We start from the raw sequence: 72,089 nt of genomic DNA, 5'->3' as shown, positions 1-72,089 counted from the left end.
CTGTCTGTCTGTCTGTCTGTCTGTCTGTCTGTCTGTCTGTCTGTCTGTCTGTCTGTCTGTCTGTCTGTCTGTCTGTCTGTCTGTCTGTCTGTCTGTCTGTCTGTCTGTCTGTCTGTCTGTCTGTCTGTCTGTCTGTCTGTCTGTCTGTCTGTCTGTCTGTCTGTCTGTCTGTCTGTCTGTCTGTCTGTCTGTCTGTCTGTCTGTCTGTCTGTCTGTCTGTCTGTCTGTCTGTCTGTCTGTCTGTCTGTCTGTCTGTCTGTCTGTCTGTCTGTCTGTCTGTCTGTCTGTCTGTCTGTCTGTCTGTCTGTCTGTCTGTCTGTCTGTCTGTCTGTCTGTCTGTCTGTCTGTCTGTCTGTCTGTCTGTCTGTCTGTCTGTCTGTCTGTCTGTCTGTCTGTCTGTCTGTCTGTCTGTCTGTCTGTCTGTCTGTCTGTCTGTCTGTCTGTCTGTCTGTCTGTCTGTCTGTCTGTCTGTCTGTCTGTCTGTCTGTCTGTCTGTCTGTCTGTCTGTCTGTCTGTCTGTCTGTCTGTCTGTCTGTCTGTCTGTCTGTCTGTCTGTCTGTCTGTCTGTCTGTCTGTCTGTCTGTCTGTCTGTCTGTCTGTCTGTCTGTCTGTCTGTCTGTCTGTCTGTCTGTCTGTCTGTCTGTCTGTCTGTCTGTCTGTCTGTCTGTCTGTCTGTCTGTCTGTCTGTCTGTCTGTCTGTCTGTCTGTCTGTCTGTCTGTCTGTCTGTCTGTCTGTCTGTCTGTCTGTCTGTCTGTCTGTCTGTCTGTCTGTCTGTCTGTCTGTCTGTCTGTCTGTCTGTCTGTCTGTCTGTCTGTCTGTCTGTCTGTCTGTCTGTCTGTCTGTCTGTCTGTCTGTCTGTCTGTCTGTCTGTCTGTCTGTCTGTCTGTCTGTCTGTCTGTCTGTCTGTCTGTCTGTCTGTCTGTCTGTCTGTCTGTCTGTCTGTCTGTCTGTCTGTCTGTCTGTCTGTCTGTCTGTCTGTCTGTCTGTCTGTCTGTCTGTCTGTCTGTCTGTCTGTCTGTCTGTCTGTCTGTCTGTCTGTCTGTCTGTCTGTCTGTCTGTCTGTCTGTCTGTCTGTCTGTCTGTCTGTCTGTCTGTCTGTCTGTCTGTCTGTCTGTCTGTCTGTCTGTCTGTCTGTCTGTCTGTCTGTCTGTCTGTCTGTCTGTCTGTCTGTCTGTCTGTCTGTCTGTCTGTCTGTCTGTCTGTCTGTCTGTCTGTCTGTCTGTCTGTCTGTCTGTCTGTCTGTCTGTCTGTCTGTCTGTCTGTCTGTCTGTCTGTCTGTCTGTCTGTCTGTCTGTCTGTCTGTCTGTCTGTCTGTCTGTCTGTCTGTCTGTCTGTCTGTCTGTCTGTCTGTCTGTCTGTCTGTCTGTCTGTCTGTCTGTCTGTCTGTCTGTCTGTCTGTCTGTCTGTCTGTCTGTCTGTCTGTCTGTCTGTCTGTCTGTCTGTCTGTCTGTCTGTCTGTCTGTCTGTCTGTCTGTCTGTCTGTCTGTCTGTCTGTCTGTCTGTCTGTCTGTCTGTCTGTCTGTCTGTCTGTCTGTCTGTCTGTCTGTCTGTCTGTCTGTCTGTCTGTCTGTCTGTCTGTCTGTCTGTCTGTCTGTCTGTCTGTCTGTCTGTCTGTCTGTCTGTCTGTCTGTCTGTCTGTCTGTCTGTCTGTCTGTCTGTCTGTCTGTCTGTCTGTCTGTCTGTCTGTCTGTCTGTCTGTCTGTCTGTCTGTCTGTCTGTCTGTCTGTCTGTCTGTCTGTCTGTCTGTCTGTCTGTCTGTCTGTCTGTCTGTCTGTCTGTCTGTCTGTCTGTCTGTCTGTCTGTCTGTCTGTCTGTCTGTCTGTCTGTCTGTCTGTCTGTCTGTCTGTCTGTCTGTCTGTCTGTCTGTCTGTCTGTCTGTCTGTCTGTCTGTCTGTCTGTCTGTCTGTCTGTCTGTCTGTCTGTCTGTCTGTCTGTCTGTCTGTCTGTCTGTCTGTCTGTCTGTCTGTCTGTCTGTCTGTCTGTCTGTCTGTCTGTCTGTCTGTCTGTCTGTCTGTCTGTCTGTCTGTCTGTCTGTCTGTCTGTCTGTCTGTCTGTCTGTCTGTCTGTCTGTCTGTCTGTCTGTCTGTCTGTCTGTCTGTCTGTCTGTCTGTCTGTCTGTCTGTCTGTCTGTCTGTCTGTCTGTCTGTCTGTCTGTCTGTCTGTCTGTCTGTCTGTCTGTCTGTCTGTCTGTCTGTCTGTCTGTCTGTCTGTCTGTCTGTCTGTCTGTCTGTCTGTCTGTCTGTCTGTCTGTCTGTCTGTCTGTCTGTCTGTCTGTCTGTCTGTCTGTCTGTCTGTCTGTCTGTCTGTCTGTCTGTCTGTCTGTCTGTCTGTCTGTCTGTCTGTCTGTCTGTCTGTCTGTCTGTCTGTCTGTCTGTCTGTCTGTCTGTCTGTCTGTCTGTCTGTCTGTCTGTCTGTCTGTCTGTCTGTCTGTCTGTCTGTCTGTCTGTCTGTCTGTCTGTCTGTCTGTCTGTCTGTCTGTCTGTCTGTCTGTCTGTCTGTCTGTCTGTCTGTCTGTCTGTCTGTCTGTCTGTCTGTCTGTCTGTCTGTCTGTCTGTCTGTCTGTCTGTCTGTCTGTCTGTCTGTCTGTCTGTCTGTCTGTCTGTCTGTCTGTCTGTCTGTCTGTCTGTCTGTCTGTCTGTCTGTCTGTCTGTCTGTCTGTCTGTCTGTCTGTCTGTCTGTCTGTCTGTCTGTCTGTCTGTCTGTCTGTCTGTCTGTCTGTCTGTCTGTCTGTCTGTCTGTCTGTCTGTCTGTCTGTCTGTCTGTCTGTCTGTCTGTCTGTCTGTCTGTCTGTCTGTCTGTCTGTCTGTCTGTCTGTCTGTCTGTCTGTCTGTCTGTCTGTCTGTCTGTCTGTCTGTCTGTCTGTCTGTCTGTCTGTCTGTCTGTCTGTCTGTCTGTCTGTCTGTCTGTCTGTCTGTCTGTCTGTCTGTCTGTCTGTCTGTCTGTCTGTCTGTCTGTCTGTCTGTCTGTCTGTCTGTCTGTCTGTCTGTCTGTCTGTCTGTCTGTCTGTCTGTCTGTCTGTCTGTCTGTCTGTCTGTCTGTCTGTCTGTCTGTCTGTCTGTCTGTCTGTCTGTCTGTCTGTCTGTCTGTCTGTCTGTCTGTCTGTCTGTCTGTCTGTCTGTCTGTCTGTCTGTCTGTCTGTCTGTCTGTCTGTCTGTCTGTCTGTCTGTCTGTCTGTCTGTCTGTCTGTCTGTCTGTCTGTCTGTCTGTCTGTCTGTCTGTCTGTCTGTCTGTCTGTCTGTCTGTCTCTGTGTGTGTGTGTGTGTGTGTGTGTGTGTGTGTGTGTGTGTGTAAAATCATGTAGAAGAGAAGCAATTCTACTATATATTTTATGCTTTTACTAATCTACCTATATTATATATATACTATATTATACTATAATATTATTATATATACATATACATAAAAATCATGTAAAAGGGAAACAACACTACTAAAGAAAAAACAGACTTAAATAAACCACACATATATTGGATATGTAACTTCGGATACAATTATTTATGTCTTTATAAAAACATAAATTTTTCTTGAATATATAATATTGAATACAATATTATCCATACATGTAATCTCGAAAATGGATAAAAAAATTATTTTTTGATATTTTGGGAAATTATAGGCTATTTTATTAATTAATACATCTTGTTATTGTAGTTATATAATTATTGTAATATAATAAAAAATGTAAACAAGAAGAAAACAATATCATTTATCAATTTTTAATCAAATATAAATCTATTAAAAGTGAAACATCATACTAATCCTCAATGAAATCTAAAATTTGAATTGTCAATGAGATAGAGATTAATTATTGATCTTATAAGCGGACGTATCTCGAGTAATTATTGCTTTATAACATCAAGTAATTTCTTTCTCAAATGTATATCAATTATTGTACTTATTAAATTGTCAATTATACATACAATTATAAACTCTTTTATTCAAAAACTATTTCTTATCTATATTTACTCAATATTTGCTCAATTGTATAGAATTTGTGACCACGCAATTATGCACGACAATCAATTAGTGCGTGCCGGCACAAGAGAATTGCATCAGCCACTTTTGTTCTTAACAACGTGTCGGTCGGTGTCGAATCGTCTCTCTTCATTTTTGTATATCGGATTTGTTCGTATTATATGTTTTAGTAGTGCATTGAATCCAATTCACGTGGCAAAAAGTGTTGTATAATAAAAATATATAGTTATTATATTAATAATATAATTATTTTTTTAGAAAAAATTGTTATTTATAATACTCAAAACCTTATTTTACCATCTTATTATATATCATACCTTATACATATGGTATGTTACGCGTCAAACGGAACAGCTTTACAACCAAAATTGAGGTCTAGCTAAAAATTCCCTCTTGGCCGGAAAAATTACTTTAATATATCTATTTTATAATGCTATGTGTTATTTTAGTAGAATCCAATATGGCGGCCTCAAAATGGTAGTTTTATTTTCAAAAAACACATTAATTAATTTATTAATCCATTCTGTAAAAAAAATTTCCAGCCAATTTCCAGCAATTGGAAGCAGCCCTACATCGAATATGGTTCGAAATTCTGCAAGCCACAATTAGAGCCTGCTTTAATATGCATGAGCGCCTGCAAGAGGTCATCCGAAGACGAGGCAGAAATATACAATTTTAAATACGAACACATATATCCCTGCCCCAACACACACACACACACACACACAAACACGATGGGCAAAATCCGACCAGCAACTTTCCCGTAGTGCCCATCGGATAATGCTAATGTTGGCGGTAATTGAATATATAGGCAAAAATGCATATGTAACTTTGATATGCTGTAACTTCGCGAAAAAAAATCGTACGGTATTCAATTTTTTTTTTAATTTGTAGAGAAAAGTCCATATTTTACGATAGTTAAGATGATATTTGCGAAAAAAATTTAGTACACTCCGTAGAGTTCGTCAAACTATGCAATTTTTTGAAAAAAAAGACGTCCCTCCTTTTAAAGGGATGGAGAAAGGGGGAGAGAATAAAACCAAAATCGAACGAAAGTTCCTTAAAGTAGAAACTTTACCCTTTAAAACAAAAAAAAATTTTTTGAAATACGACAATTTTTCGCGGAGATACGCTTATTTGAATTTATGCTAAATTGTCATATTAATTACGTGTTGCGATAATTTTTTTGACGAGTGTATATAACCTAAAAATTCTTTTGCACAACAAACATATTGCTCTATCGTACCTAGGAGCTGAGCTAAGTAGTAATACTATGCCGGTTCTAACCCAGGTGCTCTGAGGGGGGTGCGGGGCGCGGGGGGTTCTCCTTGGCGAGGGGTATGACGTCACGCAGGGCGGAGGTATCTCGTTGGCGCGGGGGCTGACGTCACGCGGGTGGAGGGGGATGTTTCGACAAAGGAGGGGGAGTTTTCTGAGTGCAATATTTGTAGATGGTATCTTTACGACTTTTTTATGAGGGTTCTTAGACATTTTCCCCAAAAAGGTATACAACAAGCGCCGATGATTAACAATTTTGTACCCTCGTTAATATAATTTTATTATGGAAGCGCCGATGTCCGGCTGCTCGAACTTGTCAACGGAGCGTTCTAGAGTTCATTAAAACTATGTTTTTCATTTTATGGACATTTTATCATTACGAAAGGAATGAAGATTTTAGGGCTGCGACGAACATGTCTAAACGTGATTTAATAGGCCTCTACCTATTTGCGTTGACGTTCGGCAGCTTTGTATCCTCGCGGAAAATCTCCCATAAATACGAGAGCGAAACATTTTTCTTAATATTTTTTAAGGAAGAATGCAACGTATCGGCGCCAACGTTCGGCAGCTTGTGTCCTTACTCCTCTATCCATAAAACCGATATCTCGGGAAACAATCTTTTGAGATACGCCAAATGTTAGAAAAGAAGATAGAATTAGGTGAAATATATATAAGGAGGATGAGAGCGCGTCAAACCATAGTACGATTTGAAAGCGCATAGATGCAGCGGTGAAAAAAGTTTAGTGGTTACTTTCTTGTATTAGAAGTGTTAGTGGTATAATAGTGAATAAAAGAAATAATGGAAAACATCGAGCAGAACGAACGCGACCTGTTGGAGCGGTCCCATCAAATCACCACCTTGGGCGAATATTTTGAATGGGCGCTGCGCTGCGAGGACTTTATCAAACTGCTCGAAGAACGCAGTCGTGTCAAGCGTCCGCGACTCTCCATTGGATATAGACAATCTTTGGTTGCTAGAATCGCGCGACTCGAGGGTGCAAAGACTCGATTGCAGAGACAGTTTATACCCAGTGGTGGTAATTACAGTGGCGATAATAACACGGGAAGACTCGTTTGGCGAGAGATCGATACCGCGTTCGAAAATCGGATACTGACAGGTGCGGTGATTAACGCAGACTATATCGAACCGCGACAATTTTTGGAAGACGCTAGTAGTGTAGTACTCGAGCAAGTGCAAGATGTTATAAAAATACACAACTGTGCAAAAGTAAATACCGTGTTCAACGGTGAGTTTGTGACAGGTGATAAGCGCTCCAACAAAAGCATTAACACGCGAAATTATGAACTCTTTCGCACGTCCGATTTACACGAGTGGTATGAGCGGCATGTCATCGAATCCTTGATCTTACGGTCAACGTCAACAAGTGCAATCCTATGCGCGCGGGGTGTTATCTAAACTTACCGCGAGAAATTATTACGAAGAGAGCAGTGGTGAACGTGCGATCAACGGACAATGCATGTTTCGCATGGTCAGTGGTGGCCGCTCTGTACCCCGCAGAAAGACATGTGGAACGAGAATTTTCATATCCCCATTACACGACAGTGTTACATCTTCAGGACATTGAGTTTCCGATGACGTTAAACCAAATTAAAAAGTTTGAACTGGCAAATAACATCTCAATCAACGTCTACGGCATTGAGAGGAAGAAGGAATTATCTATTCTTCCGATACAGCTCACCGATCGGAAGAGAGAAAAACATGTAAATATGCTGTATGTGGAGGAGGACGACAGCGTTGGGCATTTCGCGTATATAAAAAATCTATCCCGGCTTGTAAGCACGCAACTGAGCAAACATGACCACAAGAAATATATCTGCGATCGGTATGTATATTTATTGCAAATTATATAATAATTGTAAATAAAATTGTAAATAAAATTGTAATTTTTTTTTCTTTCACAGATGCTTGCACTTCTTTAATTTGAGCGAAAAATTGGAGGCTCACATTGCGGACTGTCGAGAAATGAACGACTGCGCTATCCGATTACCAAGCGATAAAGACAAGTGGCTCGACTTCGACAACTACAACAGAAAGGAGCGACTTCCCTTCGTGGTGTACGCCGACTTGGAGTGTGTGCTGAAGAAGACGCCGGAACATGCGTCATACTCCCAACATCACGAGGTATTTAGCGTTGGGTATTACGTGCAATGTTCGTACGACAACTCGTTATCCGCGTATAATTCTCGCCGTAGTATCGATTGCGTTTCATGGTTCGCCGAAGAACTTAAAAATTTAGCGCATCGCGTAAATGGTATTTTGTCTGATAATGTCCACATGACAAAATTAACGCAAGATGAATGGGAAAAATTTCATAGCGTCACGCAATGTCACATTTGCGAAAAACCGTTTGCGCCGGATGATACACGCGTACGCGATCATTGTCATCTGACCGGGCGATACAGGGGTCCCGCGCACTGAAACTGTAATCTAAACTACAAAGACTCTTATGTCATTCCTGTAGTTTTCCATAATCTATCCGGCTATGACGCACATTTTATCATAAAAGAAATAGCTACCGCGTATGAAGGACGCGTAGATGTGCTTCCAATAACAAAAGAAATATACATTTCATTTACGAAGACTGTCAATAGTACCGACGACGATAAAGATCGGAAAGCTTGCATGAAATTACGATTCATCGATTCATACAAATTTCTCAATGCTAGTCTTGACAAATTGGCATCTTTTTTGAATAAGGATAAGTTAAAAATTTTGCGTTCCAATTTTTCCGCATTATCCGCTAACAATTTTGAATTATTAACGCGAAAAGGTGTCTTTCCGTACGAGTACATTGACTGCGTGGACAGGCTGCAGGACACGCGTTTACCACCACGCGAATCGTTTTACAGTTCTTTAACCAGTGACACTGTATCCGAGAGCGACTACGCACACGCCGTCAACGTGTGGCAGCAGTTCTCCATTCAAACCTTGGGTGAATACAGCGATCTGTACTTAAAAACTGATGTCTTGTTGTTGGCAGATATATTTGAAAACTTTCGCGACACTTGCATCACGAGTTACGGACTCGACCCTACGTATTATTATACTCTTCCTGGGTATACATGGGACGCCATGTTAAAACATACATGCGTAAATTTCGAACTGCTTACCGATATCGATATGGTTATGTTTATTGAGCGGGGTATACGCGGCGGTCTAAGTCAACGTTCAGGAAGATACGCGCATGCTAATAACAAGTACATGCAGTCATATGATCCATCGAAACCATCATTATATTTAATGTATTTAGATGTAAATAATTTGTATGGATGGGCAATGTGTCAACCACTGCCTTATGCCGATTTTCGATGGGTCGACGATATATTTAACTTTGACATCTCGTCAATAGCGCTCGATTCACCTACAGGCTATATCCTCGAAGTAGATTTAGAGTATCCACAACATCTTCACGACACGCACACTGACCTACCGTTTTGCCCGACACGTGACAAACCGCCCGGCAAGCGGGAAGATAAGCTTCTCGCAACGCTATATGATAAGAAGCGTTACGTCATACACTACCGCAACCTGCAGCAGTGCACGCGTCACGGCCATAGCGTTACAAAAATACATCGCGTATTACAATTCACTCAATCCGCATGGCTCCGCGATTACATTGAACTAAATACAAAATTTAGAACACAAGCGAAAAATGATTTTGAGAAAAATTTGTACAAATTGATGAACAACGCGGTATTTGGCAAAACGATGGAAAATGTGCGTAATCATGTAGATGTAAACTTATTGACAAAGTGGGACGGACGATACGGAGCAGAGGCGATGATAGCGAAACTAAATTTCCATAGCAGGAGCGTCTTTTCAGAAAATTTAATTGCCGTAGAATTACGTAAACTAGAAGTAAAATTTAACAAACCAATCTATGTTGGTATGTGTATACTCGACATATCGAAAGTGTGTCTGTACGAATTTCATCACGAGTACATGTCACCGCTCTATCGTGACAGATGTCGGGTAATGTACACCGATACAGATAGTTTAATATATCATATTAAATGCGAAGACGTGTATGAAAATATGAAACGCGATATCGCTAGATTCGATACGAGCGATTATCCAATTGACAACGCGTACAGTATACCGCTTGTGAATAAAAAGGTGCCAGGTCTAATGAAGGATGAAAATAATGGCGCGATAATGACTGAATTTGTAGGACTTAGAGCAAAAATATTTTGTTTGTCGCACGCCACGTCATCGGAAACGAAAATCGAGTTTGGACATGCTTCGCTCGGTGGAATGACGTGGCGTGCGACAAAATACGATAAGAGAATACTTTTCAATGGGACGCCACTCGAACGTCGACTGCTTCTATCTCTGTCAAACATACGCAAGAATACCGAAACATCTTATACGCGACAACGCAAACCTGCTAATCTTGTTTAAACAGGATGGTGCCAACTTGAAACATGTGTACAATGATCACGTGAATACTAACATGTCATACGAGGATTTCAGTGAATTATGTCGTACTTGTTGGCAGCAAAAGTATGGATTTCTAGTGATAGATAAGGATAGCTCGCTTACGAACGGCCGATACAGAAACGGATTTAACGTGTTCGCGATACCGCAAAACAATTAGTCGTTGCCGATGTTCTGTCGAGAGAGGTGAAACACGAGCGTTCGACACTCTACCGACATGGCTGAGAACGATAATATTCGCGAGCGTGAAAAGATAGCGAAGGAGATTGTGAAAACTAGTGAATCAATCCGCAAGAAACATCGCGCTTTGAAGACCGGTAAGATCGATGACGATATCGCGATCAAGACCCATTTTAGACCTATTATTGAGCCGCTACAAAAGATTGTCGACAACTCGATCGCGGTGAAAAACGAGCCGGAAAATACCGCAAAGATTAAAATCTTACCCATCAAGCGGTACAAGGAGGAAGAGGAGGGGGAGGAAGAGGAAGAGGAGAAGGATGATGCGACACCGAAAAAGAGGAAACGGTCAAACCCGAATCGCTCATCGACACAGCGTACATCGGATGCTTTACTGGATGAACCGATGATAACCTCTACACCGTTCGCGACAACGAGAATCGTACAATCTATACCCGAAACACTCGCAAACGAAAATGTTTTCGAAATCTCGGGCAGCACGCTCGAAACATCGTTTGTTCGAAACACATTACAAACGCTGGAAGGTCAAGAAATGTTGCGAAAGCACTTGGGACCACTTGGACAAGAGTACATGAGCACTCTCCTCGGTGGCGACAAAGAAAGGAAAATCGATCACGTGTACGGTGTCTATTTCGACAAGGATGAAATGCGTCTCGGTAACAAACGATTCGACATTGACAAATATGACTCTATAATTATAGACAAAGTGAGGTACATTGGTACACCAGGATTATACGAATTGATCTTCAAGAGAATTCCCGATGATGACATTTACACGGAGGATGATATGCGTAAATACAAGAGCATATTATTGGCGACGAACGCGCATAAACGCAATTATGACACACAAGGCCAATTACGAAGCAAGAGGGGATACAAGTACAAACATATAATCGCACCATTGATATCGATTGAAAAGAAAAAATCTGGAAAGGGAGTATTCATGCCTCACGCGATGGCGCTGTAACCGACAATAAGATCGATTACATACACTGGGATGACCCCAACGAGCTAGTGGATCGGGTACGATTGCTGGACGCTTCGCGCCGAGCTGGCCACAACGCTCACGACAATGAGATCCTGTCGATCATCCAGGAACTTCGCGAAGCAGGCATTATTATAAATTGAATGGTGTCTCGACAAATCTAATCAGTCGATCAGCGTCACTCGTATCGGGGAAAAAAAAAATGCCTATCAACAAATTTGGATTATTCGAACCAAGAAATGATGCAACCGGCACAAGCGGTTCTTGGGATAGATTGGTGAAAAGTTATGTGCACGAAAACGCTCTGTGTTGCGTCGTTACTGACTATGACGCAAGGTCGCGGAAGATTCGTCGTGTAGCGCAACCTGAGGCTGACACCGATGCCGTCAACAAACTGTATGTGGAATCCTGCGTTAAAAGATTGATGAATCAACAGAAAGAATCAGATGAGAAGCTGACTTCGTTCGAGAAGGATGTGCGGGCAATACAGATTGTGATAAACGAACTTCAACGCACGGCTAACGCTAACTCAGAAACAACTATCAACCTGAATGAGCAGCAGTGAACGGGTTAGGAGCGGCTATCGAACGGTTATCGAACATCTACGAAGGGTTATCGAACGGCTACGAACAATTATCGAACAGCTACGAAGGATTATCGAACTACTATCTAACTACAATGAGTGGTAGTGAACGGCCTAGCAACAGCTGCGAACGAGGCTATGAACGGCCTAGCAACAGCGAACGAGGCTACCAACAACTCAAGCAGGGCTGCGAACGAGGCTACGAACAAGTCTTTAAAGGCTACATGCAAGGCTACAAACAACTCAAACAGGGCTGCGAACGGGTCAGTAACGGCTGCGAACGGGTCAGGAGAGGCTACGAACGGGTTAGAAACGACTGTGAACAAGGCAGCGAACGAATCAAGAACGATTTTCGAATGGGTCAAGAACGGAAGTAAACAACGCAAGAACGGCTCAAGAACGGCTCAAGAACGGGTCAGGAACGGCTCAAGAACGGGTCAGGAACGGCTACGAACGGGTCAGGAACGGCTCAAGAACGGGTCAGGAACGGCTACGAACGGGTCAGGAACGGCTCAAGAACGGGTCAGGAACGGTTCAAGAACGGCTATTGAAGAACGACAAACGAAAATGAATCATAAAACGAGCGACAAACGGCGATCGAGAAAAACCGACGAAGCGATGAAACAACATAGTTTGGAGAAACGGCAGTTGGTGAACGAACTGCACGCGCCGGCAAGGAAAAATTTTCCCCGAAGACACGTCATAGTGCGGGGATACGATGACCTGTGGCAAGCTGACATCGTCGAGATGCGTCCGTATTCTCGTTTCAACAGAGGTTACCACTACATACTCACCGTCATCGATGTGTTGAGCAAGTACGCGTGGGCCATACCACTCAAGAGTAAAGGTGGAAGCGAGACGGCTGACGCTATCGCCGAGATAATTCGAGATAGCAAGAGATGCCCGAGAAACATGCAAACCGATATGGGGAAAGAATTTTATAACGCCGACGTGCAACGGCTTATACGGAAACATAACATCAATCACTATTCTACATATTCGGTATTGAAGGCATCGGTCGTCGAGCGATTCAATCGCACGCTGAAGAACGACATGTGGAAGATGTTTACGCTGAACGGAACTTACAAGTGGATCGACACGTTGCCGGAACTCATATCGGATTACAACGCGCGCAAGCATCGAACGATCGGCATGCGACCCGTCGACGTCACCCCCGCGATCGCTGATAAACTTTTAAAAACGGTATATAGTAACATAAAGATTGCCGCTCCGGCGAAATTCAAAGTAGGTGACCCGGTACGCGTTAGCAAGTACAAGAAACTTTTCGAGAAGTGTTACACACCAAATTGGACAACCGAAGTGTTTAAAATTGTTAAAGTGCAGCGTACTAATTCCGTAACCTATCTACTCGAGGACTATCGCAAAACATCTGTCGCTGGAGCGTTTTACGAGCACGAGTTGCATAGCGCGAATTATCCGGACGTATATCTCGTGGAGAAAGTACTGCGCAGGAGGGGTGACGAGGTTTACGTAAAATGGCTGGGATTTGACAATTCGCACAACTCTTGGATACATAAGGACAATGCAATTTAATTCATACAAATTGTATTTATTAATTACTCAAAAATTAAAAAATATATAATGTGTACAACAAATAAAAGTATTTGAAATATTACAATATACATGAAATATGTGAAATACAAAATCTTTATTAATACATCCTTTCCGTTCCAATATATGAAATACATACACATATGTTACATAACATTATATCGCACATACATTATATTACATTATATTACATTATATTTTATAAGGGTATCTGATAATGTCCCCATGGTAATGTGTCGGTCGAATCAGGTATGATATACCGCTTATCGTCGTACGGATTTAGAGCAATTTTTGTCTCGCAGATGGTGTATACTTCATGCAATTTCGACCTAATACATGACTGACTACGTGTCATTTCAATCTCGTCGTTCAGGCACCGCGTATAATCGTCGAATGTTATCGTTCTCGCGACAACGTTACTTTTGACACCTTTAACCTTTTTTGTATCTTTCTTACCATCTACTCGCAAAGCGTACATTTTTGCTCTAAGTCCTACAAATTCAGTCATTATCGCGCCATTATTTTCATCCTTCATTAGACCTGGCACCTTTTTATTCACAAGCGGTATACTGTACGCGTTGTCAATTGGATAATCGCTCGTATCGAATCTAGCGATATCGCGTTTCATATTTTCATACACGTCTTCGCATTTAATATGATATATTAAACTATCTGTATCGGTGTACATTACCCGACATCTGTCACGATAGAGCGGTGACATGTACTCGTGATGAAATTCGTACAGACACACTTTCGATATGTCGAGTATAAACATACCAACATAGATTGGTTTGTTAAATTTTACTTCTAGTTTACGTAATTCTACGGCAATTAAATTTTCTGAAAAGACGCTCCTGCTATGGAAATTTAGTTTCGCTATCATCGCCTCTGCTCCGTATCGTACGTCCCACTTTGTCAATAATTTTACATCTACATGATTACGCACATTTTCCATCGTTTTGCCAAATACCGCGTTGTTCATCAATTTGTACAAATTTTTCTCAAAATCATTTTTCGCTTGTGTTCTAAATTTTGTATTTAGTTCAATGTAATCGCGGAGCCATGCGGATTGAGTGAATTGTAATACGCGATGTATTTTTGTAACGCGAAGGCCGTGACGCGTGCACTGCTGCAGGTTGCGGTAGTGTATGACGTAACGCTTCTTATCATATAGCGTTGCGAGAAGCTTATCTTCCCGCTTGCCGGGCGGTTTGTCACGTGTCGGGCAAAACGGTAGGTCAGTGTGCGTGTCGTGAAGATGTTGTGGATACTCTAAATCTACTTCGAGGATATAGCCTGTAGGTGAATCGAGCGCTATTGACGAGATGTCAAAGTTAGATACATCGTCGACCCATCGAAAATCGGCATAAGGCAGTGGTTGACACATTGCCCATCCATACAAATTATTTACATCTAAATACATTAAATATGATGATGGTTTCGATGGATCATAGGACTGCATGTACTTGTTATTAGCATGCGCGTATCTTCCTGAACATTGACTTAGACCGCCGCGTATACCCCGTTCAATAAACATAACCATATCGATATCGGTAAGCAGTTCGAAATTTACGCATGTATGTTTTAACATGGCGTCCCATGTATACCCAGGAAGAGTATAATAATACGTAGGGTCGAGTCCGTAACTCGCGATGCAAGTGTCGCGAAAGTTTTCAAATATATCTGCCAATAACAAGACATCAGTTTTTAAGTACAGATCGCTGTATTCACCCAAGGTTTGAATGGAGAACTGCTGCCACACGTTGACGGCATGTGCGTAGTCGCTCTCGGATACAGTGTCACTGGTTAAAGAACTGTAAAACGATTCGCGTGGTGGTAAACGCGTGTCCTGCAGCCTGTCCACGCAGTCAATGTACTCGTACGGAAAGACACCTTTTCGCGTTAATAATTCAAAATTGTTAGCGGATAATGCGGAAAAATTGGAACGCAAAATTTTTAACTTATCCTTATTCAAAAAAGATGCCAATTTGTCAAGACTAGCATTGAGAAATTTGTATGAATCGATGAATCGTAATTTCATGCAAGCTTTCCGATCTTTATCGTCGTCGGTACTATTGACAGTCTTCGTAAATGAAATGTATTTTTCTTTTGTTATTGGAAACACATCTACGCGTCCTTCATACGCGGTAGCTATTTCTTTTATGATAAAATGTGCGTCATAGCCGGATAGATTATGGAAAACTACAGGAATGACATAAGAGTCTTTGTAGTTTAGATTACAGTTTCAGTGCGCGGGACCCCTGTATCGCCCGGTCAGATGACAATGATCGCGTACGCGTGTATCATCCGGCGCAAACGGTTTTTCGCAAATGTGACATTGCGTGACGCTATGAAATTTTTCCCATTCATCTTGCGTTAATTTTGTCATGTGGACATTATCAGACAAAATACCATTTACGCGATGCGCTAAATTTTTAAGTTCTTCGGCGAACCATGAAACGCAATCGATACTACGGCGAGAATTATACGCGGATAACGAGTTGTCGTACGAACATTGCACGTAATACCCAACGCTAAATACCTCGTGATGTTGGGAGTATGACGCATGTTCCGGCATCTTCTTCAGCACACACTCCAAGTCGGCGTACACCACGAAGGGAAGTCGCTCCTTTCTGTTGTAGTTGTCGAAGTCGAGCCACTTGTCTTTATCGCTTGGTAATCGGATAGCGCAGTCGTTCATTTCTCGACAGTCCGCAATGTGAGCTTCCAATTTTTCGCTCAAATTAAAGAAGTGCAAGCATCTGTAAAAGAAAAAAAATTACAATTTTATTTACAATTTTATTTACAATTATTATATAATTTGCAATAAATATACATACCGATCGCAGATATATTTCTTGTGGTCATGTTTGCTCAGTTGCGTGCTGACAAGCCGGGATAGATTTTTTATATACGCGAAATGCCCAACGCTGTCGTCCTCCTCCACATACAGCATATTTACATGTTTTTCTCTCTTCCGATCGGTGAGCTGTATCGGAAGAATAGATAATTCCTTCTTCCTCTCAATGCCGTAGACGTTGATTGAGATGTTATTTGCCAGTTCAAACTTTTTAATTTGGTTTAACGTCATCGGAAACTCAATGTCCTGAAGATGTAACACTGTCGTGTAATGGGGATATGAAAATTCTCGTTCCACATGTCTTTCTGCGGGGTACAGAGCGGCCACCACTGACCATGCGAAACATGCATTGTCCGTTGATCGCACGTTCACCACTGCTCTCTTCGTAATAATTTCTCGCGGTAAGTTTAGATAACACCCCGCGCGCATAGGATTGCACTTGTTGACGTTGACCGTAAGATCAAGGATTCGTGACAATGCCCATCCGCTATCACGTTCCTGAAACTCTTCGAGAGACGCCAATGTGGATTCGATGACATGCCGCTCATACCACTCGTGTAAATCGGACGTGCGAAAGAGTTCATAATTTCGCGTGTTAATGCTTTTGTTGGAGCGCTTATCACCTGTCACAAACTCACCGTTGAACACGGTATTTACTTTTGCACAGTTGTGTATTTTTATAACATCTTGCACTTGCTCGAGTACTACACTATTAGCGTCTTCCAAAAATTGTCGCGGTTCGATATAGTCTGCGTTAATCACCGCACCTGTCAGTATCCGATTTTCGAACGCGGTATCGATCTCTCGCCAAACGAGTCTTCCCGTGTTATTATCGCCACTGTAATTACCGCCACTGTATTTACCACCACTGGGTATAAACTGTCTCTGCAATCGAGTCTTTGCACCCTCGAGTCGCGCGATTCTAGCAACCAAAGATTGTCTATATCCAATGGAGAGTCGCGGACGCTTGACACGACTGCGTTCTTCGAGCAGTTTGATAAAGTCCTCGCAGCGCAGCGCCCATTCAAAATATTCGCCCAAGGTGGTGATTTGATAGGACCGCTCCTAGATATAAATCATCTATTTTAATAATAAATTATCTATTATTTTTCAGAAGCCGTAGCGTCGAATCGGTACTACCCTAAATCAACCAGGGAAGAATTTCAAAGAGAAGTCGTCGCATCTTTAAAAGTGGCAAAACAACGATTTCGAAATGCCAAGGCCAGACATCCAGGTGTACAAGGAAACCGAAGAAATTTGCAGGCTGCTGCAGATGCATTATACAATGATGAAGATATTGACAATCACGAGAACAATAGAAATTAACCACAAAATAACAATAACGATGAAGATATGGAAATAAATAACAGCGACGAGAGCGATGAGCATTCATCAAATATTGATGACTAACTTAATATATGAATTTTATCCTTTCATAATTTTCGATTAAGAATACACGGTTAAGATCTTGCATAGATATTCTTTTATCAAGTTTTAGTTAAATTTTTGTTTTTGTTTTTAATAAGATACATAAAATAAAGAAATTAATTTTGTTTTTTCTTTGAAGAAATTGATAATATTTATATTTTATGCATTTATAACCGTATATTTGTAACACGTTATAAAGTAAAAGTTATATAAAGTCTAAAGTTATTATATGTTAAAAAATATATATTTAGGCTTATATATATTAAGTATCATAATTCCGATATATATATAAATTGAGTGACATAAAATGTGATTAAGAAATAATAAGTGATGGTGGCAATTTCATAAAAAAATAAAACAATTTACATATATATACATATTATCGTATATATATATATATATATATATATATATATATATATATATATATATTATTATTATTATATGAAAATTTTGTCAAGTGTTTTAACGAAATTGTACTAAATAACGAACTGATAATCATCAAATATATATATTTCCAATCGTCATGAATGTTTTTATATATTATATATATACAAGAGGATTTTACAATACTGTCTTTCAGATACGGTAAACGCTAAAGTTACGTTATTGAGTCGAAAAATAAAAACCTACTGCGCATGCAGTTATCCAATAACATGACTTTAGCGTTCACCGTATCTGAAAGACGGTATTGCAAAAACTCTATCTTTAATAACCTACCAAAATCCTATCAAATGAGCTTTTTTTCATGGCAACGGTTTTCTTCAAAATATTCATCAGATTACTAGCAACTAATTGGATTAAGATTTTAGACGAAAACTGTTTTCGTCATGTTGCTCTGTGATTGCCAATAACTTTTTATACAAACGGTTCTTAAGAAAGCAACTGTTGCTCTCAAGTTGTTCACAATTGTCGATAGCAATAACAATCGACAATCTAATAGGCAAAATCGGAAGCCGCTTTCCTCAATATTGAAAACAACTTAATCAAAGCAATTTCAAGCAAATTGACAGCAACTTGTGGACAACTTGCTATCTGGGGTGGTCAAACGGGTGCCACTCATTGTGGAGTACCCGCCGCCACCACGACCACCATCTCCGTCAGCATCCCAATCAGCATCGCCACCGTCATCGCAACCACCACCGCCATCACCACCACCACCAGCATTACATTATAAAAATCGGAGAGGCCGGGGAAGAGGTCGCGGAAGAGGAAATAAAGTCTATATATGGAATCTATATTGATATATATATACATCTATATGTATTGCATCTAAACGTATTATTATATTTACATATTTTATATATTTCTAAAATAAATTAATAAATATAATAAATAATATATAGCTAAAAAGATTATTTTTCATTGTCAATTATATTCGTGTGCACAGTATATTGATGTTAGTACCTACACGGACGCTACTGCAAACGCAATGCAAGAGAGATAAAGACAGAACGATTATCTCTCTCCTTGTCAATCTGTCAGAATGTTACCACGAAAATTTCCCTATGAACTGCTCTTAGATATAGCTCTAGTGAGATCCGCTTATCCCATTTTTTGCATCGAAGAAATTATATAGCTCCATGAAACTTTTTTTAATATATTCTTTATGTAATTACGCAGTACCAGACAGAGTCGGATTTTGCATTTTGGCTCTTAAAAATTTATAATAAATAAAATACAGACTCGCGGCTAACCCAACCTTACCCGTTGCTAGCTGCACATTTCCCCAAGTTTATTTAAAAATTTTATTTTTACCTTTTTTTAATAAAATAGCTCTGTAGCTGATTACAGTCGAGCTTACTGATTAAGAATATCCTAAATTTAATAAGATTCATTCAGTATTTTGGATAAAATTTGGGAAAAACGAATCCGTAGTTCCCGGCCGGCCGCTGGAGGTCTCCACCGTGTCCCCTGCCGACCCTTAATCAAAGTATTATTTATTTTATACTATAGATATAAATATGCATTTTCAGAGGCTACGAGATTCTTCAATACAGAAGCTACTTATTCAAATAATGAATTTAAAAATTTGAGACGTCAGCTAAAAATAATTGTACGTATAAAAATTCGTACAAATGAAAGAAAACATCAGCTGTGGAATAAGAAAGAAAAATTAAAAGATTTAAAAAATAATAATTTATTTTTTCCAACTTTATTGTTATTGATACAAACAAGTAAATTGTAGTTATTATGAATAAATTGATGATATATGCAATATATATTTAAAAAATTTATTTTATAAGGACGAATATTACATCTTATAAAAAAATATCATAGTATATATATATATATATATATATAAAAATCTGTACCTAAGATTTTTTTAGAAAAAATTCTCTTAAAAATTTTTCTAAATGTTAAGTTTTTTACGCATTAGAAGGAAATCATTAAGAAATAATGTTCAATGTTCAAAAAATGTTATATTTTATTATTTTAATCAAAGAGTGAAATATTTTCTTGTGTATTTTTTATAAAGTTTTTATAAAGAAGTTCTAATATTTCTCATTTAGAAATAATATTTAGATATTTAGAATATAAAATAGAGATAAAATAGATATTCTCAGACATTGACCAAACGCATCTTGTTCATTAACTTTAATTCTATAATCTGAATACACATTGGTCTGTTTCTATAATGTACAAGTGACGCTTTCAATTCTGTCTACGATACATCCAATTCAATAATTTCAAGAAAAAATCATGTGGTAGACCACGTGATTGCTGTATATGGGTGATTAACAGATTATATGTATCTTCTTCGTATATAGAATAAGTGTTTGGCAAACCCAGATCATTGTAAATTTGCATCACACGTTGTACTTTCTCTGGATCTGATGATCCATAACATTCCTATGTAATAAATATAAGAAAAACAAAATAATTAATGCAACAACACACAGAACAATTCGTAAAAGAAATAATACTCACTTCTAAAATTTTACACTGCTCTGATGTAGCACGTTGAAGTGCCATAACAATCAGCCATGTACATTTCCCTTCTTGTATGTCAGTATTATCCTTGCCCATAACTTCGGATTTCGCATAGCACCCCAGATACTCATCTTGGACTTGATACAAATGTCCTATTTCAAACAAAATTGTTTTTGTTTGCCTCAGCTTTTCCGGATCTTTTATCCCAACCTACATAATGTATCGCATAGTACATTATTATTACTATTATTATTAAAAAACGCAAAGCAAAATTTGTTCGTATATAGAGAAACTGAAGTCACTTACCAATTGCATTGCTAAAGATACTGGGAAAAATGTGAAATACGAAGATTTGTACTTGGCAAGGTTATTGTACCGATCCATTGTAAATAGATCTAGATTCAGCTTTTTTTCAAAATTAGTAGAGAGCAAATCTAAACACTGGCCCATTGATGTCATCAATATTAACTGAATAATACATTTTTAAATATAATTGTACGTTTGAAAAGAAAAAAAGAATCTAATATTTCCATGTTAAAATATCATCAAAAGTCACTTCGCTTCACTTACTTCTTGGAACTATATCCATATAGTATTCTTTTCCTTTGAAATGTTTTTGAAGTAGTAAATATGTAATACATTCTATCAAAAGACCATCATTAACTGCCGCTAAACCTATATTATTATAACGATACCAACATGGTTGATTTCGACGAATTAATGATCGGTCCATGATATCATCATGTATAAAAATAAAGTTTTCCACCTGCCATAAATATTTAATGTAATGTATCACGACACATACATAATTTACGTTTTTAATTTTAGATTATTTAATACTCTGTTCCAGTTCACATAAATTATTTGAATATTTATATGAATCATAATTATATGAATATTACTATTTAAATACGCATTTTATATATATATTAATTAAAATTTTGAATTTGAAAAAAATTATAATTTAAATGTTATCAAATTATGAATGAAAAACAAATTTGTAAATGTCATATTCTTAAAAATATTTTTGCACTAAAGACTCTGTCATATAATCATCATTTGTAAAACTTATAAAATTCATGAAGATATATACTTTATTTTATATATACTTTTAATATATATGTATGTAAATACTTGGACATTTTCTAGAGTAAATAAATTGTAATATTTTTAATCTTCCGCGTTTATAAACGTTTTCATATCTCATCTTCAATTATATATAATTTAAATTCTTTTATGTGAAAGATCCGCCATATAAATGAGAACAAAGTTACGTACTAGTTCCAAACACCAGGCTAGAATTCTTACTAAGCGGATGTTCTCTTCTGTAAGGTGATCGCTGGGTGCCAATAATTTATACGCATTAATTAATACCACAGCGCAAATTAGTTTTCCTCGAATATTGTACTGTAATACCTGAAGAATAACAGAGATGTAATTTGCATTCAAATTTATGACTTGTTGCTTCATATCTCTGTCTTAACTGTAGTTTTTCAGGTGTTACTAAAATACTACTTTTTTTTTTTATATTTAATTTTATACTGATTTCGCTTTTATTTACTACGTTTTTCCTTTAAATTCTTATATTTTTATAACAATTCATTTTAATACAATCATTATTAGTATAAAGTCTCTCATTTTTAATTTTTATTTTTAAATTTTATTATGTAATAAATGTAATTTTATTATGTTGTACACATTATATTACATACACTTACTTTTTCAATCCATTTGGAAATATCTGGAACTTCTGAGATCTTGGACTCCGTGACATCACGAACAATGTCCGACCATACGGCCATTAATTCGCGAATTTCATCCTTGTTTGTTAATGTGGTTGTCGCATAATGAGCCATTCGGTCTTTATTTTCCAACGTTCTAATAAAGTTTTACAAACTTTTGTAATTACAACGAATAGCAGACAACAATGATATTCCGATATGCGAAAAAAGAAAATGTTACGCGATAAATCATACCTACGCGAGAAAAAGAATTTAATTTAAAAAATCATAAAACAGAAACTGCTAATTAAATTTATATTTGATAACAAATGATGCAAAAATATCATAATTTTTTTCATATGCATTATTGAAATTAATTCATTTTATCGCATGTCATCACATACATATAATAACATAGATTGATAAAATGCAAATTTATAGCAGAATATTTCGTTTTTATTATTTTGCATTAATACATAATTAAATACAATTCAATCTGCTTGTACTCGATTTTTTCAGTGCAAATAGAGTGAGATTCAAAATTTACAGCTATTTATCAATACACGAAATAAACTAAAAAGAATCTTCAATATGTTTTATTAATCTATATTATTGAACACAAAAGAGAGTACGGCATTTATGAAAAAATTATTTAATAATATTATTCAATAGTAAATTATTACAATACAAATAAAATTTTGAATAATTTATCGTTTCTAATAAATTCAATATAGCTATAATGAGAAAATAAAAATCTTAAATCATAAAAACCTTATAGAAATTATATAGTATATGCTTCTATATTTTAATTAAATAATAACTTCAATGGTATAAAAAAGCTGTTTATTAAAATTATGTTGACTGCAATTAAGCACTAAATTAATATTATGATAATATACACTATACATTTGAATATTAAAACTTCTATAATAAGTCTTTATCAATAAGAAAAATTCATTCATTATTCAATATTCCGAAACAAAAGTTTCTATGGATTTTTATTTATTATTAAATTAAACTCTAACAGTATCAGAATTTGTTTGCTCACTGTGTGGCAAAAGGATGCTAATCAAAATGTATCACATGGAATATTAAAAGTTACTTATCGGTAGTTAAAATTCTGTCTTATAACAAAATGTGCATAAAAGGGGGTTGTATATGTCGCGTCTGAAACGAACGAGCGAATTAGGGGTACGGACGCAAACGGTGGCCACTAGAGCGCGCTGCTGTAGGTGGAGGTCACATCGTGTGTGCTGAGTGATTACGGTGCATCTTAAACTAAGATAACATGGAGAAATACGGTCGAATGAAGGTGAAGGATTTAAAAAAAGAGCTTCGGAAGAGGAAAGGTAGACTCACAGGTGCAAAAGAACAGCTAATGCAACAGTAAGAGATAGATACTGACATGCATGCGTTGGAAACAGGTTATGTTGCCCATGGTTTCAATGACATTTCGTTATTTATCTGTTTCAGACTTATTGACATCGACAGGAACAACAATAAAAACATACCCGATACAACAAGTAGCAGAGGTTATGAGTATCCTCTTGTTTGAGAACTTTCGTGTGAAAAGTGTTAACAAAGTACAAACAATGAAGTGATAAGTGATACATATACGAACCTTCATCCCGAACAGAGTCCTTCGGCATCTCATAATCAGATGTTTTAAAATGCTTTCTGCAGATACGAGAATGCTATGTCGGTGTAAACTTGTCTCGCCGTATAGGTATCAGCCACTTCTTCAAAAGCGCCTTATCTTTGGGGAACCGATGTCCAGACTCTCGCGTGGAGCATTTTGGCACCACACAACATTGTGGCATTGTCAAAATCGCAGCTCAAATTTCGGTAACACAGTTAAAATAATTTTTAAAGCACGTACATCGGCTGTAGCAGAATACGTTTAAGATTACGCTGACTGTATCTGCAGAAAGCATTTTAAAACATCTGATTATGAGATGCCGAAGGACTCTGTTCGGGATGAAGGTTCGTATATGTATCACTTATCACTTGTTGTATCGGGTATGCTTTTATTGTTGTTCCTGTCGATGTCAATAAGTCTGAAACAGATAAATAACAAAATGTCATTGAAACCATGGGCAACATAACCTGTTTCCAACGCATGCATGTCAGTGTCTCTCTCTTATCGTTGCATTAGCTGTTCTTTCGCACCTGTGAGTCTACCTTTCCTCTCTTCCGAAATTCTTCTTTTAATTCCTTCACCTTCATTCGACCGTATTTCTCTATTTTATCTTAAACTGTTGATGCACCGTACTCACTCAGCACACACGATGTGACCTCCACACAGCAGCGCCACCTACGATTAGCTTGCGAGATTACCCCTAATAGAAAGGAAAATACGTCGAGAAAAGTAAACAGCCTTATCATCGATCTAACAAAAAGATGTTATGCATGTTTCAATGTGTCGAATACTGTTTGTCGAGTTTGACAAATCTCGCGGCGCGATGTCGCGAGAGCCTCAAAATCATGCGCAAATACCGCGCTAATAAATCTTTTTGGCATTATCGCGAAGGGTGCTGTTAACCCCAGTACGGCCTTGATAATCTCGCGCGGCGACAGTAGACGGCACGACGCCGTAATTGGTTATCGCGTACGCACCCCGTGTGCGCAGGATTGAGCCAGCCTTTGACTATAGAAATATGGACTGCTAGTAGCTAACTTCAGCTTGTAGCCAAGATGTGTAGGGCCACCATCGACCAATTGAGTAATGCGGGAACTAAAGGGACACTGTCGACTTGTGATTGTTCAAGCGTCTATCAAACAGTTCACTAGGCCTACGCACAATAGAGAAAATATTATGAATAAATATTAAATATTAGGAATAAGAATTATTCTAAAATAATAAAATCAAAAAACTCTGATATAAAAATACAAATTCGGGTATAAAGGACTAGTAAGAGCTAATAAACTAGTAAGAACCCTTTATACCCGAATTTATATTTTTATATCAAAGTTTTTTCGATTTTATTATTTTAAAATAATTCTTATTCTTAATATGTAATATTTATTCCTAATATTTTTTCTATTAATCACAGGATTTTACACTTGATCGAATAACGACTGTTAGTACATTTAAATTATCATTATATTTAATTTTTAAACGATATCAAATTAATTGTCTGTTTTCCAAATATCTTGCTATAATAAAATTAATTATAAAATTAATTTTTCAGTTAATTTTAAAAATTAAATTATTTTATTATGGCAAACAATTTACATTGAGACAACACAATTCATTTCTTAGACATAATTAAACAAAACCAATTATTCTCAGTGGTCAGTAAACATATCTGCATATAATTATACAAGATGTTAAAAAAGTGTCGCATACGCTCAACGCCATTTGACAGAATGAAAATCTAAGAAAAAATGTCTAATACTATTTTTTGATGCGATGAATAATTTCACCTTGTCTGAATTTAAAAAATGAGACCTAAAATAAATTTTATAAGGCCAAATTTTCACTTGAGCAAGCTGTTTCTCTTTAAATAATTTTTTCGGAAAATTCGTTTCCACTTCGCGCGTTCCATCGTTTGTTTTCTCTTGTAGCTCCGTGCTGATTGACTAATTACAATAATTAATTGCAGCAAAACTATTCATCGCATCGAAAAATAGTATCAGATATTTTTTCTTAAATTTTTATTGTCTATCGAATAGCGTTGAGCGTATCCGATACTTTTTTAACATCCTATATAAGTTATTTATATTCTATAAAATTATTATTTACCATTTATTATTATGTTCAAATTTTAAATGTATATGCAAATAATTATACAAGTTATTTATGTTTTTATAATTTATACTACTATTATATACTTACTATATGTTATGTGCAAATTTTATATTTAAATACATATTTTTTGTATGCATTTGTACGCGCGCGCTTATAGTGCTCTAATATATTAAAAAGTATAATTTTTAATTTTTGCTTCCTCGTAGAGGAAGCTTTGTTTTCGTAAAAAATTTTTTTTTAGATTTCTATGCCAATGTGTTTAGAATGTTCCAAAACGTCGAAAAATAACATTTTTAAAAAATGTCCGTATGTGTGTGTATGTATGTGCCCACCCATGTTTTTTTAAATTTAAATATCTCAAACACTATTTGACTTGCAGCGCTCCAATTTGGCATACAAGTAAAGTAGAACAACACTTTTATTTAATGTCATTTTTATAAAAATTTATAGTGTTTCATTTTTTATAAAATTTTGAATTTTTTGAGAAATGTCTGTAGTTGCTCTAACTTCCGTAAATTTTAAGATATTGGGATACATTTTTTTATGTAAATAGACTATCATTAAAGGATTGTTGGTATTGAATTTGACGAGGATCGGTGAAAGGGTTTATTTTTTAATAAAATTTTGCATTTTTTGAGAATTGTCTGTGGCTGTTCTATCTTTCGTAAATTTTAAGATATTGAGATAAATTTTTTTACACGAATAGACTATCATTAAAGGATGGTTGGTATTGAATTTGACGAGAATCGGTGAAAGGATTCGATTTTTATAAAATTTTAGATATGAAAAATGTCTGTGGTTGTTATAATTTCCGTAAATTTTAAAATATCTGGATAAATTTTTTTACATAAATAGACTATCATTTAAAGATATTTGGTATTGAGTTTGGCGATGATCGGTGAAAGGATTCGTTTTTTATAAAATTTTGAATTTTTAAGAAATGTGCATTTTTATTTTTCGCAAATTTTGAGATATCGAACTAATTTTTTTTTACATGAATAAAGTACCAATAAAGGATATTTGGTATTGAATTTAACAAGGATCGGTGAAAGGGTTCATTTTTATAAAGTTTTTATAAAATTTTTTTTTGAAAATTTATGTGGTTATTTTATCTTCTGTGAATTTTGAGATATCAGACAAATATTTTTACATAAATTTTTTTACATAGAGTATCATTAAAGGATATTTAATTTGACGAGGATCAGTGAAAGTGTTTTTTTTTAATAAAATTATCAGTTTCAAAAAATGTTTGTACATGCTTTAACTTTCGTAAATTTTTAAATATCGAACTTATCGAACTTTTGAAAATATCATTAAAGAATGATTGATATTTAATTTGGGGAGAATTTTTTAAATGGTTTATTTTTTATAAAATTTTTAATTATTTTAAAATTTAAATAATTTTTTGAAAGTTTTGAATAAAATATTATTAAAGCATGATTGATATTAAATTTGTTGAGAATTGGTCAATTTCTTTTGATTGTAAATTGACAAATTATACAACATTCAGAACACAGTAGCATAAAAATCTTTAAACAATTTTTTTAAGAAAATATTTTTTAATTATATGTAGGGTTTGCTAATATTGGAAAAAATTGTGCAAATGGAAATTTGCACATTGCTTCCTCACCATTTTATTTTGCTAATTAAGATGGTTTTTCAATTATGGCTTCCTCATAGAAGAAGCTTAACTTGCACATTGCCATAATTAAAAAACCATCTTAACGAGCAAAATAAAATGATGAAGAAGCAATGTGCAAGTACGTATGTCACATACGTCCAGTTCCCCTCTTTATCCCCTTCTAGCCCTCCATTAAAAATCGCCCATCCCACCTCTTCCAATCTTCCCACTAGCAGTTTTCCTTCCCCGTTCATTTTAGTATCCTTCGACCTCCTCCCTTCCCTCTCCTCTTCTCCTCCTTCCTCATAAACGCCTCCGCCCGCTTCTCCAGTCCTCGCAAATTTAATATGATAAGATATGATATGATAGGATATGATAAGATGAATATAACGCCGGATACGTGCATAACGTTACAACAAGCATTGAAGGATATGGAGATGTCCTAATCTTTTATCGCAAGAATAGAATAAGATTTCCTTCAGCTCAATATATTCTGAAATTAAAATTATATAACAGGATAGCACCAAGATTATTTTATTCTAGATTTAAAAATTTCCCATTTAAGATTAAAATATTCCTTTTTCTATAATAAATATGATTGTCGCTATATCGATCCTATTTTATGATAGATTGAAGAGTATTAGCATTAAATTTAGAAATCCTTTCTGTGGGTGCATCTTATTGATAATCGCGCGATATGTTTTACAATATATATTCCGTGATAATTTTATATCATATTAATTAATAATTTGCACGATTATATATGGAGAAATGAGAAAATAATAAAAAACATTGTATGCAAAGTACGATAATTTGACGACTCTCACACAGTAGGAGAATTTTTATGTATAAATTAATTATATACTGTGCATGAATATAATTGTATAACTTTTTATATTTTTCCAACTTTCTTTTCTCAGGGAAAACAGCGCAATAGGAATTTCAGCGAGAGTTCTGTATGGAATCTCACCTGTGATACACCGCATTCCTGTGACAAATAAACGAGTAAGAGTGCCGCGCGACATGCGTGTGTTTAGCAGTGACGATCAGACGTTGAGCGACGCCGAGTGCCGATAAGAGGCGAGTCCGCGCTACGATGAACATGTTCGCACATATATTGGAGCACTCGCGTTGCTGTATCTTCCAGCGAGGGAACGAGAAGAGTGGAATCGAGAGATGCACACACCCTGTCGTGTGGTCAGTGTAAATGATTTACTATTCACACTGTAGTTACTGTTCATGCGGTAGCGTTTATTAGTTTATTATAGTATATAGTATAAGGTTTTTCACAACACTCGCGCTGTTATGACATTAACAAAGTCTTCGTCGAACGATTGTATAATTCGACGGATACGTTTGAGAGCTTAACACCCTAATTTATCGCCGCGTTAATTAGCAGGTGAATGAATGTGCGACGACGCCTGGAATACGCATTTCCTGGAATACGAAATCGCACATTCATTCACCTGCTAATTAACGCGGCGATAAATTAGGGTGTTAAGCTCTCAAACGTATCCGTCGAATTATACAATCGTTCGACGAAGACTTTGTTAATGTCATAACAGCGCGAGACACAAAGAGTCTGAGACAGTCAGTCGAGTGGAGAACACAGAGAGCATAGAAAAGTCATATCTCGTTCAGTAAAAACGCGATCGCGCATATTAGATATAGTGCGACTCCGGTACTATATATATATATATATATATATATATAGTACCGGAGTCGCACTATATCTAATATGCGCGATCGCGTTTTTACTGAACGAGATATGACTTTTCTATGCTCTCTGTGTTCTCCACTCGACTGACTGTCTCAGACTCTTTGTGTCGCCTTTTTATTCTTTTATTCGACTGTGCGTGATTGGTTCTCGATCATCAAACGCACCGTCACTCGTTGTCGTGGTGATCGCCGTCGGTCCCTTGTGAAGATAAGAGCGACGACAGCCAAGATGCGTGGAGGAGGAGAGAGAAATGGACACATCCGTATTTGTCAGGGACCCGGACCGAACCGGAACCAAAACCGATAATCGTTCCATAACCGGTTTTTTAATAGAACCGAAACTATAAACCGTATTAAAATTCTATTAAATTTATAACATCGGAACCATAACCGGACCGTTAAATTATTTTCGGTTTACGGTTCTTTTCGGTATTTTTTTCTGTTTTTGCGCAAATGACGGAAATGTCATGATAACTGTCTCCTCGAAGTGCAATACAGTTATAATTATTTTTTAAATGTTCTGAAACGTGTATGTATTATCGCAATAATGATAGTTGTGAGGATATTTTCCGTTTTATATACATATATATAGTCAAATATTATTTTATGTACAATCATTGTAAAAAAAATAGTGAAATAGAGCATCATGGTGCATTGTCAGGCCTGTGGCATAACAACAACAGCGCGAAATTATGGGATAACATTTCACCGGTTAGTAATTGTTATCAGTAATATAATAACAAGAATTTTATACCTACTGTTCTAATTTTCTAAATAAATAGTAATAAAAAATTGTTCTATCTATAAACGCTTTTCAATCTATTAAACGCTATTAAAACCTATTTATATTCTGGCTATGGTTGTCTTTTATTTTCTTGATTCTCATGCACGAGATAACTCGCTGATAAAAATTACGAATAAAGTATAATTTCCAAAGCAAATTATTTCGGAAGTCATACATTACATAACAAATTGTTTTCTAATTACCGTAATTTTGAGATTCTTCCAGTATCTCCGAAAAGCCATTTAATATTGGCGCCCATAAGCAGCCATTTTGAGTGTCCACTTTTATGCTGGGATATATACTCACTTCCGTCCGCTTAGCTCGAGCCATATGCTCCCTCCTGTTTCTCTTTACTCTTTGGGCCGTGTGGCCTTGCCGTTGGACGGTGTGGAGGGGGCAAAACGGTCAGTCGGGTGGGATCTGCGCGAACCGAACGAAATGCGTGGTCGTTCTCTCCGTGAACGCAGTATAGAATCAGACATTTGTGATAAGGAGATGGAATTTTTATTTGAATTTTTTTTACTAGATCGCATTTTGAATCACTTTTGTCAATCATTTGTCGTAAAATTAATTGTATAATTATAATTAATGAATAATTAGATTGCAAATAGGTTTCTGTAATAATTCAATAGTGGCTCCTATCATGCAAAGTTGGACTTTCTTTTTTTTTATATGATTAATAAGCGAGGCCAAGTAGAGGAAGAGAGAAACAGGGACACACAAGTACGAATATATAATGCTATACAATATAATTATTGCGAACAAAAAAAAAAGGACGAAAGTTGTGAACGTTGGGAGGGGTAATCGAAAGAAAGGGAGAGGACAAAAACCAAGTTATAAAACTGGGCAACAAGCCAATTGACATAGCAGTTGGCCCGCGACCATCGCCAGCTCCGGAAGTCAGCCTTAAAACTCGTATCCATATTAATATTCCGACGGTGATGTCCGATCGTTATTTGTGAGTTCAAAGTGTGGTTTTCGCCAGAGCTTTCGAGCCTCTCTCTTATCTGCAAACGGAATTGATGGAGCCATATAAAATATGGAATGAAAATTATATCTAATTGTAAGGTGTTATAGTCAAATCTGTGTAACAATAAAATCACTTTCACAATCTCGTGGATATTTAATTATTAAAAAATGTTTTTTTCAATAAATTATTCATTGGCTGCAAAATTTGCCTAATAACGACGTTAAAATTTACAATCGAACATTTGTCGAATTTGTGCCTCCCCCTGTGTTTAGGCTGTTTTAAAGAGCGACTCGCTCGTAAATTTTGTCGTCGACGATACGCGAGAAATCGAATCAATGTAGCAGCGGATCGAATAAAAAAAAAAAAAAAAAAAAAAGTACATCATCCTCGATAGGCTTGGCAAGTAGAGTGGCAGAGATGGGGATAAGCCGAGATACTATCCGGCATCGCTCTGCACTTCTTTTATATACCGAACATCAGCTTCGATCTGCAAAGTGTGAGCGGTCTCTATCCCTAAGCGCGCATCACAGCCTCTGTAAAAGCTGTCCCGAGTAATTGAAACATTCCGGTGTCCCTCCCTTGAGAGAGTGACGGACATCCTGCGCATATTTAACAACCTTCAGTTACCATCGTCTAATGAGATTATTTGAAAGGGTTTCGCCGGGGTTACATTAATAATTCTTTCGTCGTCAAGTCGGCGGTGACGATGATGCGAATATACATATACATATAGGCGATATATGTGCAATTCGATAATAGTTATGTTCAGAGTGCGCTCGAAAACACGATATACATACACAAATTGTTATATTTAATATGACAAAATAGAAATATGGATACAAGTACTAAATTAATTGTAAAAGGAATTTACATCCGTAATTGTGTATGTCTTACATAATTTTTTTCTATCGCGTTTCTCTTTGTAATTCTGTAAATATTGAAAAAGATATTAAAAAGAAAAAGTACCAAAACCGATATATATAAATCTCCTAAACCGATATGTCTCATCGATTAAGTGGAACACATTATCAGAATTAATATGAGTTTGTTTATTTATAGTTTGCTCATTTGAATATATAAGGCATTTATAATTCGTTTATGTGCTGAATTAGCTTCTTCGTATTTTTTAAAGTTTTTCAAAAGTTTCTTTTTTTGATCTTTTTAATAAATTATATAATCTATAAATAATAATAAGTATTATATATTTTTTTATATTTGTTTTTATTATATGTTTTCTACTTTTTTCAATAGGTTTCTAAATCTATTTTGTTTTTATATAATTTTATTTTTATCTTTATCTTTTCTTAAAGAGAATGCAGTTAGGAAAATTAAATTAAAGTTTTTTGGCGTATCTTGTGCTTTGTATATCTCGACAGAATTTAACATTTTACCTTGAAAGTATATAAATAAGTATATAAATAAGTATATAAATTGAGTAATTTGGTCACATTTAAAAGATTTTAATTTTGACAAAGAAATGTATATGTATATTCTTAAAAATGTTTATCTTTATAAACAAATTAAACAAAGTAATTTATTTAAAATTCAATAACTCTTTTTTAATTAAATAATTTATTACAATATTTTTATTGCATATTTTATCGTGTTTCTTTAATTTTTAGCGGATATGTCGGGTTTGGAGATTAATTTCTCACACATTCCTCTTTAATCTTTGTCCAATTTTACAAAAAGACCACGCATTTATTTAAAAGTTTAAAATAATTATCAAAACTGATGAAGACTTGTTTCCAACAGATATCTGCGGATATAAATTCTTGTTTCGAATTTTTAACTAGGAGCTAGAGCCTGAAAAATATGGCACGTCGGTTTTGACAACTTTCTCCCGCATATGCATACATATAGAAATCTATATATGCGACAATATTCAATATTCCTTGAATGAACTAATATGAGATATAAAACATTTCAAATATTAAAATATACAATCTATGGCGAGATAAGAAACATTATTAGACACAATGATGCGTTGGCCGCGGCCGCGCCCAACTCGCTCGTTGATTTTAATTTTAATCGTGTGCTTTATTATTTATTTTTTAGGTTTCATAATATGCCGTCAAATTATAAGTGGTACGGCCATTACAATTTATATTTTCTCCTCCTTCATTCACGCAGTCACACACGTCTTGCATCCTCACCGCTAGGTTATTATATATACAAATAATGCCGCGCCGTAGATCAGTCAGTCAGTTAGTTATAGCGACAGAGAATCGCAAGTATATATAATAGAGAGACGAGACAATCGCGAAACTGACGCGCGATCGCGTAACTAACTCAATCTAAGAAACAGATAACATGAGAGAAATCTTTATTCAATAGGGATATACTTCTAAGGGTGGGAGAGGGTGGGGGGTAGCGGAAAAAGTGTTTTCTCGTGCAAAGAAAGAAACAGTGACTATGATACAGACGTCATCGGTGACAAGAAATATTGCTATTGGCGTCAAACTTTCTTCCATTCTTCCCGTCGCAATATTTTACCCAAGACGGCGAACATCTCTCACAAAACACACAATAATAATGATATATAACAGCGGCGTTTCGATATTCCAAAATTTTCGGAGCAATTGGTTCTTTGTTCTTCGCTTAAGGCTCCTGGTATCTTGACGAGCATGTCGGAATCGTGACGTCAGAGGCGAGAAAAGACACGCTAAAAATTTTTAGATGCCATTTCTAAATAAAAACATATTTGCATAAAATAACACTTCAGATCTCTTTAATACACTTCTAAAAAACGCCGAAAACTATCCTTTTCCCTTTATAATCAATCAACAGCTGTAAAATGTAATATTACGATTGCATGCGCAGTCATTCCGCATGTCAAAGTCTGACATCTCGATCATTTTACGGTTGTTGATTGACTGTCAAGGGAAAAGAATAGTTTTCGGCGTTTTTTAGAAGTGTATTAAAGAGATCTTAAGTGTTATTTTATGCAAATATGTTTTTATTTAGAAATGGCATCTAAGAAATCTCAACGTGTTATTTCTCGCCTCTGACGTCACGATTCCAATATGGCCGCGGTGAGCACCCAGGAGCCTTAAAAAAGAAAGAGATAGTAAATTAAAATAGCGGAGCGCGAAGAAAATTTAGCGAGTCGCCATCCATGTAGGCACTTTAGACGTCATACTGTCATTGCTTCTTGCATATTATGTACGTATTTAGATCTTAGAATGCGACGGGACATGGCTTTTTTGGTTAAACTCTCGAGCGATTTTAATTGCGATTATATAATGTAGTAATTGATTATAATCAAACGGATATAAAATATTCATATCTTATAAAATAATTAACAAATTGGAAATAATAATAATATTCGAGAAGTAGAAATATTCTGTATACATATTTGTTAACTTTTTGCTTATCTGTTATATCTTATTCTTCCCATTTCACGAATCTTGGTCCTTCGATCGGACACTCATTAATTAATAATTAATTAATTCAATACAATTTAGAAGAAATAATTTTTCTAAATCCAAGAAAAAGAGTAATCATTTCCGATAAGTTTTTTGATGCTTGAATATTAATGTAAACTATCGAATATTTTTTAATTATTTATTCACAAACTTGAAGATTTCTCAGATCGTTGAGTACAAATTTAATGTCAGATAATAAACTTAAAATTAATGTGACAAAGTTAATGCATAAATATTTAATAAAAATTTTAAAAAGTAAAAATTATTTTTTGCAAAACAAGGATATATCAATTTACTAGAATTTATTGGTATACAAATTTGATATCAAACTTGATTTTAGATTAAAATAGAGAAGATAATTAATTGCACTTTTCTGTGATGTAATATATTTCATTCTAAAAATGTTATATTAATCTTAATCTTTAAAACATATATTTTCAAAACTTAAAAATTCTAACAATATATTTAATTTTAAACCAGCATATCACGTACCATAACTATAATAAATAATAATTTGTGATAAATTGCGTTGAAATAATTCTTTTAAAATAGCGAGGTGACAGAACAGAGAACAAAGTATTGAGAAATGAACTCTGACCAATGATGATCCTTTTTCTTGAGATGTTTGTTTCTTCTTCGGCTATAACGTTACGATTCAAACATCATCGACAGGTGAACATTTGAACAATAACAAGAGCATACCGTAGACAAGCAGTGTTATGTATAATACAGTGTTATGTATTATAAAGTCTCTTCTGTATTATAAAATCTAAGTTAACTCAAATTCATTTCTAATTAAATTAAAATTGGATTTGTTACATTAAAAAAATTGATGAAAAATTTCGATGAAAAGGATCTCTTGCCATTTTTTTCTCGGTAAAAAATCTATCAAACACACTTATCAAATTGAGGGCTCCCGGAAATAGCATTTTTCCCCCAGGACGCGTCTCAAACATTATGTTCAGATGATGATGATGATGATGAATTCTTGTGCGAAGATGCACACGTTGGGGTGACGATGCTTCGTCATCCGTAATTTTTTAATCCGCCAATATAAATGATACGGTATATCGTTTGTAGAGATTATCCCACGTGCGGATAAGAGCGAGACATTGATTAGAGATCTGCCTTAATCAGATATCTTTGATTTCATTGATCGTAAATAAATTGGATCAAGCCTTCGACGAATATGTGAGTACACGTTGCAGATGGGAGGATCTTGCGATAGAAAGTGCAAGAGCTATCGTTCAATCTGACGACACCGGAATGTTGACAGCGATGACAATGAGAAAGAAAAAAAAAAAAAAAAAAAAATACACACCACACATCACTCTTTTAGAGGCCGTGCTTTAGTCGGGGTCGATTGCGGAGTCTCTCGTGATTGTTGTCGGAAAATACTCTCTTGCGACTAAAAGCTCTCTCTGACTTTTTATAGCTATAGCAGTGGATGACGGATCTGCGAAAGATCCACGTCGAATGTTACGTCTTTATAATTTTTTTTTTCTTCTTCTAGCCTAATCGAAGAAAGTATTTTGCGAATCTGCACGTTTCTACCAAATAGTCACGAGGTGATTCTTTCCTTCTCGTTTATTCTAGATCGTAGAGGCTATTTCTACGTAGTATTGATACGTTATTTCTAGAGGAACGTTCGCACGAGTTTCCTGGGCTGCAAAACATCGCCAAGTTGTCTTTCTTTCTTCATTTTTATTTGTTTTTAAACGTTTTTTTCTCTCTCCCTGGAAATGCAGTCGCGAGCATCTCCAGTTGCGGTTTCATTGCATTATATGTGCCTGTGTATGATATAATACGCGTATCACGCAGATCAGGAAACTCACATTCTAGTTGCACAAGTTCTAGTTGTGCTCTGGCGTCTTTTCGTGACTCTAGAATAGTGTCGGCACCGTGTGTCACGTTATAATCGTTCCGTTCCATACAGCTTTCTTTCCAATCTAGATCTCGTCGTGTGGTCAATTTGAATTTCTCGATAGCATCGAGGTAAGTTGGCCACCACACACTCTCTCTCTGATATACTTGATTTATTTTTTTATTATTTCCTAGAAGCCGCTGTGTTGATACGTGCTTCAGGTGAGAGTGCGCTATTCACACGGCTTTTCAATTTTTTCTTTTTTTTCAATGTCCTGAATCGTTGCAGTGCTTTTACAAGCGTATTTACATTTACGTTTTTCGATATTCTTAAGATTACTGATTGACGAATCCGTTGAATGTGTAACATCAGATATTTACCGGACAATCCTTAAATACACCGACTTGATAATTATATATATAGATCTTTATTCTACTTTTTTTTCTTCTTCTTCTTTAGTCTTTTCGATATAAATTTGAATTCAAGAACTTTCAAATTATAAATAAAAAAATATGTATATATATATTTAATATGTTTATATTATTATTATAATATATTATTTTTATATTTGTGTGCAAAACTATCTGTGTACTTAAGGCGTCCGGAGAATGTATTAAATTTATTTAGCGATAGATGTATGTATATACATATTAAGTAATTTTTCTAGAGTTGCCGCTTATTAAATTTTATATGCAGCATTTTGATATATGAAAAAAAATATTAGTGATTTTCTGACGTAGTTACGATTAGTTTTTGTCTCGATAGAGCCTGCGTGAGTTAAGATAAAGATGCCATGCGCGACAGAAGATTTTTACGCTTTTGCGACCGTCTATTGAAAGATTTTTCTTATTCAAATAAATAATCGAAAATATAATTTCTCTCTTTTCATGGAGAGTCACTTTATCGAATATGTGTCATCTTATATAATGCCAGAGTTGAAAGTCCTGTTACGATTCATGCAAACGCTATCGTTATTATTTGTGACGGACGTCAGAGAATTTTTAAATTTTTGTACGTATACATATATAGGATACTTTAAGATATTTAAGCATATTTTTGTTTTGATGTCAAATGCAAATGTGTGCCCGCGCGATGTTATCTCGTTGCATTTCGCTCCAAGTATCACGATACTCAATACATTCTCACATTTCCCTTCCCTATATATATACATATATATACATATACATATATATATTTGGGTTGTAAGATCTCAAAAAGACCTCTCTGCATTTCATCACCAATCATTAGATCCGATTCAAAGAAGCGAACGGGAAAAGAGATCGGGCTATAAAAAAAAGAGCGAGAGAGCAAGAAGGAAAAAAAAAGGATAGAGAGAGAGAGAGAGAGAGAGAGAGAGAGAGAGAGAGAGAGAGAGAGAGAGAGAGAGAGAGAGAGAGGAGAGAGAAGGAGAGGGGAAGAAAGAGAAAGAGGTAGCTTGACAGATAAATCTCACATGCTGAAATCGTCCGTGATTTCATGTCGCTGCACGTGCGGGGGAGTCGATGCTGTCAATTAAAGATGCCCCCCAATCGGGACCCCCATCTCCCCTTGGGATGACACCTGGAGGCAGCCGCTGCGGCCGTAGACCGGGGTGGAGTTCCGAATAGGTGAACCCTCCGATTTTTTTGAAACTACATTATTTTTTGTATTTTTGAACGCTGATTACGAATATGATAATGAAAATTTGCGACAAGGTCATTTTCAAGGTCAAAACTCAAAAAAACTGAAAAAAATATAACTTTTTAGATATTATTTCGATAAATATTGATGTAAGAAAAAAATGTTTCAAATAAAAGTTGTAGTTCTTGTAAAAATACATCATTTATGATCTATACATTTTTTGCGTAAAACTGAAAGTTTTCGAGAAAATTGATGTTAAAGACTAAAAACGGCGGGTGAAGTTCCGAAAAGTGCTCACCTCTGATTTTTTTGAAACTCAGTATTCTTACGTATTTTGATGCACTGATTACGAATATCATAGTGAAAATTGGCGCATCTCTCATTTTCATAGTGAAAATCATGAAAAACCCATAAAAATTTTAGATCTTACAGAGAAAAACATTTTATGTTCTATTAATTTTTACCGTATGAGTGATAGTTTTCAACAAAAACGATGGAATCTAAATCTTATATCTGTTCTCCCATCTAAGCATGTACTTTGCAGTACATATACGATTCCACACGGGTTTACAACTTTCCACGTAGAGCGAGGTTCCACGCAAACCTATTTGTCTAGTTTTTCGGTAGTGGAGCCCCCCGCAGGGGGGCGGAACCCACTGTTTCCACGCGAAGCGAGGTTCCATATGGGTTTGCAACTTTCCACGCAAACCTATTTGTCTAGTTTTTCGGTAGTGGAGCCCCCCGCAGGGGAGCGGAACCCACTGTTTCCACGCATACACTTTTCCACGCGAAGCGAGGTTCCACATGGGTTTGCAACTTTCCACGCAGAGCGAGGTTCCACGCAAACCTATTTGTCTAGTTTTTCGGTAGTGGAGCCCCCCGCAGGGGGGCGGAACCCACTGTTTCCACGCATACACTTTTCCACGCGAAGTATTAAAAAATATTAAAAATATAAACAAATTATAAAAAAATATAAAAATTATAAAAAGAAAAAAATGGAGTCAGTTCTTCGTCACGTCCTTGTCGTTGACTCCGGGTTCGGCTGAGAACGAAGAATATATTGATGTTTGAGAGGGTTCTTCTTATCTAATTTTTTTCGAAAACTATCAGTTTTACGCAAAAAATTTATAGAACATAAATGATATATTTTTATAAGATCTGCAACTTTTATTTGAAACATTTTTTTGTTACATTAATATTTATTGAAATAATGTCTAAAAAGTTATATTTTTTCAGTTTTTTTGTTTTGACCTTGAAAATGACCTTGTCGCAAATTTTCATTATCATATTCGTAATCAGCGTTCAAAAATACAAAAAATAGTGTAGTTTCAAAATAATCGGAGGGTTCACCTATTCGGAACTTTATCCGAAACGTTTTAACGTAGTTGCTAGCTGATATCATATGTAATTCAGTAATTTCAATAAAATACTTTTATGTATCGTTTTAAACATTATGTATTTGTAATATCAATTTATATGAAGAAATTAGTAATAATAAATGTGTGTGAAACTTTTTTACTTGTATTTTTGTTATTTTTCTCACATTCTCTAATCTCATAGCAAAACAGAAACTCAATCTTTTAAAAAACTTTAAAGCGTAATTTACGTCCTCAATAACAGCAGCTGTCTCAATAATGCGTCTCAGACTCCCATGCCTGATCATATCTGTTTTATTATCCAACAAATGTCCATGCTGCACTTCCTAACTATATTGTTTACTAGAATGTTAATGCACGTGTTTTTTATTAGAACTCTTTTTGTTACCTGAGGTGCCGATAGTACCCGTCGACGTTGAGTAATCGGTTAGGCATAATAACGGACGCTGGCCGATTGTATTTTTTGTATATCTTTTTGTTTCCTTTGTTACCAACGATATCTGGCAATGCAACGCTGAGTAAGCGCTCGGCCGAAATAAATGCTTGTGGTTTTTGTTAATTTTTTTCAGCGCTATACATGGACGCCGATGCCCATTCGCTCTACTGCAAGAGGTAGACGGGGATGTCATACTCCCTACAATGATTTCGGTATACCACGGCGACTTCAGCATTTTATCGTTATTTTGTCGGATAATTCTGTCACCCCTCTGTCATGTCATTAATCGTCTAATTAAATATAATATTGCATAATCTCTTCCTTTTCAATTATTTCTTACCGTAATTATTATCGAAGATTTCCTTCGACGCACCGGGACCTATGCAAATACATTTTATTACCCTTTTTTATCTCACCGGCGTGACCAATCGGCATTCCCCCCACCATTCCCCTCTCTAGAGTCCGCGGCCGAGTGGTGGAGGTTAGTTTGACGGGCCATATCTGACAGCGTCAGGGACCGAGTGGTGGGGGGACGGCGCCAGTGGCCGAGTGGTGGGGGTTTGTTATGACGGGCCATACATCCCCACTTACTACTGACCCATATTTTTTTTTAGCTGTGTATCTCGACGTTCAGGGGGTGAAACACTCCCTTGAAGAAAATCGATTTTTTTATTTCTAAGCTAATAACGTCAAAACGGTAAAAGATATAAAAAAATGTTTTAAATAATAGTTATATGGTTTTTAATATTTTTCAAAAATGTCAAATTTTTCGAAATTTCCCTCCCCTTCCTAATTTTTGAAAATTTTGAAATTTATGTTATAACCAGTCTGATAGCATATTTAATATCAAATTTAACCATATATAATAAAGTTGTATTCTGATAACGCATTTTTTGGAAATAATCTAGAAACGCCACTATACGCGCCCTATTCGTATCTGCCTTATGCTATCAGGCGCTCGCTACTCGTAATGCCAGTTTTTCTTTCATAAATTTACATATTAAACAACAAAAATAAATAATTTATAAAACAAGGTTAAAAATATTTATTGACCAACACTGGCTAAGACTAATTCTTATATTATAAGACTTTATTTGGGAATAATCTCAATTCGAGATTTAATTTCCCGAATCCCCTCTAACCCCCCTACAGAATTATAGGCGAGAAAAATATATATCCGAAAGTCGATAGTCTTAGCCAGTGTTGGTCAATAAATATTCTTAACCTTGTTTTAAAAATTCGACTGGCAAATCACATCTTACATATTGTTAAATAATTTATATATTACAATTTATATATTTATATTTAATAATTAAATTTATAATAATTTATATATTTATAAAACTTTATAAAAAATAATTTAAATTTATATATTAAAACTTTTATATTTCAAATATTAATATATTATAGAGCAATTATCTGGCAATAAATAGTTTACATATATGTGAGCTAAGAATGAGAAAACATGTTTTTATGCACTTAAAAATAGAATTGATCGAGGAAAATCAACAAGGAAAATCTCTTTGACTCGATGTTAAAGATCAGAGAATAAATAGATATGTTTACGCACAAACTAGACAATCTATGATTCATCTATGATTTCTATGACATCGACGTAATAGCATATTTTTATTTATAATTACGTGCAACTTTACTATTTTTTGTTAATTAATATATTAATAAATACGTTTTTATTGTATCCTTTTGAGATTAATTATGTTAAATTATATTACATTCGATAGGATATCTGTAACTGTAAATTTGTTCTTTTTTATTACAATATTAAAAAATAGTATATTTGAACAATTAAGGATTGATTCCGTTTTATATACATATTAAATATAATATTTATTTTTAAAGGAAAGAGGAAAAATAAATAAATAAATATAATACAAAATATAATATAATATAATACAAAATGCTTTAATTGTAGACGTTTCGACTTACTTAGTCTTCCTCAGTACAAATTCTAACTTAAACAAACGCTTAAATAATATAATAATTAAAGTACATCAAACGACCATGACGAGCGAAATATCCATCAATATTTTAACATCGGTGTATTTTCTAAGAGGCACAGCAAGAATAACATTTCCCATCTTATCATTATGGAACGCTTTTGTTAGTAATGAGAGATTTTTTAAACCCATTCTTCGTTTGAAGGCGAGAAAGAATTTGTCCAAATTTTGTCAGTTTGAATGTATTTGTCAATCAATATAAATGCGAGTTCCATAGAAACAGACCGGTTTGTATCTTTGTATTAAACTGTAAAATGCGTCCTGATAATAAAATTCTGTTTTTAGCTTCTTATCTATAGCGTGTCTCTAACTTGACTCTATATCTGACTATCTGACAATATATTGATTGACAAATACATTCAAACTGACAAAATTTGGACAAATCCTTTCTCGCCTTCAAACGAAGAATGGGTTTAAAAAATCTCTCATTACTAACAAAAGCGTTCCATAATGATAGGATGGGAAATGTTATTCTTGCTGTGCCTCTTAGAAAATACACCGATGTTAAAATATTGATGGATATTTCGCTCGTCATGGTCGTTTGATATATTTTAATTATTTAATTATTATATTATTTAAGCGTTTGTTTAAGTTAGAATTTGTACTGAGGAAGACTAAGTAACTCGAAACGTCTACATGTTAAGAATTTACATGTTATTAATTTTAAGAGCATGATTAAATGAATTTATTATATTATATTATATCTATTTATTTGCTCGTTAGTTGGCCTTTCACTATATTCCATTATTATTATTTATTGCGTTGCATTATACGAGCCTTTTTGTCTTTTTGAATAATATTTACTTTTCCTTAAAATTCTCCAAGAAAAATTAAGTACACAAATATTTTTTTTAGATTTTTTTTATACATTACATTAAAAATAAATCAGTCATCATCTCTTATGTATATTTTGTATTTTTTATAACTTTTCAATAAAACACTAAAAACTTGATAGGGTTCTTGTGAATACTAACTTTAAGGTTAAATTTTCCAGGCCATTGAGAGCCAAACGTGGATAATAGTGCATAAGTTTCAAGAAAAATTAATGTTTGAAATTATTTGGTTGTTCACAGAACATGCATTTTCTTTGGTGTTAATTAACGCTAGCGGAAGATGACGTTATTATTAAATATACATACATTCGATCAAAAAAAGCGGTACAGTGGAAAAATAGAAAAAAATTGTGAAACGTTAAATATTAATAACGCAGCTAATAATTATGATATTGATAAGCTTCAAAAACGAAAAAGGAACTCGAAGTCTGTATTTTGAGAAAATTTTAATGTTAATTACGATGTAATGTTAATTAGGACGATCAGTTTTCTAATAGCGGATGACATAATGAGAATTTTTTTTATTTTTCTATTATACCGTTTTCTCTTGATCAAGTGAGATAACTTAATTAAAATAGAACGCAATAATTCGGATCGCAACAGATGAATGTATAGAATGGTACATATAGTCATTCAAATCATTTAAATTAAGAAAACTATGCTGGTTTTTATATTATTTTTACTATTGTTACTTTTATTGAAGCCTTTTATTAATATATTAAATCAATTGTTTATATATTGAATCTGTAAATATAAAAAAATATTTAGTGCTGAAATAATTTCGTACATGCGCATAATGTACATTTATTATAGCGCTGTGACATTCTCAATAATTAATATTAATTATAGTCTAATTATAGACTAATTTTCTGCTTTTTTTACAAACAATAATAGAGATTGGTACAAAAATAGTAAAATTTTAGTTAATTTTAACTAACAATTTCTAAAATTAAATAATTAATTCAGTGTAAAGTAAACATAAATATGTTTTTAAAATAATTTGTTTTAATTTTCGAGCTATTTTATAAATGTGACCATGAATAAAAATTTTACTAACTTTTCAAGCTCCACAGTATTCGTTGATTTACGGCATCTCGGAAATCTCGTAATTCCTTTTTGCATATAGTTGAATTGACAAGATCGGCTCTCAAAGCGATGGTATAAGCGGGCAATATACTGCTACTAATTTTTTCGTATTCACTGCCATTAGATTCGTAAACTTGTGCAGAAACATAAGATAATGCGTCATAATTTATACAAATACACAAGATAAGTACAAATCGATAAAATAACATAATGTTATATACTGTAACACACAATAATCACTTTTATTTTTTTAATAGTATTAACTGCGAAGCTCTTCAGAATAGAGTTATATATTGTGTGACACTAAATGTTACACCGTGTCGACTTATATAGCTAGAAGGTTATATAGCGCGTGCTATATCGTCAGAGTGTAGAGAGTGTAGAGGGCAGTCACTTATTTACGTAGCTGTTACAATATTTTGTCTTTCAAGTTTAAAAAAAAATAATTTTCTTGAAATATTACTCTTTAAAAAAACTGATATCAATAATGTAAAAATGTTGATATTCACGGAATGTGTGTGACGTAAAATGACGTAGAATTCGTTTCAGAGATGTTTCACAAATGTTTCTTTGAAACGTTTTATTACCGAACTCTCGAAAACGTTTTTAATTGGTTAAAATGTCCACTTGAAAAACATTAAAGGAACAAACGTTCATTTTCAGTTTAAGAAACGGTCAAAATACCATTTTTTACTGTTTTATCGTTTTTTCCTTTATTAGTGATAAAGTTTGTTTTTTCTCAGAAAGTATATAGTACAATGAACAGATTTTCACTTATTTTCACCAGACATTTATTTGTTTAACTATTTTTCTTGTAAGACCCAAAATGAGATCGTGTAAAAAGTCTGGAAATATCATGATTTTGTAGCCGTCTATGGAAAAAGAAAGGACGGGACCAAATATGTCACCATATTGGCTTTGGAGTAGGAAACTTCCACTTTTAAATGGCAAGAAACATTATTGCTCTATCGTATCTAGGAGTTGAGCTATCAGATCTTTTAATCACTTTTGTGTTTTATAAGATTTTTTGTAATGTCATCGGCATTCACGTTATCCGATGTACGTCACGAGGAAGTTGCTCGGTCGGATTTTGCACATAATGTGTATGATGCAAGTGTGTATCAATATTAAGTGTGATGCTGTGTCGCGTGTATGGTGACTTGCGTGAAATTGAATGTTTCTTGTTTTTAACATATGTAGATCAGGCATTTAATTACTAATTGATCTACATATATTCAAATACAAGAAACATTCGATTATACACAAGTCACCATACACACACGCCACACCATCACACTTAACATTGACGCATACATACATTGTACACATGGGACGAGTTTTTTAATTCATCGATTAATTAATCGCATAATACGCAAATACAGCAAAGTGTTGCATTTTTATGCAAAAAACGATCGAAGAAACGACCATGGTCAACAACTTCCTCGTTGTGTACATCAGATAACGTGAATGTCGGTAGCATTACAAAAAATCTTACAAAAAAAATCTTACACAGTGGTGATCATAAGATAGCTCAGCTCCTAGGTACGATAGAGCAATATGTTTGTTGTGCAAAAGAATTTTTAGGTTATATACACTCGTCAAAAAAATTATCGCAACACGTACTTAATATGACAATTTAGCACAAATTCAAATAAGCGTATCTCCGCGAAAAATTGTCGTATTTCAAAAAATTTTTTTTTGTTTTAAAGGGTAAAGTTTCTACTTTAAGGAACTTTCGTTCGATTTTGATTTTATTCTCTCCCCCTTTCTCCATCCCTTTAAAAGGAGGAACGTCTTTTTTTTTCAAAAAATTGCATAGTTTGACGAACTCTACGGAGTGTACTAAAGTGCTTTTTCGCAAATATCATCTTAACTATCGTAAAATATGGACTTTTCTCTACAAATTTAAAAAAAAATTGAATACCGTACGATTTTTTTTCGCGAAGTTACAGCATATCAAAGTTACATATGCATTTTTGCCTATATATTCAATTACCGCCAACATTAGCATTATCCGATGGGCACTACGGGAAAGTTGCTGGTCGGATTTTGCCCATCGTGTTTGTGTGTGTGTGTGTGTGTGTGTGTGTGTTGGGGCAGGGATATATGTGTTCGTATTTAAAATTGTATATTTCTGCCTCGTCTTCGGATGACCTCTTGCAGGCGCTCACGCATATTAAAGCAGGCTCTAATTGTGGCTTGCAGAATTTCGAACCATATTCGATGTAGGGCTGCTTCCAATTGCTGGAAATTGGCTGGAAATTTTTTTTACAGAATAGATTAATAAATTAGTTAATGTGTTTTTTGAAAATAAAACTGCCATTTTAAGGCCGCCATATTGGATTCTACTAAAATAACACATAGCATTATAAAATAGATATATTAAAGTAATTTTTCCGGCCAAGAGGGAATTTTTAGCTAGACCTCAATTTTGGTTGTAAAGCTGTTCCGTTTGACGCGTAACATACCATATGTATAAGGTATGATATATAATAAGATGGTAAAATAAGGTTTTGAGTATTATAAATAACAATTTTTTCTAAAAAAATAATTATATTATTAATATAATAACTATATATTTTTATTATACAACACTTTTTGCCACGTGAATTGGATTCAATGCACTACTAAAACATATAATACGAACAAATCCGATATACAAAAATGAAGAGAGACGATTCGACACTGACCGACACGTTGTTAAGAACAAAAGTGGCTGATGCAATTCTCCTGTGCCGGCACGCACTAATTGATTGTCGTGCATAATTGCGTGGTCACAAATTCTATACAATTGAGCAAATATTGAGTAAATATAGATAAGAAATAGTTTTTGAATAAAAGAGTTTATAATTGTATGTATAATTGACAATTTAATAAGTACAATAATTGATATATATTTGAGAAAGAAATTACTTGATGTTATAAAGCAATAATTACTCGAGATACGTCCGCTTATAGCTTATAAGATCAATAATTAATCTCTATCTCATTGACAAATTTTAGATTTCATTGAGGATTAGTATGATGTTTCACTTTTAATAGATTTATATTTGATTAAAAATTGATAAATGATATTGTTTTCCACTTCATGGAGTAAATATGGTAAAGCCGTTTCTCCACGATTTGCAATCTGGTTAAACATATTTTTTTATTAAAATCCATTCGTTTTTTTTCTTTTACATTTATTACATATTTAATTTAACATAGAAGACATTGACTCTAGATGTCCATTAAGTAGGAGAAAATATGTATCAAAACAAAGCATACGAAATGTGTTTTTAATTTTAAATTTGTTATATGTATACAATATCTTAATGCAAACAAAAGTCATGTAATCAAAAGTTTTAAGAAATTGGATAAGTGTCAAAAAATTCTTTGTTAACTTTGTTTGGCATTACTAGGGAAAGAGAGAGAAAGAGAGAAAGAGAGAGTATTTCAAATTGATTGACACCAGGAAATATAAAATCATAAATTTATTTTAACGGCTGCAGCTTGAATGACTTATACTTTGATCTCAATGCTGACTTTGATTTTCACGATAAGTTCAATTGATTTTAAGTGGCAGTCACAGGTTTTCTTGAAAATTATGATGTAAAATACGAAATATAATTTTTTAATAATTTTTACAGACGCCATGTTTACGTTGCCGGATGCTTTAGTTTAGTACAACAAAACATAATTTTATAATATATCTACTATATAATAATAATAAATAATTTCACAAATGTTTGCCGGTTTTGGTGATGCTAAATGTATTTTCAAATGTGGAAACAAAGGTTATTGGTGGGTTTGTAATTTTTTGTATGTTGAAGGAAGAATTATTTTTGTCTATATCTATAATCTCGTCTTTTGCATTAAATGGTTCCAAAAAACTCATATAATATCACTAAATTGTAATATGTATATAGATCTAATTGAAAGCAATGTAGGATTGACCTTGCATAAATTTCTTTGATAATATGTTATTGCAAAATATTTAATTAAACATACTATATGTGATGTTTCTCTAGATATTTATTACTTATTGAAAATGTAAAACTGAAAAATTGTTGTTGGAAAATATATGGTGTGTATTATATTGCAAGCATGTGATTATGTATGTATATATATATATACATATATATATATATATATATACATATATATATATATATATATATATACATATATACAATATATACCAGGTGTCCCATTTTAAAGGACCCACTCAAATATCTCAGAAACACTGCGTTAAATCAAAAATTGTTTCCTACAAAAGTTGTAGGGTTTCGAGGGGGACATAACATAGTAATATTATCAACATAGTAATATTCTTTTTCTCGTGACTTTCAGTTTTTAATCAAAACGTTTATTTATTGTTTATACACTTAACTTTTATTTGACTATTATTCGTTAGCTGACTCCTTTGACTTTTACATAACGTACCGGTTGTGTCATGTTTATCCTAGATTTAATTTAACCACTCTCCTCACGATGAGTGATATCAGTAACAGAAAAAAACTTGGTCTCTAAGAATATTAAACATTTAGTATGTTAATGCGATCGTTCTGCTACACTTTAGACAACTCCACACTTCCGTTACAATTTTCGATCCTGTACAATAATAAGATCTACAAATTTGAAAGTTATTTTGATCCGTTCTTTTTTGCTATATGAAACAAAAAAAAAAAAATTTAACATTTACAATAAGCTTCCTTCCATAAAAAAGTGAATTTTCACCTACAGATTTTACGAAATGAATATATTTCTCATTATCGACTTCCTTGGCTTATCTACCCAGTGAAGAAATAACGTCGAGATTAGCTGAATATAATATGGAAGGTAGTCTTTCACGTCTTGAACATCACAAACTAAATTTCGTCTAATAGACAGTTAATCTTTTAATTGTATGCGCTGAAGAAGGCTCAAAGAAAGAGCCGAAACGTACGCTATCATCGCTATGTATCATTATCTATGTAAACTATCTTTATATTACAGTTTACTCATTTAAATAAATGTGCGCCTTATTAACTGCGCCCGGGCTCTCATCGCCAACTCATTTTGAGACTCTAATTAGTTATTAAATTTTAGCAGAGCCGTAACGATTGTTTTTTACTTTAATTCAATCATTTAATTTATTAAAATTAAAAATTTTATTTATAAAAATAGCAGACTTTATAGCCTAAATATTATAATATAATGAGCGATTTCCTCTCATTCGGACATTTATTTATCCACTTTCTAAGTTTTCGATCAGTTCAATATCTGAATTCTCTGTTGGGATATATCAGAAAATAATTATTGCATCTTTTTAATCTTAATAGTCATTTTTTGTAAGCTTTATATAATTCTCATGACTGAAACTTAAATACGAGATAGATAAATCATCGCGCGTCGCATAGCGGTAAATGATAAAGAACTAATGACTACTAAATATCGTTATTTTTTTATATTTTTGGAATATTGCTGTAACATTTTTCATAATATATTACAGTTATATGTTCTTAAAATGTCTCTACAATATTACATTGCAACTTGTAAGATTATAACATTGCTGTAATGTAATTTAAATGTTCTGCGATGTATGTGATGTAATATTTATGTTATGTCGCAGTTATTTTAAGATAACTAGAAAATTATTAAATAATATAACTATTATAAAACACAGTTATATTGTAACTATAAAAAAATTATATTACATTATTGTATATAAAATATAACATTTGTTATATTGCGTGTTACTCCGACGTTATATAGCGTTTACATTCTGTGCTTGCTGGGTTATTTTATATCAATAATTATTGTGACGTGACGCGCCTTTTGAGCGCCGTCACAAGGGTGAAAGCTCGACCGATGAGGGGGGAGAGCCGTCCTGGGGTTGCCCCTCACACTCTGAGAGGGAGCGACCTTAACGCGATAAAATTATATTTTATTTTATTTTGTTTGTATTCTATTTCCTGCGTTACCGTATTGAGCGAACGTGATTTGAAATAATCGCGAAACGACTACCTGAGTGGAGGACCCCTCAGCAAAATGTGAAGCAAGACGCCGGAGATCAGAGGACGAAGCTACCGTAGAAAGGATACCGCACCGAAGGTCATGTATCGAGCTCCCGTCGCTACCGCCATCCCGATATACCGTCTAAAATATAAATTGTTTTAGAGATCTGCTGGACACCCTAAAGGACACCGAGAGACCCCTCATGCTGCAGAATGAGTGGTGGGCCCCGTGTCAGCCCATAAACACCCGCGGAAAGGATTGGATGACGGCCCGGCCAGCCTGCCAATTCAAACCCCGGAAATCACGAATTATGGAGAGATACCGCCACGATACCGGAAAGAGCGGGAGACGAGTCATCGATATAACGCCGAGGGCGCTGGGGGAACGACGGGCGGATCCAGGCCGCCCCACGGCGACCAAAAATCGACAGGATGCGCGGGAAATCGGCGCGAAACTCGAGAGACCTCTCTCTCTAAGGACTCTCTCTCGAAGAGTCACTTCTGTCCGGCGAGAGTTAGAGTGAGCAGCAACTTCGGGACGACAGCCGATCATCACTGCGAGATACTGTAAGCCGCCACTCGGGTAGTTCGTGAGTAGTAATTGTTCCCGATTGAGCTAGTGTCGTGTATTACCGTGTCGTGGGTTAAGTTCTGCCGAGTAAAATCGGCGGCTTAATATCGAATTACCGTTTCCGTTCTTCAGAGCATAATCGCTCCAGATAATTGTTACCGCGATACTAGCTATACCGGATTGCGCGAAAGTGCCCCTCTCGGGGAAGTTGCCGTCGACAGTCGTCATAAATTGAGGTCCGTAAAATTATATCTTATCATATCGTATCGGGTCATCTCTTTTGTTGGAATTATAAGGTCGCGTTAACGATCATCGGGATTTGTGCGTGGTCGCTCTCGGCGAGTGGAGTTACCGTATCGATAATGCCTTTGACTCTGCGAGAGTCGTACCTATAGCGCGAAATTACCGTTGGTTAAATGTCGTGAAGATTCCGTGAATACCGCATTATATATTAGCGTTCTATAATTTTTCCGTGAGCCATTTGAGGCTTCGCAAACATACCGTAAGTACCGTTCTCTGATATTCCGACCTTTCGATATCTCGATTGTGAAGACCGGAGTCTCGCGCACGTGAGGAATGCCGCGACCAAATTCCTGAGTTTTTGTATGCCGTGTTTATCGGCTCGCACCGATTGTTCGCTACCGTAACCGTGTTCGATCCGAATAAGTTGGTATATCGCGTGTATTTCATATAACGAGCTTTGTTTCGATCGTATATTAATCTTGTTGTAACTCTGTTATTATTATCTTGTTAATTGTAAATGTCCTTATAATGTAATATATGTTAAATATACTTGCTTGTTCATTATTGAAAAGTGTATATCGAATGCTTTTCCCCCTCCTCTCCAGAATCTATCTATTGTGTTACTCAAGAATCGCGCCCCTCTGCCATATACTGGGCTAGGCGCAGCCGGACCGCTATTCCGCTACTCTAAGATATTCTCGTTACCGTGGCGCGAGAAATCGCGCCCAAAATTATTTCACGAACATACCGGGTTACCGAATTGCAGTATATTACCGAGCACCCGGTTACCGAAGGTTCGCCTATTTAACGGACGCTCCGGATACCGAAATTTATACCGTTAACGAATAACTAATAATTAATGTTGAACTGTTGATATTGCACGTCCCCCCCCTTCGCGATCGGCGTTCCCGAGACGGGTAAAGGCGTCGCATTATATACTTATGAAAGAAATAGTTGGATGGTAGCGTAGCATGAAAGTAGTTATTATTATGAAAGAAATAGTAAAATGGTAACGTAACAAGAAAGTAGTTGCAAATATCATTATATAAATATGTATTCAAGAAAGAAATAGAAGGATCTACATTTTGCAATGTATACTACATACATGTGATATGCAATACTACTTATATGTGATGTTCTATATTTCTTTCAAAATAATAACTACTTTCTTGTTACGCTGCCATCCTATGCTACTATTTCTTTCATAAGTATATAATTGTTAATATAAAATAAAGAAACAGTATATTTTGCATATATGTCCGTATTCTAATGATTTAAATATGTTTTACATTACAGATACAGAATGAGGACATTGTAATCTTTTGAAATAGTACTAGAGTTGCTCAAAAAGTAATGCCCTACATTATTTTTTCAGAATATTTATTCAACAATTTATACACAATATACATGGTAATCTCAATCAACTTCTATTGCTTTATGCCAGTACGATACATTATATGTATTTACTTGCCTTTACTGTATCAACTTTTGTCCTTTCCACGTAACCCATGTTTTCACATTTAAATCACGCCCTCTTCATCTTCCAAACCGTATTTCGCGAAGTGCATTTAATTAAGTGGTTCAAAAAGTTAAATATTGGAAGCTATCGCTAAACTGTATTAAACATATAATTTAAAGATCTCTGCGAAACAAGATTGGGAAGATGATGAGGGGATGATTGAAGCTGTGATGACGGTTTCGTAGAAAAAACAAGAGTTGATACAGTAAAGGCATACATATACTTGTATCGTGCTGGTATAAGGTTATAGAAGTTGGTTGAGATTATATTAAAAAATAATATATATTTAAAAAGAAGAAATATCCATGTATGTTTAAAAACATTTCAAACCTGTTTAATAAATAGTTTCTGAAAAAATGGCATTATTTGAGCAACTCTAGTAAATCTAAATCATGTACAAAAATGAATGATATCCCTATAAAAACTTACCTTAAAAAAAAAGGTAAAAAAAGGCGCCTAGTATGGGCACGCCAGTAGTGAAAAATTACCCATTGCAAACCCATGTGTAGAATCGTATGAAAAATTACTCATTGTAAACCCATGTAGAATTGTAGTATAAAAAATTACCTATTGCAAACCCATGTAGAATCATATGAAAAATTATCCATTGCAAACCCATGTAGAATCGTACTACAAAAGTAATGATATAAAAAAAAATTGCGCGCCAAGTGAAAATAGAAATTTTTGTACCAGTGGAAAATTTAAGTTGGAAACCCATGTATAGAATAGTATAAAAATTAAAAAATTATTAAAATTAATAGAAATAAAAAAAAATAAAAAAATTTTAATTAAAAAAACTAGGCACTGCTAAATTAAACAATATGCTAACGTTAATTTTGAAATTCTCTATAATTCTCGTTTTGTTAATATCATATTCATAACATCAGGGAATTTCCTACCCCTATTAAGTTAGCCCCCCCCCCCCCACCAACGCAAAATTAATTTTTATCTTAATTAAAATTAAGTGCTAATTATGTGCTAATTATTTGCCGAAATTAGGTGCTCTAACCGTTTGGCAGAAAATTAAATTTATATTTGGGGGGGGGGGGATGACTTAACATTAAGCTGGCCCCCCCATATAAAAAAATATATAAATAAAATAATTAAAAAAAGGACTAGTACATAATAATTAGGTGCTAATTAAGTGCTCTCAGAATCCGTTAAGAAATTTCCAAAAATAAATTCTTTTCTACCACTTTACTCTTGTACGGCGGTCGCCGCGACCGAAATTAAAGAAATTCTGTTAAACGGACCGAGCACCTAATTCGGCGTTTAGATGTCTTCAAATAATATTAATTAAGGAATATTTTCACGCCAATAACTTTTCGGTACCTAATTTTTTAATGCCACTTTACTCTTGTACGGAGGTCGCCGCGAGTGACGTTAAAGTTCGAAAATTCTGCCAAACAAAACGAGCACCTAATTCGGCGTTTAGATATCTTCAAATAATATTAATTAAGGAATATTTTCACGCCAATAACTTTCCGGTACCTAATTTTTTAATGCCACTTTACTCTTATACGGCGGTCGCCGCGACCGACGTTAAAGTTCGAAAATTCTGCCAAACAGAACGAGCACTTAATTCAACGTTTGGATATCTTTGAATAATATTAAATAAGGAATATTTTCACGCCAATAACTTTCCGGTACCTAATTTTTTAATGCCACTTTACTCTTGTAAGGAGGTCGCCGCGAGGGACGTTAAAGTTCGAAAATTCTGCCAAACGAAACGAGCACCTAATTCGACGTTTAGATATCTTCAAATAATATTAATTAAGGAATATTTTCATGCCAATAACTTTCCGGTACCTAATTTTTTAATACCACTTTACTCTTGTACGGTGGTCGCCGCGACCGACGTTGAAAATCACAAATTGTTTTCTGTGGGAATAATAATTTTATTATATTTAAAAGAATATATTAAATTTTAATCCATTAAAAATTATTAAAATTTAATATATTCTTTTAAATATAATAAAATTACTATTCCCATAGAAAACAGTTTGTGATTTTGATTAAAGCAGAGAATATTTTATAATTATCAGTTTGTGTTCTTGGTTAAAGCAGAGAATATTTTTATTTATGTTGTCAATAACATAAAATTGTATAAATACTTTTCTACGACAACTTAACAAATATTCTCTGCTTTAAAAAAGAGAGAGAGAGAGAGAGAGAGAGAGAGAGAGAGAGAGAGAGAGAGAGAGAGAGAGAGAGAGAGAGAGAGAGAGAGAGAGAGAGAGAGAGAGAGAGAGAGAGAGAGAGAGAGAGAGAGAGAGAGAGAGAGAGAGAGAGAGAGAGAGAGAGAGAGAGAGATATCATAAATTATCATTTTTTTACTTACTGACATCGAGAAATTAAAAAAAATTAATTAAAAATAAATGGAACATGAGCGACGATTTTCCTTCTCAGAATCTTATTTAAAGACCAAATTAAACAAAATATAAAAGTTACAAGAAAAACGGAGAGATTGCCGTTATAATACATGTTTTAATGAATATTGTATCATATTCGTCTAATACATCTTGTATTTTTTTACTGAATTCCAGAAATGCTGGTTGATAGTACGTTTCCTGTAATGATTAAAGAGACTTTTATAAATTAGGTAGTTGTCTCTAGTTATAATTATAATTTATTGCATGAATTTTTCAATATATTGAGAAAGGATAATGAACCTCATCCTCACCGGTCACCGGTGAACCGTCAGTCCATTCGGAATTCTCTGCTAACGATTTCACTGCCTCGATAGGCAACACAAACGCGTCGTGCTCCAAGTATTTTAATACATCGTCAGGAATGTCGAGAATCGTAGCCTCCAAGGCATCTTTCTTAAATGTTGGATACCAGCAGGAAATAGAGCATTCCGGTTTTAAATCACTCACAATCTTTCCTCGAAAGTTTTTACATACACTTGTATCTTTATATACAAATACTTCAATCTCCTACTTTATTTAAAACGTTTTACAAAGAGTTCTCGTAAAATGACACAAATATACTTTTACTTTACATCAAAACTGAACCTATGTGTCAAAATATCAAAACTGATAACCTAAATAAATGACATTCATGGAGCGACATCAACGCTGTCTTGTAATGAATGCTCGAACTGGACATTTTCTGGTACATGCGCATTGAGAAGATCGATGATGACGACCAAAACTTGAGTCAATTTTTTAGAAAATCAAACTTTACATTATAATATCTCCGTTTTACAAAGCACATAGAGAAAAAGTAAAGACACTTTTATTATATAATTTAAACTCAATCTATCGATTGAGCGTAGTAAGAACTCGATCGCTTCAGCCGTTACTGTGTATCAGAAATATATGATACTCTCAACTGTCCGACTCGCGTATAATAACACGGCATGCCTCGCAGTCGCTACGCAAAGCTACGCTCAGTAGACTTGGCGCGAGACACTACTGTGTCTCTTGATAATTAAGAAAAATTATAGACGGTCGGGTATCAGGTATTTAACACTAATTGATCTACATATGTTGAAAAATAAGACACGTTTGATTTCATGGAAGTCATTATACATACCCATCACACTTAACATTGACGCACGCATACATCATATAATGGGGTGACTATTTTAATTCATCGATTAATCAATCGCATGATGTGCAAATACAGCAAAGTGCTGTATGGGTCCTCGCCGCGGCTATGTTGGATTGTGACGTCAGAGGCGAGAAAGCATTTTTGACTTTGAATTTGTTTGCTTCAAGTTGAACTTTGCCTACATGATCTGATCACAATATGAATCATTTCTAGTATATATCAATAATTATAAATTATAAATAGTACGAGGGTTGTCTGAAAAGTTTCCGACCTAACAAAGATACAAGACATTTTTTCTTCAAATTAATTTTTATTTTTCTACATAGTCTCCTTGTAAGTCTATACACTTCTCCCAGCGATGCTCCCATCTCTTCAACCCGTCCAAATAGTACTCGGCGTCTTTCTCTGCAAAATAGTTGTTTACGAAGGTGATGAAAATCTCTGTCCTCCGAGCGCAACTTTTAGCTTAGGGAACAAAAAAAAGTCGCTTGGGGCTAGATCTGGTGAGTAAGGAGGGTGGTCAAGCAGTTCAAACCATAATTCGTGGATTTTCGCCATGGCAACCGCTGAGGTGTGAGACGGCGCATTGTTTTGGTGAAACAAAATTTTTTTTTCTGCAAATGTGGCCGTTTTTCCGCAATTTCTGCCTTCAGCTTGTCAAGTACTGATGCGTAGTATGCTCCTGTAATGGTTTTTCCTTTTTGAAGATAATTGATTAAGATAACTCCATGACTATCCCAGAAAACAGTTGCCATCACTTTCCCAGCCGAAGGAACAATCTTTGCTTTTTTTGGAGCCGATTCCCCCTTCGCAGTCCACTGTTTTGACTGTGTTTTTGTTTCTGGAGTATAATGGTGTATCCAAGTTTCATCTACAGTAATTAATCGGCGCCAAAACTCTGATTTATTGCGCCTAAACTGCGCCAACAGATCGTTGGAAATGTTCATTCGAACACGTTTTTGGTCCAAAGTGAGCAAACGCGGCACCCATCGCGCGGACAGCTTTCTCATGCCTAAATCTTGATTCAATATGTGACAAACACGTTCTTTGGACATGTTCATAGCCTCTGCTATCTCTCTAACTTTAATTCGACGGTTGTCTAGCACCATTTGGTGAACTTGAGCGATATTATCGTCAGTGGTAGCAGTTTTTGGACGTCCCGAACGTTCATCGTCACCCAAGCTGGTACGGCCACGTTTAAATTCAGCAGCCCAAAATTTCACGGTGGTAAATGATGGTGCAGAGTCCCCGTACACAGCGTCCAACTCGTCTTTGATTTGCGTAGGCGTATTGCCTTTCAAAAACAAATATTTAATGACAGCTCGATACTCGATTTTTTCCATTTTCACAAAAACACTCACATCGACTCACTCAAATGATTATCAAACAACAACTGCGCGTCCAAAATGGCTGAAATTTTGGTGACCTTTCAAAGCATGCGCAAACACATTCCCCAACTTTTGTTTACGAATGCTGCCATCTTCATGTTGAGGTCGGAAACTTTTCAGACAACCCTCGTATATAAAAAACTGAAACAGTATATATAAAAGATTCATCGAAAAGGCGAGTCAGTCGAATTTAGTAATTGGCATATGCTAATGCGAATAGTCAGTTAAAACGCAAATTAATCGATAACCAATCGGAGAATCAATCAATCGAACAGTTAAATAAAACGCCGAAGGTGTTCTCTTTATGGTAACAATATAACATAACATAAAAAGTTCAGATAAAAAGAACAACATCTTATCGAATTCAAACTTGCTTTACAATAGGTAAAAAGTATGGAATAACTATATTAATAATTTTAAAATTGAGATTAAAAATAAAAATATTTTATCAAGCCAATTGTTATGGCTCAAAAAACTATAACCAAAAGTTAACATAATTAATATATTCAATAGGATATTTACCGCACACAAACCGAAAAATTTTGAATGTGTAAGCAAATAAGTTGGCCTTCGAACTTTTTTCGCTTGCATTGCGAATTCCTCTCCAGTATATCGAATTCAACCCAAAATTTAGTAATAAAACCCAGGCAGCAGAAGCGCTCGAGGCAGTCAGAAGTGAAAAATTATTAAAAGAACAGTGTGTTAGTCGCTAACGAGAGTCGCAATCTTAAGCGGTAACGCGATCGCATATAGTCTAAATAATACATGACAAATAAGTATCGCAGTCGCAGATAGAATACCTACTTAATATTGTAATCGTTGTAAATTAAGGAGTAAAATTGTGAGTATATCTCTATGTGTATGTTTTAAACAATTTTTTAAATAAAAATACATTAAAATTGAAATCAAACAACGAGGGCCGTTTCAGAAAAGTTCTAATTTTGCATCCGGAAACGATCTCAAATAACTCATTTTCCGTGGCTCATCCGAAACATAACACAATTTATTGTTAAGGAAATGTAACTGTGCTGGAAAAATACTGAATTTTAGAATATAGATTCGAATATTAATTATGCAGCTTTTACAAGCATAATCTCAAAAAATAGAACACTTTCATCAAGCTAGCAAATATGCTGCTTAAAGAATATAGATATGATCGGAATTATACGCACGTATATTATAGAAATATTGTAACTCTATATATTTGATTTAATTAATATTTAAAAAAAGATTACTTAATTAAAGACAGAATTGTCATTACTTCTCTCGTGCAATATTTTGTAGCAATGCGTGAAAAGACGGGAAGATACTATAAATTTCTATAAAGAGACTGAACGTTTTTGTTGAAAGCTTAAAAATAACATTAGTAAATGAAAATAATAGAAATATTTCTTGTCTGATTGAAGAGAAGGATCGAAAAAAAAAAAAATCATTTCACAATTTCGCTTTTTTGGTTCTTTTACGTTGCCTTTTCCCGGAATATTTTGTTAGATGAATGAAGGAAGCATCGTATTTCACATATTTATGTTCTTTAATTTTGATATAGAAAGGATATTATTTTAAAAATTGCAAATTCGTGTAGAACCTGCTTTCTGCGTTGTTTGGACAAAATTCTAAATAAATTAATCAATAAGTTTCGCGCAGTCGTTTTCGTGCAATTTATAAAAAACTTTAATTATTCTCGAATTGAGATTGTTCCTTAATAAAGTCTTGGCGGTGTACCAAGCAAAATGTGTGCCCAGTGCACAATTAGTTAATTCCAACGAAAAATTAATTTTTGTTGGAATCGATGCACCGACATCCGCGTACGGCTCGAATAGCCTATCTATTACCGATTTATATTTAATTATTCTCATTGTCAGGATATCTTATTATCAGATTACATAATATATACTTGCTCTTTAAATGGATTTTTACGCAACAGTCAATCGTGTTATATTTTTTAACTAGTCTTATAATGTCGAGATTATTAATTCAAACATACACATGCAATTTACGAGGGTTAGTCCAAAAGTTAGTTTCCTTATTTTTTTTCTCTCAAGAAACGACAATTACCATATACCTCGGGCGTCAGAAACTTTTATTTAGGTATGCTGAAAACATTGGTAAAGTTTGGTGCGGAAGCGACTTCGCAGCTGTAAGTACGCTCCTTGCAATTATGGAGCGATTTTTTTTAGTCCAACTGCTATTGCGTACTTACAGCTGCGAAGTCGCTTCCGCACCAAACTTTACCAATGTTTTCAGCATACCTAAATAAAAGTTTCTGACGCCTGAAATATCTGCTAATTGTCGTTTCTTGAAAGAAACAAAATTAAAAAAAACTTACTTTTGGACTAACCCTCGTACATATAACATATACAAACGAGGCTCCTCAAAGCTCAACTTTCGATCGATCAAGATTTCAAAATTCTTTGAACTCTGTCTAGTCTCGTTTTGTCTGTTTTCTTAAAACCATAATAAAGCAAGTTCTAAGAATAACTCTATTCTCATTCTCTAATTACTTTTTCAATTTTCTGGACCTCGGAATATTCGACGTCACCGCAGTGTCGATCGAAATCTACCGAAGCGATTTGTAAAACATGTAACACGTCTACATATTCATATATTAAAATTTTTTATAAATTTAATTAAAAATATGGGCTAAATAATATTTTTCTATAAATATAAATTCTATTGTATTTATAATACAAATGCTAGTGAAATGTTTAATTATAATCAACATTATATTTTATATTAACAATAAAATAATTAATACATTTTAATTAACATTTTATTTACCGAATGCATTTAGAATTTTAGAATATCAAGGCGATCAATCTTATCAAAAAAGAAGTATTGTGAAATAATTACACTTTTGAACTAAAAAAGGAAGAAAGTTGGAAAAAATATAATTTAATTAAATTGATTACCTCGTCACAATAAGCCATGATCATTACGATATTGTTATTCCTTGGTTTTATTATATTGGCTTATAATTATTACGTGCATTACGGAAAAAACGGGCGATTGATCAATTTGATACCTGGGCCTACGGTCATCCCGATATTTGGCAATGTATTGCTATTCCAAGATAAATTAGGTAAGTAAAATTATATTTAATATATTTTTAATAATAAAGAAATCATTAAAAAATTATTTTTTTGTCCACGTTACGCATGTCTATACATATAGAATTAATAAATTAGATCAATCTCGATAGCGTGGCTTTAGTGATGCTAATACCGATAGTATTTGTTTAGTTTTCGACTTAAAAATTTAAAAAAAGATCCTTATAATTTTTTTTATAATGAATTCTTATAATAAATCTTAATAACTTAATAACTTCGAGATAGAGAAAAATACTTAGTGTTTTGAGTTCTTCCATTAAAAAAAACAATTAAAGGAGAAAAATCTTTTCGTTAAAATTCAATTATTGGAATTATAATTTATAATTATTATATCAAGAATTTTTTAACAAAAATTTGGTCGAATATAATTTTTTTATTACATAACTTTGCATACATAAAATAAAAGTAATTATATTCAATAATAAAATTCTAAAGCTTCGAACTCTATATAATGCTATTTTATTTGTCTTACAATAATACAATTATTTCCGACAAATTACAGCAATTTAAAAACTCTTTTTCTGAACAAAAAATATAATTCTTCACTTTCCTTATGTAATGTATGTTTATAATACTCTCATACATTTTTCAGAGAATATCTGGAAGCTTTTGTTTATTTGGTTTGATAAATATTATCCTATTTTTAAATTATGGATGTTCTTTATACCTGTTGTATGTATTCGTCATCCAGATGATGTGAAGGTAATCAAAAAAACATAATCTAGTAGCTATTTTTTAACACAAGCTAAAGATTAAGCTTGTTTATTTTTCCAAACAATTTTTTATTCATAAAAATAGCCTTTATGAAAAAAAAATATGAAAAATAGTATGACTAAATAAAAAAGTATAAACGATTAATCGATTATCTGCATATAAAATTCAATAAAATACTTTAAAAATACTAATTGTAAGTATAAATATTTTAAATCTAATATTTTCTGTTATTTCAGATCATACTAAGTAATAAAGAATACATTGAAAAGAGTTTCATATATGATATTTTCCGTCCTTGGTTAGGATCAGGTCTTTTCACCAGCGGAGGTAACAATAAAAAATAGAATACCTAAAATAGAATACTTAAATATCTGTATTAAATTTTAAAATAAAAGAAAATAATTAAAAACAAAAAAAGTTTTACTTCAACTCTGTTTAAAAAAACAAATATAATATTATAAAATTTTTTCCTTGAGGTCATCTTTAAAATAACTTTAAAATCATCAGTATTTTCTTTTAAATGCGGTATTACATATTTCTGACTTGGTAGTGCATTATAATTAGCGTCAAAATGATTTATAATTTTCAAATAACCTTCAAATGGTCACATATAAAATGATCTTTTCTGCATGCATATGCGCATATACTCGTACATGCTTGTGCGGATACAAGATGTTAAAAAAAGAGAAAATTTACAGGATAATACTTATCAAATCGAGTAAGAAATACTTAGTAAACATAAATCAAAAAATTAATTTATTTAAAAAGAATTAATTTAATTAATTAATCCTGTCACAATTAAAATTAATTTTTATTTTGATAAAGTAAATAATTTTGCTTCTATTTATTGCAATATAAAAACAAAGGATTATACATTTTTATTCCGATGTTTATAAAAGATGTTCTAAAATGTTCTCTGTGTTTTAAGAAGCAATGTTATTCTCGTCACAGAATTGCACAATTTATTGTATTATTACATAATTTTTTGTTTTTGTTTTAGGTGAAAAATGGCGTATACGGCGAAAGATATTAACACCTGCATTCCATTTTAATATATTGCAGCAATTTGTTGAAATTTTAATTCAGGAAGGTAATCGTATGACACAGTCTCTGAAAAATTTAGAAGTTGAAGGAATAGTTGACGGAACAGTACAAGATTTATTATCATTTGTCAGCAAACATACACTGAACGCAATATGTGGTGAGTTTGTATCCTGCATATGTATCAAAGAAATAACAAAAGCCAAGAGAGTATATCATATTTTCTCTAATCAAAATAATAATTTTTTTACAAACAATAAATATATTAAAAATTATTTTCTTTATTAGCAAATGTAGATGCGTACGTAAAATATAGTTGTTTTTACTACAATTACTAAGATTTCTTCTCAGAGATAAATTATTCATTGCGTATATTTAAGTAAAAGGAAGCAATTGTACTCACAATGTACAATTCAATATCATTTAAATCGACAATAACAATGGTGTATAAGGCCCTGCGCACAATAGAGAAAATATATTAGGAACAAATATTAAATATTACGAATAACAATTATTTTAAAATAATAAAATCGAAAAAACTCTGATATAAAAATACAAATTCGAGTATAAAGGACTAGTAAGGGCTAATAAACTATTAAGAGTCCTTTATACCTGAATTTGTATTTTTATATTAAAGTTTTTCCGATTTTATTATTCTAAAATAATTCTTATTCCTAATATTTAATATTTATTCCTAATGTTTTTCCTATTGTGCGCAGGACCTTAGGGGCTGCACACAATCGGCGAGACGGCATGGGATTCCAGCATCCTCGCCGCCCCCTACCTAACGCCCGTGAAGGACACTCGCTGAGGTTTTAGTGGTAAGCTTAGGCCCGTTGGCCGAATCACTCGTGGTTCGGTCAACGGGAACAAGAAGTCCCACATAACCGCCGCCTCTTTCCCGGGAGGCGTCGGTATCCATAAAGGATTTCCTCAGCGAAAAAAAAAAAAAAAAAGGGGCTGCACACAATAAAAAATAAGGAACAGGAAATAAAGAACAGTTCAATATAAAACATGTAAAATATAATTTAGTAAAAGTTTTAATGCAAAATAGAGGAACGAAAGAATAGTACTAACGTGACGTGTAAAATATCTCTATTCTGCGTTACTAAATTATATTTAGTTATGAATTATCTTCTTTTTATTATTATGATTCTACATGGGTTTGCAACTTCCAGCGTGAAGGGAGGTCTATAATTATACGATTCTACATGGGTTTGCAACTTCCAGCGTGAAGGGAAGTCTATAATTATACGATTCTACATGGGTTTGCAACTTCCAGCGTGAAGGGAAGTCTATAATTATACACGACTCTATGGGTTTGCAACTTTAATTTTTCACGGGAACATGTTTCTACTTTCACTTAGCGCAATTTTTTTTATATTATATATTTTTGTAGTACGATTCTACATAGGTATGATTTTACATGGGTTTGCAATGGATAATTATTCATACGATTTTACATGGGTTTGCAATGGGTAATTTTTTATACAATATGATTTTACATGGATTTGCAATGGATAATTTTTCATACGATTCTACATAGGTTTGCAATGGGTAATTTTTCACTACTGGCGAGCTCTTACTTAGCGCCTTTTTTTTACCTTTTTTTTTAAAGGTAAGTTTTGATAGGTATATTTAACTGCTCTCTATTTTCTGTTCTTTATTTCCTGTTTCTTATTCTTTTTATTGTGCGCAGCCCCTTAAGTGAAATTTTCGCTAAATTCTTCATTTTAAAATAGAAATTGTAAAAATATTTAATATTTTAAATATTGCTTTATTCAAAAGAAAATAATAAACTATAAGATTTATTATGTGCTAAAAGAACTGTCACTTCAGTAAAATATATGTTGTAGCAGTGTCATTATCACGGAATTATATTATTTTGCTTATATACTTGACGTGAGACTCCGCGTGTCCTGATATTATACAGAGATTTTATTTAAATAACTATATATAAGATTTAAAAAATTTAAATTTCTATAAAATCGAAGCCGCAATGAATGAAAAATCAATAACATCTGGTTTCTATAATCTGAAGTATTTTTGAAATATTTCACTATATTGTAGAAATATATAAAAAATTATATAAATAATAATTGTAAAATTACACAATAAATAATGAAAACAGAATACTCTCATATGTAATTATATAACATTTTATTCATTATTTGTCATGTAATTTTACACTTATTATTTACGTAATTTTACATATTTTTTAGAGTGTACGTTATATATTGCTTGATATAACTTTGACAAATGGATATTTGTAGAAACTGCCATGGGTACTCCTTTGCAAGGCTTCGGTACGTTCGAACTAGAGTATCGAAAAGCGGTCCACCAGATATCTGAAGTTATTGCTTATCGGTAAGTACTTCAAATTCAGTAAATGTTACAAATATCCAGGATATCTTGGAAATAAATTATTATTAGTTATTTCTTTTATATATAAAGAGTCTTCTATATATCAGAACTATTTTATTGATAAACGGAACAAAAGTTACAAAAAAAGGTGAAGTCGCTTAGTGAGAGAAAAGGAACGAACTAACTAACAAAGTTTCTTAGCGCAATCACATGCAAAAGAAAAATATATCTAGCGCTGAAGCGCCGCCAATCACTGTCGTCAACTTAGTTACATTAACTCAATTGGTTGCGCGGGCTATTTGAACTCGCTAGATTATACATATATCCAACACTCCCGCTTAATCTAGTGAGCAAAAAAAATTATTGTGTAACATTTGGCATGCTTAAGCCTAGACCTTTAAGACAAAATGCGTGTTTTGTACCATTTAAAGGCTTGGTAAAAATATCAGCTATCATTCTGTCAGTGGACATATATTTAAGTGTAATCGCATTCCTTTCAAGAGTTTCTCTGACAAAATGATACCTAATATCAATATGTTTGGTTCTATTATGAAATACTGGATTGCACGCTAGTTTTTGAGCACTTTGATTATCATTATATAAAGTTATGGGTTTATTAAGTTTGATTAGCTCATTTAACAATCCTTTCAAATGAATAGCTTCTTTGGCAGATTCTGAGAGGGCAATATATTCTGCCTCTGTACTTGATAGAGCTACCGAACGCTGTTTTCGAGCTTCCCAGGATATCGGTCCATTTGCAAACATAAATACATAGCCTGTGTATGACCTGCGATCAATTACATCATTCGCCCAATCTGCATCTGCATAGCCTGTTATTTTAATGTCACCAATCCCTTTATAAACTAATGAATGGTCGAGGGAACCTTTTAAATATCTTAGAATTCTTTTTGCTGATTTCCAATTCTGATCAGTATGATCTCTATTAAATTGACTTAAAAAACTGGTTACAAATGCAATGTCAGGCTTAGAGTTGACAGCTAAATACATTAACGCACCTATCAATTGCTGGTATGGTACATTATTAATACTTTGTTTGTCATTACAATCAATTTTGAAACCTGCCTCCATGGGAGTTGAAGTACATTTTGCTTCTGACATACCGAATCTAACAAGCAGTTCTAGAATATAATCCTTCTGATTTATGCTTATTATTTTTGACTTTCTATCTCTTTCAATATTTAGTCCTAAACATCTTTTGGCTTGTCCTAAGTCTTTGATCTTAAAATTCTTCTTTAATTGTTCTTTTAATTTTACTTTTTCAGTTTTATCATTAGAAAATATTAAAAAATCATCGACATATAACGCAATAATTATAATAAACTTATTGCTTATTTTGAAAAATATACATGCTTCAAACTTTGATTTTTGAAAGCCTAACCTGAGCAATACTTCTTCTACCTTTTTATTCCAAACTCTAGAGGATTGCTTAAGGCCATAGATTGCCTTTTTTAATAGACATACCTTATCTTTATTATTGGGATCAATAAAACCCTCGGGCTGATTCATATAAATTTCTTCTGATAGCTCACCATTTAAGAAGGCTGTGTCTACGTCTAGATGATCTATGTCTAGGTCTAATTCTGCGGAAAGAGCAATTAATAGTCTTATACTAGAATGTCTTACAACAGGCGAGAATGTTTCGTAATAGTCACTGCCAAATTCTTGGGTGAAGCCCTTTGCCACTAGACGTGCTTTATATTTTATTGTGTCACCGGCTGAGTTTCTTTTTGTGCGAAACACCCACTTATTTTTGACTATCTTCTTACTTTCTGGACAGTCCACCAGGGTCCAAGCTTTATTGATCGCCATTGATTGAAGTTCTGCTTTCATTGCCTCCTTCCATCGAGCACTATCCTCTTGTTTGACAGCTTCTTCAAAATTCATCGGGTCATTCGGTTCATACATGGTTTGATATAGCATGTGGTCCGGATACTCCTTAGGATTTCTGTTTCTTTTTGGGTATCTTCTGTTTTTCTCTTCAGTTTCCAGGACCGCAGGAGATTCATCCGCCGCCTCTTCTTCTGTTTCTGTGAGACTTCCATATTTCTCTTCCTCTTCTTCTTCTTCCGAATCATCTCCAGTTTCATTCGATTGTGTTGATTTTGAATCCTCTGTCTCTGGGAGATCTTCTGACTCTTCCTTATCGCTTAATAATTTAGTATGAGCAATACTTTTATTTTTTTCTTCTATATCATTTATCGAAAAAATATTCTCCAGAAAAGTTACATCTCTTGCTCTGATTATCTTTCCTTTTTCTTCGAGATCAAATAGTCTGTATCCTTTCGTGTCTTCGCAGTATCCGACGAATATACACGGTTTTCCTTTTGCGTCCCATTTGCTTCTCAAATTCTTCGGAATGTGTACGTATGCCACGCAACCGAATACTTTCAAGTGACTTAGGTCAATTTTTCTGCCTGTCCATACTTCTTCTGGTGTCCTTCCTTTTATTGCTTTGTGAGGAGAACGATTCTTCAAGTACACTGCAGTGTTCACTGCTTCTGCCCAAAATTTCTGATCGCAATTTGCATCCTGCATCATGCACCGAGCTCTTTCAACGATTGTCCGATTTGTCCTCTCTGCCACGCCATTTTGTTCTGGCGTGTACGGAACCGTGAGTTGATGTCTGATGCCCTTTGACTTGAGATATTCTTCAAATTCTCTGTTTATGTACTCTCGACCATTGTCCGAACGGAGAACTTTTATGGTGTAATCGGTTTCGTTCTCTACTAGACGTTGATAATCTTTGAAGGTCGAGTACACTTCACTTTTTGACGCAAGGAAGAATACATGGATTTTTCTAGAAAAATCGTCAATGAAGGTTAGTATATATCTTTTTCCACTCCACGAATACTCTGGCATCGGATCACATAAATCTGAGTGTACTATACCTAATAGTTTATTAGCTCTTCTTGCATTTTTATTCCCGAAGGGCTTTCTAGTTTGTTTGCCTTTTAAGCAGGCAACACATTGCTCACCTCTTTCATCGGCGAAGTTGACTCCTGTTGCTAAACCTTGTTTGAGTAGATTCATGCTTACTCTATTAAGATGTCCTAGTCTTCTGTGCCATATATCCTCGCTGTCAACGTGCTTTGCAAGATTTGCTTCCTGAGAGATAGTGTCCAAGCGATATAAGCCTTTGTGATTGGAGGCTGTGACAACAACTTCTCTCTTTATCGAGCAGTCTTCAGCGTCATAGACTTGACAACCTGTTGAATTGAATACTATGACATGACCATTTTTAATCATTTTACTTACAGAAAGCAGGTTAGTCTTCAAGCCCGGAACGTAAACTACACTGAAAATGTTCTTCGGGCCATCTCTTGTGGAAACAACCACTTTTCCAGTTCCATGTGCACTCAGTGCCTGACCACTTGCAACAGTTACGTTGTGATTTCTGTCTTCATTGTAGTCTTGTAACCAATCCTTCCTATTGGATATGTGTGTAGTTGCACCCGAGTCTACGTACCATTCTTCAGTTGCTGAGTCCTTTGCGTTTGATACAAACAACGCTTTGTCCTTCTTGCAGGCGTCACCCGCTGCTTTGTCCTTCATTTTATTAGCCTTTTTGTTGGTAGGACATTCACTCTTAAAGTGACCTTCTTTATTGCACTTGTAGCACACTACTGTCTTTCTTTTATAGTGTGTTTTATTTCCTTTCGAGTAAAAGGCTTTGTCATCAGAATTTGAACTATTTGAATGCTTCGTGTCCTGCAGGAGTTTAGCCTTTACAAAGTCACTTGTTAGTCTTACATTTGCACTTTCCAGGGCCATTACCATTGGATTATAATCTTCTGTGAGTTCACTCAACATAATAACCGCAATGAATTCATCATCTAAGGGAGCATCCATGTCAGCTAGTTTTTGTGAAACCGATATTATTTCATTTACGTACGATTCCATGTTTTTGAAACTTTGCAACTTAATTCCAGCAAGTGTACGTAATAAGGTTAACCTTCGTGACAGTCCTTTGTCTTCGTATGCCTTTTGCAAATTTAGCCATGCCTCTCTCGCACTTTCTGCCGATCGAACATGGGCGTACGCACATGGCTTGATCATCAAGCAAATCTTTGCTAGAGCCTTCTGGTCCTTGCGTTGTCTTTCTGGCTCCGACGTTGAATCTTTCTCTGGATAACCTTCAATTGTATGCCATAAATTTTCGTGGATCAAAGCCATCTTCATGCCGAATTTCCAGTTATTGTAACTCTCTCGACCGTCTAGCTTCTCGAAAGCCAAATGTACTGCTGAGTCGGCCATATTTTCTTCCTTTTATGGCTAGCACTGACGAACCTTTTTGTAAGTCCGATTTCAATATTCCAATATAACAGGTACCTGGCTTATTTATTTTATTCTCCTTAAACCTGAGGCGCCTGGGCCCATAACCTATTAGTTATTTCTTTTATATATAAAGAGTCTTCTATATATCAGAACTATTTTATTGATAAACGGAACAAAAGTTACAAAAAAAGGTGAAGTCGCTTAGTGAGAGAAAAGGAACGAACTAACTAACAAAGTTTCTTAGCGCAATCACATGCAAAAGAAAAATATATCTAGCGCTGAAGCGCCGCCAATCACTGTCGTCAACTTAGTTACATTAACTCAATTGGTTGCGCGGGCTATTTGAACTCGCTAGATTATACATATATCCAACAATTATTAATAATTATAGAATCATGTGGAAGTAAGTAATTATACAATTCAACATACAACTTAAACTTAGGTCAAAGTTATATTAAGGCTGATAATAATCAAACTATTTACACATGAACTAGAACAATACAAGCACGCACTATGCCCGTCCGAATTTTTATTACTCGATTTTAGGATTCGATTGTTTTACTGCGCGTCCTAAATCTTCCATTGTCCATAATTTTTTGGAAATTATTCTTATTTTAATTACATAATTCCCCTGCTTTCTGGGATTCGATCATTTTACTGCTCGTTTTCATATTCAAATTATATTTATTTATGTAGATTTAGATCACCAAAAATCAAACGATAAAGAATTGAACGAAATAGATTTTTGTCTCTAAAGCCGGGTCTACACGCAACGTTTTTTTATTCAGTTTTGACTGCACAGGTAAAACGATGTAAACATCGTTGCAGTTTAGAAGTATCCACACAGCACAGTTTTCAGCATCGTTTTACCTATTCAGTTTTGCAAAATCCATCATGGAGGAAGTTTTACTATGGTCAATTTTTGCAATTTATCTGAAAAAAACTGAGCATCATGTATAGAAAAGACGAACGGAGCGTCCGACATATCTGTGCAAATCACGGAAAACTATGCTCTTGGGCATAGTCTTTCGTCTCCGTGTTCCGTCTCCGTGCAGTTCACATAATTGCACAGTTTTCCTGTCCAGACGCAATGTCTTGTCTGCAACGTCTTGAACTGCGCAGACAAAACGATGAATAAAACGTTGCGTGTAGACCCGGCTTAACACACACACACACACACACACACACACACACACACACACACACACACACACACACACACACACACACGCAATCAATAAAGTAATAATTATTTCGTAAAGATCGCAACGAAATGATAATATACATATAATTTAGATTCGCATATGTAACTTCAATTCTTACTCGATTTAATAAATATATTACGCGAAAAATGCATAATATAAAAGATCTATTGTCACAATGTATATATAGTTATACATTAATTGTTAATTGTAATAGTTAAATAAGTCATTAATGATTTTATCATAGAACATAGTTTTCGGATATCGATCGCGATTGCGTGTAGAGTAGAATTTATTTTTCAATTAAAACGTATAACAGCTTGTTTCGCGATGCTAGATCTCGAAATGCATTTTAATGGCGTATCCTCAATACGAATTTTTTTATAAAACTATAATTAAAAATTATACATTCTTCATGTGTGTGGAAAATTCTTTTCTGGAATACTTAAAATTAAATCCTACAAATTTTCTCTTTATATTATTAGTCATATAAAGATTATTAGAAGTTTATTATGTCATATTAAATTAGTTTCCTATAGTATAATATTTTTTATAACTTTTTTAAAATTATACATACATTATATAATTATAATTTAGAATAGTCAGGCCATGGCTGTATAACGATATGATATTTACGTTATCTTCAAAAGGCAGACTACAGAAAACAGTATTGAAAATATTGCATGGATTCAGTAAAAAAGTATGTAAAAATGATATTATTTAATATATATGTATAGTATATATCCTGATGGAAATATTTTACAGAAATTATAATAAAATCATAAAATACTAAAACAATACAGCGAATCACATATTGATATATGAATTAATTGATCCTTTTGTAATTTTATTAAAATTTCAATGAAAATTCAGAAAAATTTATTAAAAATTAATTTTATTCAACAAATTTTAATAAAATTGTATTTATTCAGTAAATTTCGTGATTTTACCCGAAAGAGATTATTCAATAGACTTTCATTATAATTTATTATAATATCTAATCTACAATGTAAATTATTATTGGATTTAAAAAAAAAATGTTATTTAAAAATAAATACATTCATTGAATATTACACTTTAAATGTTAATTTTTCAAGACCATGCAAAAGATTTTTGCCTTTTAATTTCAAAAAATTTAATGAATTATGTAAAATGTAAATAATAAAATTAATAAATTTTTTTTCAACATATTTATAACCTAAATTAACTTTTAATATACTCTTAATTAAAAATTTTATGGGATTAATTATTACGGCTATAATAAAATTGAATATATATTCATGCATGTATTTTATACTAAAGTTTAAAACAATAAAATACAAATTTTCCTTTGTACTAAAAAACTCATGTAGTTGCATTGGCTAGAATAGGTGAAATTTATGACGATAGTGTAACATATACTAAAGATAAAAAAGACTAATTGTAATTAGTGTACACAAATAAAAAATGTGAACAAAAAGGCATGAATAATACACAGTACGAAAAACTGAATATAATCAATAATAAAAATGCAAAAGTGTCGTATCTCAAAAGATGAAAGAGTCTGCACGTGATTTAAAGTGTACATAATTCAAGATTCTTTTCATTATAATACATTTAAAAATCAAAATAATGGGTAGAAGTTTCGCAAGTTTTATCAAAATTTTTCATATATCTTTTACACTTTTTAGTTCAGTTTTAGAAAATTTATTAATTAATAATATTATAATTTCATCAAAACAGCTTTTGTTGTCAAAATTTTGATAAACTTCAATTAAATAATGTTTGGAAATAATGTAATTCTTAATAAAACTTTGCAATCTTAAAAAAAATAATATTTCGCAAATTAAATATTAGTTCTTAAATATATTTAATTTTTCTCTAAACTCATATGTATATGTAGTATTTAATTATACTTTAACGTGAAAATTCTGATTTATATTGTAATAAATTCAGTAATTATTCATTCATTTCTATTGTATTTTATAAAATAAATTAATTGATTTTAATTTTAACAGAATATTTCCATAAGGTTTATATATGTTTTTCTTTTTATTTATAATATATAAATTTCATAATAATCATATATATTATTAAGACTATGGTGTAATTCGTAAATGTTAATACTATATATGATGTATTTGATAATACAATACAGATAGTAAAGAAGATTAATATTTTGTAATTATATAGATTATTGCAGAAAGGAAATTGTATCATAAATGTACCAATTATCAACACTTGAAAAGTTTTGAAAATGACAGAGAGACAAAAGTTGAAGATAATGATGGAGAAATAATTGGTAAATACATATGTAACATAATCTGATTATAGCTTGAATTCTTTTATGATACAATATCTTTATGCTATCAATATCATACATACTGTATATTATTTTCTTTTATTTAGGTCGAAAAAAACGGTTTGCTTTATTGGATCATTTAATAGCGGCTTCTCGAGAAGGTTGTTTAACTGATTCAGATATCAGAAATGAAGTCGATACCTTCATATTTGCGGTATATATTTGTAATTAATTTTCTTAGTTCTCTAGATATACAATATTATTTGGATATATATGTATATGTAAATGTGATTATACACAGGGTCATGATACTACATCGATAAG

The 72,089-nt window shown here is 34.3% G+C and overlaps 2 protein-coding genes and 1 pseudogene across 2 annotated transcripts in view; 1 reads left to right on the top strand and 2 right to left on the bottom strand.

Annotated features, from left to right (window-relative positions):
- Positions 1-19,925: 19,925 nt before the first annotated feature.
- LOC145947872 (farnesyl pyrophosphate synthase-like) lies at positions 19,926-43,794 on the bottom strand (annotated as a pseudogene).
- A 6,177-nt stretch (positions 43,795-49,971) lies between these two features.
- LOC145947870 (cytochrome P450 4C1-like) overlaps positions 49,972-72,089 on the top strand; it is a 23,907-nt gene continuing 1,789 nt past the window's right edge. The window contains exons 1-11 of the mRNA XM_083057645.1: positions 49,972-50,048; positions 51,592-51,645; positions 59,552-59,839; positions 60,460-60,569; positions 60,818-60,908; positions 61,582-61,782; positions 63,896-63,989; positions 70,082-70,184; positions 71,657-71,765; positions 71,873-71,979; positions 72,067-72,089. The exon at positions 72,067-72,089 is cut by the window's right edge and continues 46 nt beyond it. Coding sequence (XP_082913771.1) covers positions 59,686-59,839; positions 60,460-60,569; positions 60,818-60,908; positions 61,582-61,782; positions 63,896-63,989; positions 70,082-70,184; positions 71,657-71,765; positions 71,873-71,979; positions 72,067-72,089 — 992 coding nt within the window. The 5' untranslated portion in view covers positions 49,972-50,048; positions 51,592-51,645; positions 59,552-59,685. The remainder of the gene's footprint in view (positions 50,049-51,591; positions 51,646-59,551; positions 59,840-60,459; positions 60,570-60,817; positions 60,909-61,581; positions 61,783-63,895; positions 63,990-70,081; positions 70,185-71,656; positions 71,766-71,872; positions 71,980-72,066) is intronic.
- Positions 56,022-56,858, bottom strand: LOC145947871 (protein GVQW3-like). The gene is made up of 3 exons (XM_083057646.1): positions 56,831-56,858; positions 56,131-56,666; positions 56,022-56,069 (listed from the first exon to the last, which is right to left on the bottom strand). The coding sequence occupies exons 1-3, from the start codon at positions 56,856-56,858 to the stop codon at positions 56,022-56,024; spliced, it is 612 nt and encodes a 203-aa protein (XP_082913772.1).

The sequence above is a fragment of the Prenolepis imparis genome, unplaced genomic scaffold (genome assembly GCF_030444845.1).
Source record: "Prenolepis imparis isolate NDT839.2.m4 unplaced genomic scaffold, iyPreImpa1.0 SCAF_171, whole genome shotgun sequence".
NCBI classification, from domain to species: Eukaryota; Metazoa; Arthropoda; class Insecta; order Hymenoptera; family Formicidae; genus Prenolepis; species Prenolepis imparis.
This window is presented reverse-complemented; position numbering and strand designations above follow the sequence as displayed.

Coding starts and splice junctions, on each gene's coding strand:
- LOC145947871 (XM_083057646.1), bottom strand. CDS start 56,858: ATGAAGATGGCAGCATTCGTAAACAAAA. Junction 56,667..56,830: donor GGCAGCATTCGTAAACAAAA/GTTGGGGAATGT, acceptor TGTTTTTGAAAG/GCAATACGCCTACGCAAATC. Junction 56,070..56,130: donor TTGTTCCTTCGGCTGGGAAA/GTGATGGCAACT, acceptor ATCTTCAAAAAG/GAAAAACCATTACAGGAGCA.